The 72089-nt window shown below is 31.4% G+C and overlaps 2 protein-coding genes and 1 pseudogene across 2 annotated transcripts; all 3 read right to left on the bottom strand.

The window, feature by feature from the left end:
- Positions 1-9097: 9097 nt before the first annotated feature.
- LOC132254955 ((-)-alpha-terpineol synthase-like) lies at positions 9098-11753 on the bottom strand (annotated as a pseudogene).
- A 3905-nt stretch (positions 11754-15658) lies between these two features.
- LOC104877884 (uncharacterized) lies at positions 15659-16912 on the bottom strand. The gene is made up of 2 exons (XM_010647269.1): positions 16816-16912; positions 15659-16368 (listed from the first exon to the last, which is right to left on the bottom strand). Exons 1-2 carry the CDS (start codon positions 16910-16912, stop codon positions 15659-15661), a joined length of 807 nt encoding a protein of 268 aa, XP_010645571.1.
- Positions 16913-47399: 30487 nt separating this feature from the next.
- LOC132254994 ((-)-alpha-terpineol synthase-like) lies at positions 47400-50249 on the bottom strand. The gene is made up of 7 exons (XM_059742259.1): positions 50027-50249; positions 49665-49932; positions 49069-49444; positions 48750-48968; positions 48514-48652; positions 48175-48423; positions 47400-48065 (listed from the first exon to the last, which is right to left on the bottom strand). Exons 1-7 carry the CDS (start codon positions 50228-50230, stop codon positions 47763-47765), a joined length of 1758 nt encoding a protein of 585 aa, XP_059598242.1. The 5' UTR covers positions 50231-50249; the 3' UTR covers positions 47400-47762.
- Between the last annotated feature and the right edge of the window lie 21840 nt (positions 50250-72089).

Genomic DNA, 72089 nt, shown 5'->3' with positions numbered 1-72089 from the left:
AAAATGTTATTATATTTGAAATAAAATAACTTTCTTTTTATTAGCATTATCATAAGTAACTTTGAGTAGATACTTTTATAACTATTTAAATAATGTTAAATGTGAGACAATTTTATTTTTTTAATTTTTTTAGCTTATTTAATTGTATGTATTTTTCTGATGATTTACATAATATTTTTATATTTTTTTGAATTTTCTAATTAGCTTATTTTACGTATCACCCGATACCAAGCCGATACACCGAGACCAATACGCCTCGGGACCCTCCGAGTCAGTGACCGATACTGCGACTTTGAACCATGATCCAAGCTTCGCCTCAAAATATTCGGATTAGACACAATAAGCTCATGAAGGACCGGACCCACTAAGCCATTGTCATGGAGATACTCTATTTTAAGCTTGAGCTTATCTACTTGGGATTGGAGGATCAGGGGATACCTTGACACAAGTTTTGCAATATGGGTATCAGAGAATCCAAGAGGATTGAGTAATTCGAGCATAGACTCATGTTTTTGCTATTTGTTTTCATCAAGGTTGAGCTTCTGAGAGATGGAAATGGCAGAGTCCGAGGGAAGCCCACAAGATTTCACAAGAAATTGGGCTGTGTACGATGGTGATAATAATGTTGAAGATGCAGAAGACAACGAAGATATATACAGGGTTGGAGATGTTGTGAGGAAACGTTTTTGCATCAAACAAAGCAAACTCTTCAAAGGAAGCTTAGCCATTTCGACAGAGATTGATTCAAAAAAAGAAAGATCTTACAAGAGAAATTACCTGGATTTGGCATATAGAGACCAAAGCACCTCAAAGCAAAACCACACCCTAGAAACCGCTGGGCAAAGACTCATTAGTTGCAGAGCAGAGAATCAAGATGGAATTGTAGGGGTTTAGGGTTTTTGACGTGAGGAAAGAGAACAACCAGAGGGTCACGTGAGGGGACTCTCTTCCACTCGCTCATACTGACACTTTTCCCATAGAATGTACTATTCTACCCTTTTAACGCTTATTTAAAGAATTGATTCGGAAAATTCCAAAATCCATTCATCTAACCCTTTTCATATTTTTCCTAAAAAAGTAATTAATTTTTTACATAAATATCCTTTATTATTTCAAATATTTACATATAAACCTTTTTTAAAAAATAATAAAAATATTCTTTTTTAAAAAACCAAAAAAATAATAAAGGATTAAATTTCTAAAATTAAATTTATAATGACTTTTTTAATCAAATAATCCTTTTAATTAAATAATCATTATTTAAGGTAACATTAACATATGTTGTACCCAAAATAATCTTTTTGATAAACAAAAATTGAAAGCGGTCGTCTCCACATTCACCTATTCCCCTTTTATGTTTTCAAATATAGAACTAGGAGTTGTTTACATATAAGATATAAAAACTTTTGAAAATATGATATTTTCTAAAAATTATTTGAAAAATTTTAAGATATTAAAATATTTGTATTACCTTAAAATAAAAAAAATAAAAATTCTTATAATTAGTTTTATAAGAATTACTATATTCTATTTAGGAGTAACCATTATTTAAGGGATTTTTAAAATTTAATTTTCAATTATTAGAGTATTTTTTAATGATATTTTAAACTATTTAATAAGGTTTTAAATCATTTGTTAAATTTAGTTAAAACAATAAAAAAGACTATTACTTTTAAATAAGATTAAAAAAAATAAAAATTCTTATAATTAGTTTTAAAATGGTAAAATTAAAGGTTAATTTTTATGAAAAGTAAAGAAAATAGCTAAAATTTTTCATTCATATTTTAGTTGATACACATATTTGTAATAATTTAATTCATTAAATACTTAAAATATTGGTTTTGAAATTCACAAAGCTTTAAAATTGTCGTTTACCAACGTGTGGGAAGCTTTGCTCCATGTGTTCTTCCAAAGTTCAAAACCCTTTGGTCGTCCAAGGTAAGTAGATAATCCATCTGGATGAAGATAAGCTATGTATGATGTAAGAGGAGAGGTAAATTTCCTTCTTCCCTTAATGCTAGACGGAATGGACAGACCAAGCCGATTGGGACTTCTAGACAGACAAACCAACCTAGCCGAAAATCCAGACATTGGACAGATGATTAATCACACCTAATGACTGAACGGCAATCTAAACAACATTTAGACCTAAAAATCAATGTTAATCAGTTGTTATTTGCAATCAACAACATTGACAAACATAAATGCACAGTCAACAAAATGGTCCGAGATTCTTGCATGATAGCTAACAAATGACACCAATTAGCAACTCTTGTTTGGTATGATTGCCTAATCCACGCTAAGATGATGGCTTTGACTACCTTATTAAGGCATGATATCCACCACAACGATGATCATTAGCACAAGAAAGGCATGAATGCACAATCAAGGTTGTGATGATGACACCATATGTCCTATAAAAACCACGCTAGAAGCATGAAAAGGGTATGGACACATAGCCATTCAAAAAAGTTGGATTCACTCTTATTAGATTTTGACTTAACCTTCGGAGGAGTGTGCTCGAACCATCTGTCCGGACATCCTTTTGTGCATGGAAGAAGTTTGTCTGACTCCAATGAAGCTAGACGAACTTGTATCCAGTTGGCACTACACCAACACAACCTATGTTTGTTGTCAAGGGTGGGAGGTAGTATGCCTAGGTAGTTATTTGTTACTACAAGGGTTAAAATATGGTTTGATGCAAAATCTAAACTCTAGGTGAGGGCCCCAACTCTAGCCTTCTTTGGGAACTCTAGTCCCCACATATATATTGTATCCCTCTTCCCATTCTAGGGCTTGGTCCACAATTTCTACATTACAACTCAACATCAATACCTTGACAAAGCTTTTAAAAGGTCTCACCGTAGTGTCTAATTTGCATAAAAAAAAATACTTATTTAAGTTTAGCACTATTATTCAATCTATAATGGTTCATATATAAGGTAATTTAGTTAGCAATTTCTTGGGTTTGGATATTAAATATTTTTAAGTACTATGTTTTTTTCATTTATTAGTTCTACATCATCTCATCTTATCTCACTCACATGACATTAGAACATTGAGTTCTATAAAGTTTTTTTTTTCCTCAAATCTATGAATGATAATTTGATTCTTGCTTGGTTTTAGACCAAGAAAGTTCTCCTACCATCTCTAATAACATTCCTTTTATCAAAGTTAAAGGCTTTAAGATTAATGTATATGTATGTTTAAAACTAACCAAATAATGTTGAACTAATAATCTATATTGTGAGCATAGTCTATAGCATCCTATTCTATCTTCCTAATAGATGACACTCCATAGTGGTATATATTCTAGATGAGTATTATAGGTTCAAAGTCTATAAAACCTATAACCTAAGTTGTAGTACCAATTGTAACTATCTTGTCCTAAGGGTGTGCTAGAAGATAGTGAGCCTTCTATAAACTAAATTTCATAGTAGGATCATTATCTAATAAGATGGAATAAGAGTGTGTGTGTGTATGTGTTGTTAGAGAAAAACTAAATACAATTCTAGGGAAAAGTGGAAGTATAAATGAGTAACAATAGTTTAGGTCTAATGGTTGAGTACAACCTAAAAGTAGCAAAATGTCTTAGAAAGAAAAAGGTAACATGACCGGCATAGTTAAGGATAACTAAATAAGTTCATGGGTAACTAGCTTTGGCCTTAACTTAACTTCAACTAGACTTATAGGCTCCCCTTTAAAAAAAAAAAAAAAAAAAAAGGGAAAAGGATTGAACAACAATTTGGTAAATAGTCACATTACACAAGTGTTGGTCAAGTGACTAGTAATCTCTTTAACAACATTGACTTAGTCAAACATCACCATTGACCAATATTTCCCTCTAGCATGAAGATAGCTAATCCCTCTAAACATCTTATTATAGAAAATAACTTCTCATGCAAAAATGTCCAAGCTTCAACTACAAATGGACTAGTGCTCTCAATAATATATGTAGAAACATTTAGATTGCTCAAAGTAGCTAACTTGTTTAAAAGTGTACCTAGAACATGTTGCTTGACGACAATAGCCAAACCCCCCATGGTCCTTGTAAAACCATCCATACTTGGGGCCTCCTATCAATTGGTGGTCTAGTTCAAGATATATATGGTCTCACCATAGTGTTCAATTTGGAGAAAAAAAAATACATATTTAAGTTTATTACTAGTATTCAATATATAATGGTTTGTTTATAAGATAATTAATCTAGTTAGAAATTTCTTAGGGTTGACATTACATATTTTTAAGTACTATGCTTTCTATTTATTTATCCATTTGACGTTGGTGCATCTCACTCTTATGACATAAGAACATTGAGTTCTACAAAGTTTTCTTAGATCTAAGAATGATAATTTGATTCCTACTTGGTTTCAAACTAAGGAAGTTCTCATACTAACTCTGATAACATTCCTTTTATCAAAATTAAAGGCTTTAAGATTAATGCACATGTTTGTTTAACACTAACCAAATAGTATGGAACTAATAAACCAGATTGTGAGCATAGTCTATAACATCCTAGTATGTTTTCCTAATAGATGACACTCCAAAATGGTCTATGTGATTCTAGATGAGTATCATAGGTTTAAAGTACTCTATAGAACCTATAACCCAAGTTCTAGTATTCATTGTAACTATCTTACCCTAAGGGTTTGCTAGAACAAAGTGAGTCTTCTACAAATTGAATTTCCTAGTAGGATTACTAGCTCAACAAATGGAACAAGAGTATACTAAAACAATAAAAAACGAAATTGATATATATGTTGGTAGAGAAAAGTAGAAACATAAATGAGTAACAATAGTTTACATTTTATGATTGAGTATAACCTAAAAGAAGCAAAATGTCTAAAAAAGAAAAAGAAACATGACTAGCATAAATAAGGATAACCAAATAAGTTGATGGGTTATGATCCCTAAGGCTTACTCTTTAGAATTGACTGTAGCTCTACCTCAACTTCAACTAGACTTCTAAGCTTTTCATCTTAATAAAAAGAAAAAAGAAAAAAAAAAAAAGTGAACAACAATCTAGTAAATAGTCACACTATACAAGTGTTAATGATTAGTTGAAGGTAAAAGCAGTTTTAAAACATAGCATATAATAATTTTGGTGAATAAAAGCTACCATAACATAGTCATAATATCATTTTAGGATAACTAGATGTAAAATGTGCAATTATAGGTTTTAACTTTTACCTTTGTCAATCCATCGACTATACATAATTCCACCACATGTGGCCACTCTACATTACCTCAGTCCTTGGGGTCTTGCTATCTTGCTACCTTAGATTACACTACAAAGGAGCTCATCTCCTATTCATCCATTAGAGGGAAAAAATAAACCATACTTTACTGCTTTGGGCTTTACCACCTATCTCAACATAAAAAACCATACCACTATCTTATAACCTTCTTCCTTGCTTAAAAGAGCAACTGGATTTACATGCTTCTCATATGAAAAAAAAGTACTAAATAGAGAAAACAAAAGTATGGTGAATAGACATAATGCACAAATGTTAATGGTTAGTCTAAGGTAAAACCAATTCTAAAACATATCATATAATAATTTTGGTGTAAAAAAAACTACAATAGTACAATCATAATAACAATAAAAGAAAAGTAGGAGATGTTAAACAAAAAAAAAAAAAAAAAGCAATCATAGGTCTGTGCTTATGTGTTTGTCTATCCATCAATTATATACAAACCCACTACACATGGCCACCCTATGTCAACATGGTCTTCGAGGTTTTGCCACTCTAGAACACACTACCAAGGAGCTTATTTTGTGGTCATCCATCTAAGGGAAAAAAAAGCATACTCTATTGCTTTGGGCTTTTCCATTTATCCAAACATCAAAAACCATGCTCCTACCTTATAACATCTTTCCTTACTACATAATTTGTATGGAGTTATGGACCAAAATTGCATGAAACATCTTTTAGGTGTATGATTGGAGCTCAAATGTTGCTTTAATGACACATAATGACTAGATTTATGGGATATAAATAGCTCAAATCATCAATCTTAACTTAAATTGATGCTAATATCCTAGTTAAAGATCTAAATTTTATTTTAAGCTCAATTGAAAGTTTAAAAGATGAAAAGAATGCAAGTTGCAAGTCATTTTCACCCATAGTAGAGTATGTGGTTAAATATTCATACATGAGAGACTTGAAACTTGTGGAACACAAGGAGACCTAAGCAAGAGTAAAACAAGTGAGTCATAGACATGAAAGATGAGCAACGAATGTTATGGAGATGGTTAGAGAATAAGCAAACATGAAAAGGAAGGTTAGAGGCCATTGCTCAAATATTAAATTGAAATTTGGAATTTTAAATCTGGCAACAACACATACTTTCACTTTAATGTGAAATACAGAGCACTTCTTGATGTAATTTTGGGTCTAGCTAAATATTATTTCAATGATGGGAATTAGAAAGGCTTCAAACAGTTCATAAATCAGAGTTGAAACGAGGAGGTTATGGGTAATTGAAATCAATTGGGTAGAACTAATGTTAAATTTGAATTTTTCCCAAATTCAAATTCATCCACTACCTAAGGGAAGAAACCAACATCCAATTCAAATTTGCACTCCAATTCGAATTCATTTACTACCACTTCAAGCCTAAATCTTTTCCACTTTGAATTTGGCATTTTTGGCACCCACCAACGCATGATGAACTTGGGTAATTTAGAAATCAATTTTTTATTTATTATTTTGGGATATTATATAGTATTTTTTTTTAAATAAGTGGCCAATTATATATATATATATATATAGATATTCTTTGTTTTAGGATTTAGGAAGTTATACAATGTGGGGAGAGAGATTGATGTTTTCTTCTTAAATTCTATAATAAAACTCTAATCTTCTTCCTTTTCTTATCCATCTTTCTATTATATTTTCTTGGCAACCAAAAATGGGTTGTGAGGAGAAATTTTCCCCCATGTTTGGCTAATTTGATGGATTTAGAGATGTTAATATATTCCAAAGGAAGAGTAATAATAATATGGTAATGTTGTGATTTTCTTTATATTTTCAGGTTTAATTTGGTAGAAATAAATCTTCTGGGTTAGTTCATTCTAGATAAGGTATAAGGAATTCTTACCAAGGTCTTAGTGATTCTTAGAAAGATCTAGATTATTAGTTACCTTGGTTTAATTCTACTATTAACAAATATAAGGGTTGAATATACAAGATTAAAATATAGGCTTTTAAGCAAATAGAATTGAAAACTAGAATTAACCATCATATTCAATTGGTTTAAGAGATCCACTTTCAAAAATAAAAATATAAGTTTTGGATGCAATATTGGTCCTAAGATTCAATTTGATTTCAAATTGACTTTGATCCTAAATCTTATATTTTACAATGCTCTCTCTAAAGGTTTGACATTGGATTATGAAATTCTTCACGATATTTTCTTTTGTTCTATTTATTTTATTAAATATGTTAAGAAAATTTGTCCATATTTTATTCTTATTTAGTTAAATTGGGATTTCATTAGCTTTAACAAATAATTAATCTTTCTAAAGTATAGACAATTGAACATATTAATGATGATCCCAAAAGATGACAACTTGGAATACTATAAAATCATAGTAGCTATATCTCTGGTTTGATTTTCTTGGTCAAGGTTATCTAATATTTAGGTTTTAGTATTTTAATTATAATAGATATTATAAAAACATGAACTAAAATTATAACATCTTTGTATCCTAGTCTCACTTAGACAACCCCTTTGAATTGAAATTTACAAACTTTCTAAAAATAAGCATCTAGGAAGATAGAATCTAAATCATGTGGAGCTTAAGCTAGGAAGTCCTTTGATAAGTCTAGATATCTTAAAAATTAACAACCAAGTCAAATCATTACTTAGACAATTAAGCCTTAAATGGGATTTGTCCCATATTTGCCTACAACAGAGGCCTAAAATATAGCATGTTGAAACACTACCGATTTTCTCTTCTTTTTTTTTTTTTTTCTTTTTTACAGTTCCAAAAATTATGAAACTCTCAAGATGAGTCTAATAAATTTTTAAAATGATTTGAAAGCCCATAACAAAATTAAATATATAGTACCACAATTTCAAGTGTCCAAAATTTTATTAACATGTAGTGTTGAAAATCTTACAAAATTTACCATATTTTTCCTTATGCAAACATATTTCAAATCTAGTTGAATTGGAATTTGTGATTTTATTTTTGAATTTAATAATGTACAAAAATAACAATGGGTTAACATTCTTAGCCAAGGCATCCCAATTTGTCTATAATTTTTACATGAGAGTATCGTAGTCTAAATGTAATGAAACTTCGATGTTTAGATTCACTATTGAGTCAATTATTTTATAAAACTAATAGAAGTCCTATTATCCTTCCAAAAAATCTCAAAATTTTAAGAAATGTGATTGGTTCACTCATTGATGTTTTCCAACTTGATTAGAATTTTCTTCTAAGGCTAACATTGTTCAAATATAACCAAGCTTAAATAGTTAGATTAATTATTGAGTCTAATAGCTTGTTTGATGTGTGATTTAAAACAGTTTTTTGCTTTCAAAAATATAAAATTGCTTTTAAAAACTTTCTAACATTATTTGGTCATTGTTCTTTGAAAATAATTTGTAAAAATAATTTTTAGACAATAAGTAGAAGTTGTTTTAACCAATTTTTAAAAACAAAAGAAAAACATGGATCATTTGACCATGTTTTTTAAAACTTGTTTTTAAAAACTGGTTTTAAATTAAAGAATAAAAAATAATTTTTAAAATCAAGTTTCAAAAAACCATGATTAAACAGAACCAATATTTTATAAAAATAATTTGATCTACTAATATCCTTCTAATGAATTTCAAAATTTTTAAGATCCCAAGTTGGTAAGAATACCCAAACCAGGGTATTCTCCTTCATAAGATTGTTTCTTCTATGCATAAAGTTATCTCCATCAATCCAATACAAATTTTATCGTGTTTTTATGTAACCTTTCTCTGAAACCTCCAACATCTTAAGAACAAAGTGAAGTTAAATCTTCTGTATTAGAAGATTGAAATAGAAATGTCTCACTTCTCATCCATATCCAAGCTTTGATACAAATTTGTTTGGGTTAAAAATCGAAAACAAACACTAGACCAAATTAGGAAATTAACGAAGAATACAAGAAGCTCAAAAGTCACTGATTTATATACCTAATTAACCCTCCAAATATAACTGAGATACTAACATCACTTCAACTACCTAAAAGTTAAAATTTGACTCTACTATTTGTACTAAAATCCATCGGGGCTACAAGAATTTCCCATGACTCAAGATCAACGTTGGTTCTCAATATTATTCAGAACTCAAACTGGGAACGGGCTCAACGAGTAATGACAACACTCGATCCTTAGTTTCACCATATTCAATACCAAACCCATCTCCATGCTGATACATGCACTGGGCCATCCTAGCAAGATTCGTTGCAATTCCAATAAAAGTTTCAGGGAATGGAGACTCTACAGCTCCATCTTCATTTAGCTTCTTCCATGTCTCTCCAATCAAATAACTTATGTGTTTACGGGCTTCTTCTTCAGAAGCACCAATTTCATACATGTAACACTGGATTGACTTGGGAACATCTCCTCTTTTCAACTCATCCTAAGACAAGGATAAAAAGACCATTATAATGTGTCTATGAACAGAAATTACAGAAATATACATTTATCAGGACTCGTAAGGAGATTGTGAGAGAGAGTAGCATACAGACCAGTGATGTTCCCAGATCATCTGAAAGCCTTGAAATCATTGATGACCAGCGGATAATATTGTGATATCTCTCTAAGGATTGTAGGGTTGGTTTATATCCACTGTAGTACCACTTTGCCTCCAGTAAGAAAGATTTACATAAGTCTGACCACTGAAGGATTAATCATAATAACATGAGTCAAGAGTAGTACATGCATGTAGACAGCATATGGCAACTTATCAAAATTTAATATCAAAGAAATGGAATGAGTTCACAGTTGCAGATAATACCACTTTTCTAAGATAGAAAATGATGTGTAAACCATGTTCCTTAAGAGCATCATAAGCCATTTCATTAGTGGAGTTGTAGAGGGCAAGGAAGCACATCTTCATATATTCTGGAAGTGGATCCATTGCATTGATATCCCACCTAAATATGTAAAGAAGATATTTGAATTTTTAGAGCAGCAAACTTAATCAGAAGCATATGATGCATAGAGGATATGGAAAGTAAGACAAACAGTAACCTGTCAACAGCATCTGTGAAAAGCTCAAGTTCATCCAATGTACCATAAACGTCATAAACATCATCAATTATAGTTTTGAGCGTGTTAACCTTCGTGGACATCCTCCTATAATATCCATACTGAGGCTCAAATATCTCTCCCACAGTCCATAGGAAATTCTCCACCAGCCTGTCCCTAGCAAATTTCAACTTTTCTCCCAGGCGTGTACTCCTCCACCAGCTTTATAGGAGCCCAGGGAGACAATAAAAATATTATAAGAGTATGATATAGAGTTTTTGGCTGGATCTCAAAACATTAAGAATGTTGATGAACTAATTACCTAGACATGTGTCTTAGATCCTCCTGGTGTGTGGCTTGTACCATATTGAAGTCCAATTTAGCAAACTCCAGCAAGATAGGATTCAAGTCCTGTCTTTTCTCGTATACGTCAATGAACCACCTTGCCTCTAACCTTGGCATTCTCCAATGCAATGGAAGCTCTAAGGCATGGTTCACCTCAATGGCAAGATTTTGATCTATGTTTTGCTCAAGGCCCTTTCCAAGATGTCTGTGTGCGAAATCTCTGGCCTGCTCCAAGGTACTTTCTCCTTGTACACAAAGGTATGAAGCTTCGTACAAGCAGAGCATTCCCTTCATATCTTCACACAGGCATGCCTTAAAGCTCCCTGTTTCGTCCTTGAATCTACTAAAAACATCTGCATTAACAAGAGTGCTTTCTAGTTAAGTAACTAATTTTATTTGGGATAAAGTCATAGCTTACATATATCTGCAAAAAGCATTATAAGAGCTTCCAAAAGAAAAAGGGATAAACAAATAAGAGACCAATATTTATATTGTTGCCTATAGTTTATTTAAATTTAAGTTCTTAGCTTATTTAAAACAAACAAAATGAAGAAGTGAATCCTGCACAGCCACACCTTCAGGCACATCATAGCCATGCTGCCTTAACAGTCTAAATTCAAGAGCTGTTGCGTATAAATCATCTTTCTTCCACTCTTCGTGCTGATTGTACCGGTTGTATATGATGTCCAATATTCTCTTTATTTCATCCTTGAAGTGATAATATAGTCCAAGCCTTCGCAAAACATCGATTAGCTCCAGCTGATCCAAGGCTTCTTCATTTTCCCAAGCATTGGCTTCACATCTCTCTTTAGCTTATCAAGTCTTCTGGTGTATGTTTCTCCCTGCATACATAACCATGTATTTGTTAGTAGCACCAAGTGGAACATTAATAACTAGAATTAACCTGTTAGCAATATTCATGATATATAAACCTACCACATAATCACTTCTCAGTGACTGCACATAATCATAGTCCCAAATGGGAGGATGGTAGTTTGCAGTTCGCCGAACAATGATTTCCTCGCAAGTGCTGTTGCCAATCATGGATTGGTTTCCTGGAGGAGAAGCCTTTCAACTGCTGGATCTTCTAATAATTGGAAGTCTTGTGTGAGTGATCAGATCAGGAATTGAAGCAAGCATGGAAAGAGCCGTGGAGATGTGTTATAGTAAAAGACTGCTCTACAATCTTCCGATTGGTGGGTTATTTAAGATCCAAGAAAGCACTATGTATTGGAAATGCAGATTCGTCTGAGCTCCTAATGCTAGGGAAAAATATCTCTAATTTCTGGAACATGGGCAAATCCCATCTCGCTGCCTTGTGGGGCTAGGTACCTCTGCGTGCCAGCTTTGGGTTCTCATGTAGAAACTCATGCTTCAACAATTTTAATATATTAATTCTAATTTGTTTTCTTCCAACCAAGTAGACTTCCAAATATTGATCCCAAATCAGGGAATACTTCTAATATTTTTATTACCAATACTTATATCTAAAAAATTATGAAAAATAAGTAGCATTTAAATATAGATTAAACAAAAATATTTTTATTACTCTTTTTAATAATTTATTACATAACAAAAAATAAATTTTGAATGAACACCTATATTTAAATGATTTTTATATAATAAGTATTTGTAAGCATTAACAAAGATTTTTAACTCTTTCAAACCTAAATTTATAAATGATTTTCAAATTGTTCATTTCAAAAGATTTGAAACCACCTCGGATACTTTTCACTCTTTTGACAGTATGACAAGGAGGACTAGTTATGCTGATGGGTGAAACTAGTACAATAATTGAAGTGTCTGAAAGATTGATTAACGTTGGCGGGTGAAAGATTGATTAATGTTGGTGGGTGAAACAGCCGGATTGATGTCTGATTAGAAATTTAACCAATTAAAATTTTCACGGACACATCTCTAATGACTTTTAGGCAGGGCCTGGCATCAATGGACAAAAGTGAACCCAATTTGCAACACATCAGATATGGGAGGTGGGTGAAGATTTGAAATAAGTTTGTAACAAAAAGTTGCTCTAGTTATTTTTTGGTGTGGGTTATTGAAAACTTGGAGACTATATTTTACCTATATTTAGATTTTCTTAGGCTATGTGTGGTTTTGAGAAAGTATTGAGGAAAGAAAAAAATGTTAGAGAAAATAGTTTTTTCATGTTTGGTTTCAACATGAAAATAAGAAAAAAAAGAATCAAATATTATAAAAATTAACAAAAAATTTATACATTTTAAAATTATTTAATCTTTACATAGAATAGGAAAAATAAGTGAAATGACTTTGAAGTGACATATAAAATAATTTATTGATTTTATTTTATTTTTTAATTTTCCTTCACTCTATCTTTTTTTCTACATTTCCTTTCTATTTTCTTTCATTCTCATTTTCCCTCATATTTTCGAGGAATGAAACATAGCCATAATATCTTATGTTTGGGAAAAATGATCTACCATGAGGAACTATAAAGAGAATTTATCCCATCTCATTTTTGTTTTTGTTTTTGGGTTGAGGTATTTTACCATGGTATTACACATGCATTATGATTTGAACATCAAACTTAGTGATCAATATTATGCACATACATCCATATTGGGTATGATTACTTTAATATTTTTGTTATATGAAACAGAAGATTAGAAGAAACTATTAGGACAAAAAATAATGTGATCTCAAAAAACATTTATATTTATTTTCATTTCTCACTATAACAAATATGGATTTTTTTTCCAAATCAATTTATGACTAAAAATATATTTTTAACGATAAAAGAAATTTTACCAAAAAAATTGTTGTTGACAACATTGCTGCTATCAAGGATGAAAATATCGGTAATCACAGATATATCGGTAACTTGCTTTTATGAATATATCGGATATATCGAAGAAATATCGGCGGATATTTTGGAAAAAAAAATTTGGTTGGCCAAAAATTGATCAAAACTCATGAAAATGTAAGAAAAATCTCATAGCAATATAATTAGAAGTATAATAGACATTTTAAAGTTGTTTTGTTGAATAATTTGATATATGTATGATATGATTTGTGATATTAGATGTAATTATATCATGTCGGTCAATAAGAAATGTGAATTTTGTAATTGTACACTCATTATGAAGCTTTATGAAAGACTTGATTTCATTAAATATTAAATAATTTGTACATATTACATTGCAATGACCCTTTAGTACCAAAATGAGGATCAAAGTGGTTCAATGTAATTGGTAGATGAAGGAACCCCGTCTTGCTGTTGGAGACAATATTGGTACCAACTCATTGAACCTCAATAATATTAGTTAAAAATTCTAACATGTCATGCATATATCTCTTACCCACTGCCTCTACATGGATAGGATACTCGAGGTTGACCCATGTGTTCATGTCAAATCCTCCTTGCATTTGATATGGAACTTGGTATGACATTTGTGCATCAGAGGGGTAGCTCAACATACCATACTCTTCATCAGTTGAACTTGAAGGTTGACCATAACCCATCACATAAGGAGGGTAGACATTAACCTCATTTGAGGAGTCACTAAATTGAGTTCCTATACTCATAGATTCAAAAATCTCTGAAAGTAACTCTTCCTTATATGGAGTCATAGTCTGTTATTTTCCTTTAGAGGGCTTCCCAATGGCTCCTATGCTTGGACCAACTATTCTAGAGCCATGATCTTCATCTTGTGTGTAGTGTGTGAAATCATTTTCACAGGTGAATTGACTCATTGGATATTGACTTTGTTGGCGTTCCCCAATATCTCCTCTTGCGTTATCACCTCCATCATTAGTTCAGTTCCACCTCTTGAACCATCATAACCAGAAGCAAAAGTACTAGCAGTGCTAGGTCTACTACTTTGGCCAACACTCGTGGAGTCAACCTTTTGGTGGGAATCCAATGCCCTTTGAAATGAATCCTCAGTATCTTTGGTAAAACTTTCATTGTGAACTTCTTCGGACAACACACGTTCAACATCAACTCCAAATTCTCGAGCATGAGTGACAATTCATGGATTAGGATTACCAACTTCATCATCCAAGTATATAGGCCTGACCCATTGGAATAATTGATTATCTTCTTCTTCACCCACCTTGGCTAAAATGTTAAGAAGATCAAGATAATCTTTCTCAGTAACTCTATCATTTTTTGCCTCCATATTATGTAACTTTAGCTTCATATTGTAGTAACAAAAGACTAATTGCTCCAGTTAGGGGTAAGCCAAATGATTTCGTTGCTTTGTGTGGATGAGAGCAAACGTGCTCCAATTTCTCTCACAAATAGAAGATGACGCAGTTTGTGAGAGAACTTTAATGGTCAAGTTCCTCAATGTAGGTGTTTGGTTCCCATACATGAACCACCATTCAACTGCAAGGGAATTCATAATTATATAAATTCTTATGTGATGAATTTACAATAATGATAATAATAAAATTTTCTATTAAGAAATGGTACTCATCGGCATCATGGTTGACCTTGATGCAATCGCCACTTGATCACTGAATCCTCTCTTTCCATCTCGAAAAAGCACAAGCTAAGTATTCAATATTTAATTTGTTAATATCATATTTGATAGTAAACGTTCAAATAAAATAATGAATGAAATTATTCTTTGATTAGATTAAGTAAAATAAAAGTATCTTATTTACCTCATTTCCAAATTGACTAATCAATTCAACATTTGGGTCTAATTTAGCAAATACGTCATGGACTGCTTGAATTAAATCCAGATCACTACCAACTCCAGGCCTATATTGAAACCTTGGATTTAAGAAGTATGCTACAATAAAATTATGTAGATTTAGTATTGTGTAAAAGAAAATGAAATAAAATCAAAGTAACAATTGATGAAAATTAAGTACTTGCTGCATGAAGTGGATGTTTTAATGTTTTTTCCCAACGATCTTTGATTATTTTGAAGATCCAATCACTAACTTGTTGACTAATGAGATTCTCTTTCATCACTTGCATAAGCTCATACAGAAACGACATTATGGGAACAACTTTTGAATCCATGATTCAAAGCACCACGTATAGTGGCTCAAAGTATGAAACAACATGTGTCACTTTATCCTAATACTGATGGTCAAACATTAGTTTCTCCATATCTCGTCCAATGTTTGTCCGATTGAGCTTGTGTTTTGCCCATTCATCACTCATAAACAATTTCTTCAAATCAACCCTTTTTTTAAGAAGACTTTTAAGAGCAATATAGTTTGTAGCAAACCTTTTAGCTCCTAGTCGAACAATGTCTCCACCACAGTACTTTCTCATTTCTGCAAGTAACCAACCATGATTGTAAATGAAGTTGGTTATCTTGCGGTCACTGCATATTACATCTCCAACACTAGGTCTTATCCTGATGTCTTCAAACATTAGTTCAATACAGTGTGCCACACATGGGGTCCAATATAAGTTAAACTTATTCATCAATACCTTCCTTACTTTCACGAACATTGACCCGTTATCTATGACAATTTGGACCATATTATCTACCTCGACTTCTTTGATAACATTCTTTAATAGCTTGTATATGTATTTGTGGTCTTTGATATTGTTTGATGCATTGAATATCTTAAGGAACACCGTACTCCCTTTTGGATAGACCATAAAATTAATTATACTTAATCTCATGGGCCCTGTCCATCCATTTGACATTATGGTGCAGCCATATGTCTTCCATTTATCTCTTTGTTGGTTCACATAAGCTTCCATATCTTTGTATTCCCTTTCCAAGTACTTATTCTTTATTTCATATGGAGATGGAGGTTTGATTCTCATTCCTACAAATCATATGTAAGAAATATTTGAAACATAACACAAAAGACTACACCTACTCAAGGTATGAAACAATACAAAATTTGAGAACTTATAAATTACTTGTTTGTTGTGCACCAATAATCATATTCTTGAAGTGGTGAGAGTTTGCTTTATTGGGTGCGACTATCATAAATGAAGAATTTGTTTATTAAATGTCCCATCATTTCTTTAATTGAACCATCCTTTAATATATTTTTAATATTTTTTTTGTCTTGCTGTAGAAGACTTGTAGAGAGAGGGTGCAATAGGTAGTGATGGGTCTGAATGTTGTGTGCTTTGAGATTTCCGCATTCTCGGTGCACCACTAGGGCATGACGACTCCCTTGTTTTACGCTTGCTTCCTACAACAGTTTCATATTGTTGTCGTTCCCATTTTGTCGCCTTCAATGCATGAATTGCTTCTCAATAACCATCCCGCTCATCCGGGTGCATATCTACTGGATACATGTACACTTCTTCATTTTCATCATTATCCTCGTCCATAACATGCATATGCCTGGCCCCCATAGTGCCACGTAATTAGGCATGGATCTCTTCAATATGTGTAGTCTTCTTTGCTTTTGCTTTATTTTTTTCATATAACATCTCTCGTGTCTCTTTTCTCACTTTAGGTGGCACTGTAGGACACTTTTTGGTGTTGTTATTTGAGTCTCTATGCGCTAAATGATACTTGAATCGACTAATGCCTCCACTCTTCATCAGCAGTCCACAAAAATTACAAATTGTCTCATTTCAGGTTCCCCTCTACTGTGAACAATACTTCCAAGCTAGATCTCGACCAAACATGCCACTCCCACCACCTCCACCACCACTTCCACTTGCACTAGCCATTGCAAATCTATTGAACATATACTATTTAATTATAATTGAATAAAAATTTAAATTAAGCAAGTAATTAAAAATAAACTTATTGCAAATCTAGTAATCATGCCAATCAAACTTATTGCAAATGTACTAATTAATTACAACTAAAAAGAATTTTTTTTTTGAAGAAATTGGGAAGCTAATATTTTTAATTAACTTAATAAATCAACTAAGCTAAATTAATTCTATAAAAATCTTCTAATTCATTCAAGAGTTATAAAATGTACTAATTAATTCAAACGGACTAATTAATTACGAATGAAAAGGAAATTTTTTTGAAGAAAATGGGAGACTACTAATATTGTTAATTAACTTAATAAATTAAGCTAAAATAATTTTATGAAAATCTACTAATTCATTCAAGAGTTAAAAAATATACTAATTAATTCAAATGGACTAATTAATTATGATTGAAAAGAAAGAAAAAATTGAAGAAATTGGGAAGCTACTAATATTGTTAATTAAGTTAATAAATTAAGCTAAATTAATTATGTGAAAATCTACTAATTCATTCAAGAGTTAAAAAATGTACTAATTAATTCAAATGGATTAATTAATTACGATTGAAAATAAATTTTTTTTTAAGAAATTGGGAAGCTACTAATATTGTTAATTAAGTTAATAAATTAACTAAGCTAAATTAATTCTATGAAAATCTGCTAATTGATCCAAATGTACTAATTAATTACGATTGAAAATAAAACTAAATTGAAGAAATTGGGAAGCTACTAATTGTTAATTAACTTAATAAATTAACTAAGTTAAAATAATTCCATGAAAATCTTCTAATGCATTCAAGAGTTAAAAAAACGTACAAATTAATTCAAATGGACTAATTAATTATGATTTAAAAGAAAAAAAATTGAAGAAATTGGGAAACTACTAATATTGTTAATTAAGTTAATAAATTAACTAAGCTAAATTAATTTTATGAAAACCTACTAATTCATTTAAGAGTTATAAAATGTACTAATTAATTCAAATGGACTAATTAATTACGAATGAAAAGGACAAAAAATTGAAAAAAATGGGAAGCTACTAATATTGTTAATTAACTTAATAAATTAAACTAAATTAATTTTATGAAAATCTACTAATTCATTCAAGAGTTAAAAAATGTACTAATTATTTCAAATGGACTAATTAATTACGATTGAAAAGAAAGAAAAATTTGAAGAAATTGGGAAGCTACTAATATTGTTAATTAAGTTAATAAATTAACTAGGCTAAATTAATTATATGAAAATCTACTAATTCATTCAAGAGTTAAAAAATGTACTAATTAATTCAAATGTACTAATTAATTACTATTGAAAAGAAAAAAAAAATTGAAGAAATTGGGAAGCTACTAAATATTGTTAATTAAGTTAATAAATTAACTAAGCTAAAATAATTCTATGAAATTCTACTAATTCATTTAAGAATTAAAAAATGTACTAATTAATTACAAATGAAAATTAAAAAAATTGATGTACTAATTAATGATAATTGAAAAGAAAAAATAAAATTAAATTGAAGAATTAAAGAATATATTAATTAATTACACTTCAATACAAAAATAATTAAAATTTAAAACAAACATACCTTTAAAAAGAAAAGTAACCTTGGGAGCAATGAGAGATCAAATATGAAATGTGGATGAAATTAATGAAAAATAAGCTATTTATAGAAAAAGTTGGGGCGAAATAGCCATTGGAATCTCATTTTACTGTTGCAAAACAAAATTGGCTATTGGATTGAAATCTGGGCGAAATTTGACCATTGGATCATCATATAACTGTTGGGGTTCAATTCTAGCTATTGAATCACATCCAAATTCATTTTGGACTATCAGAAGCACATGAAATTGACCATTGGAGCTCAGACCAGATTTGGACTATCAAATCAATGTGGGGAAGTTGGGAGCCGTTGGATTAGAGGACCAAGAAAGTAGATGAAGGCACCTAGGTTGAACCAGATCTGGATCGTCAGATCAACACGGGGAAGCTGGGAGTCATCGAATCAGAGGACTAGGAAAGTAGATGAAGGCGCCCAGGTCAGACTAGATGTGGACCATCAGATCAACACGGGGAAGTTGGGAGCCGTCGAATCATAGGACCAGGGAAGTAGCTGGAGGTGCCGATTTTTTTGGAAAAAATCAGCAAAAAATTGGCGATACAAACCAAAATTTCACCAATAAACTACAATGGTTAGCGATTTTTTTGAAGATTTCGTCGATTTTTCGCCTAAAGCTGATTTTTCCACAATTTTAACCGAAATTTAGCGAAATTTCTCTCGTTGACAATTCACCCCTTTTTTTCGTCTTGCCGGCCATCAAAACCTGAAATTTCGACGAAAAAAATGGAAATTTTTATCCATGGCTGCTGTAAGTGCTCGAGCAATTGTTTTGAGCTTAAAAAAGGGTTTGCATCAAAGGGCTAAACTTTACCACAAAATATATAATTTGTTGTAATAAGTCTCTCTTCACCATTAAATGAATTTTGGTGACAAAAAATATTAATTTTCCTGATAACATAAAGTTTAACAATTGTTTTGAGCAATGTTTTCAGAACCGAACCGGTCGTCGAACCGGAAAAGTTACTGATTCACAGTTCACTAGTCAGATCGATGGTCGGACCGATGGTCGAACCGCGGTCGAACTGGTAACCTCATAAATATATATTTTATATTTTATTAAAATTAAAAATAATTATAAAATATTTAAAATATATAATTAAAAATTAAATAATATTTATAATATTATTTATTCATTTTTATATAAATTTATTAATGGTTTAAATTTGTTAAACAAAATATATACAATATTTAAATATGAAAATATATTCAAAATGGTAAAAAAAAAAAGTTGTATTTAAATATTAAAACAAATTGAAAATGAAAAAAATATGTGATTTATATATATATATTATTTTTTGAAATAGCCTATGTAGTTATTTTCTGTTAAATATTAACACAAACAAAGATGCAACACAATGGAATGGTTATGCTCATTATGAGCTTGTGGTTCATGGTTTAAATCCTTTTGTTGCAGCCTGTAGGAACAAAGTTAATTTTTGCTTTTAAATCCCTTTACCTTATCCCACATCAGAAGTAAGAGGAAAAATAAAGTGCTTTATAAACCTCTTTCTAACTAACTTAAGCCAGGTGATCAAGCCAAGTGGTTGTTGGGCCTTGTGATGTGGTACTTGAGTAGAGGGCCCATTTTGCAAGATAGGGGTGGGCATTTAACGTTGGGTCGTGGAGAGAATATAACCCATTTTGTTATAAAAAAAAAAGGGTAAACAATTAATGTTGGGCGGTGAGGGAGTGACCCACTTAGTGAAAAAAAGGCTAGGGGTGTTGAATTGTTCGATTTTCCAAGAACCGCCCGACCTAAGTGGTTTGATGATTCAACCGTCAACCCAAGCAGTTCAGCATCGGTCCAATTGATAGTCGGCCCAAAAGGGGGAACCGAACCAAAAAGGTCACCGATCGGACCAACCGGGTCCGGTTTTTAAAACACTGGTTTTGAGCCACAAGAAAGGTTTGGATCAAATGGCCAAGCTTTACCACAAAATATATAATTTGTTGTAATAACTCCCTTTTCACCATTAAATGAGTTTGGATGACAGAAAATTTCAATTTTCTCGATAACATAAAATTTGGCAATTGTTTTGAACCACAAAAAGGGGTTTGGATCAAAGGGCCAAGCTTTACCAAAAAAATATATAATATGTTATAATAAGTTCATTTTCACCATTAAATGAGTTTTAGTGACAAAAAATATTAGTTTTCTCGGTAACATAAAGTTAGGCAATTGTTTTGAGTCATAAAAAAGGTTTGGATCAAAGGGCCAAGGTTTACCACAAAATATATAATTTGTTATAATATGTCCCTTTTCACCATTAAATGAGTTTTGGAGAGAAAATATCAGTTTTCCCAGTAACATAAAGTTAGTCAATTGTTTTGAGTCACAAAAAAGGTTTGGATCAATACCACAAAATATATAATTTGTTGTCATAAGTCCTTTTTCACCATTAAATGAGTTTTGGTGATAAAAAAGCATCAATTTTCCCGATAATGTAAAGTTTGGCAATTGTTTTGAGCCACAAAAAATGTTTGGATATAAGGGCCAAGCTTTACCACAAAATATATAATTTATTGTAATAACTCACTTTTCACCACTAAATGAGCTTTGGTAAGAGAAAAATATCAATTTTCTTGGTAACATAAAGTTTGTATAAGTCCCTTTTCACTATTAAATGAGTTTTGATTTTTTCCATGAAAGAAAATGAGAAAATATTTCTTTTCCTTGTGATAAGAAGGTTTGTGGTGAAACCTATTTCAGCTAAAAGAATTTCCACAAGTAAAAAAGAAAAAATGTCTATGGCAAAATTTGTTTTCTAGCTATGACAAAATACAACAAATTAAACAAAAAACAAAACATAAGAGACAAAAAGCAAATGGTGTCAATTTAAGTTACTTTTCCACCACAAAAAAATATCTGTGATGTAAGGTAAATTTTAACCATGAAAAATAAAAAACAAAAAGGTATTAGTGTGTTAACACATAAGGTAAATAAGTTGGATGAAAAAAATTCAAAATCAATAAGTTATCTTTATAATTTTGTAGCTTATCATATTATAAAGGAACATGACATTTATGTATACATACAAATCTTTCTTTTGAAAGATGCCATTCAAAATTGTTCAATGGCAATGGATCTATGTAATAACATTGTTTGAGCCCACAAACTCATTCATCATTTGCTACCTTGACTTGTGTCAACCTTGACTATATATTCCTCCTCCCAATTTGAGGCTTGTCAAAGAACAAACACTTTCAAATTACTAGTCACAAGGACTAAAAAATCCAAGACTTTGATCTATAAGTACAAGAGAAGAGAATTAAATGATGATAAACGAGATAAAACTATTATTAAATTACATTTCTTTGTGACAACACATTATTTTAATATTTATTTGTATAATCTTGAGGTTATTTGACATTAGTTTTAGCTTATCAAAATTTAAGTTCATTAAAATGTTATAAGACATTATTTTACTACTTAGTAAATTTTGGTATAGTTGTATAGTTGTTATAAAATATGAAAAATTTATCTTATTATGAGAACTTATGGATAGTCATCCATATTTATATAAATCTTTTCTTAACTATGTATAAAAGGGAAGACCAACTAATGAAATGAAATAGTAGTATCTATAACCATTACAATTTTTCTTCTTCTTATAATTCATTTATTTTGAAACACATTATTAATGCGAGGTTAAAGTGATAGCTTCAAATATCATTTATTTTTTTGAGACTCCTACATGAAAAAATATTTATTTATTTTTAGGGACTCCGTATATCAAACTTCACAAGAAGGTACATCATCATATATATAATTTCTATTATAATTGTTAATCCTTTTATGTTGTTAGAAGATCAGTCAAATTTTAATTATTCATAACTTGAATCTATGTAATATATATATATATATTACATTATTAAAACTCATATATCCCAAAGCTATATAAAAGATATTGTATTATAAATTAAAATTATGCATAGTTATAAGCTATATAATTATTAATCATAACAACACATTATGGAAACAAAAATATGAACATTTTTCATACTAGCCAAAGACTATAACAAATTGTTGTTTCTAATTTAGAAGTGTTAGATATGCTCATTAGTGTATTATGTTTGAGATTTAAATTTTTTTATTTTTACTTTTAAAAAAAATTGAGTCTCAATGTTAAAAATGCAAAGTTTGAATGGCAACTAAAAAAAATTTAACTGACAAGACACCAAAACATTACTAAAGATATAATCAAGCTCATCTTGAAACCAAAACTCAACAATAAAAAAATAAAATAAAACAAAAAGTGTATTTGTCCAAATTTGCTACATTGCCTTCTTATAAAAGGAATTTAACTCAAATTAATCTTTTATGATATATGAATTTTTTGCTTAAGGGTAAGATATAACATCCTAGATAAGATTTGTACGTCTTAATCATTTGCAAATAATTCAATTGGATATGATAAAAAAATTATTTAGAATTTATTGATTTTAAATTTCTTTATTAATATAAGGAGGGGATGAGTCTCCTTAAATAATATCGACATCAATATATCATGAAATAATTAATTTTTTAAATCATTGTCAACTTTAATTATATTATAACTCTTCACTCATCCATCAATATTAACGATAGAGCAATAAATAACCCAAAAAAAAAAAACTTTTCTGGTCTAATCTTGTCAATGTTTCAAAAAGGAGGAACATTATTTACCAAAATGCATCATGAAATGCATTAATCTTCCCCAAACTCAACGAGGTCTTCCTCTGTCTTTCCCTCATTCGGTTCTCTCTCTCTCTCTCTCTATATATATATATATATATATATATAAAGAATATCTCCACCCCCGAAAGCGTCTACTGAAGGCCTTTTTCGAGAAGGTGCCCTATTTCTCTCCTCTAACTACCCTTGTAGAGAATATCATTTACCTATAGAAAAACACCTCCCCTCACAGCTCAGCCTGACTATTCTTTCTTGATAGCTCACCTAAAAAAAAAGGCTCCAAAGCTTCCCTACCAACTGTCTCTAAGAAGTCCCTAGAAGGCTTTCTCCAAAATGTTGAAAAGAATGGCCAAGCTGAGGAGCTCCCCTACCAGCTGGTTATAAGAAGTCTTTAGAAGGCTTTCTCCAAAATGCTGGAAAAAAATGGGCAAGATGACGACATGTGTCCTCATCCTAAGCCGGTTGCTTAGCCTCTTTAAAAATGATAAAACCTCAGAGGTCCTCCTAAAGCTAAAAATTAAACCAAAAAAACCAAGCCTAACAGATCTCTAAAAAATCACACTAGGACCCAAATTACCCCTAAATAACCTCCAAAATGTGGCTTAAAAATCAACAATGAGCTGAGCAAATATTGACCAATAAGGAACGATGAATGATCAAGTAAGAGGGATCCTAGATGTGTACTAAAAATGAACGTAGAGGGAGAAGAAAATAAAAATGAGAAAATGTGTTAGGGAACAAAATAAAGGTGTTGACGCTCTCTCTGTTGGTGCTCTCTCTCTCTATTCGCTTGCCTTGTTTTAGAACCTTCTCTTATATATATTTATAACGTTTTCTACGTGTTATGTTCCCATTGGTTGAATGTATTACTGAAAAATATTCCCCAAGATTTGGGATGAGGCTATGTTCACATTAACACAACCATTTTCGAGCTCTTTTCCGCATGGATGGTTTGTGTAGCTGTCAAGCACAGATGGTTCGTGTAGTTGGATGTCGGTTATCGTCTTCATTGTGGTTACTTGAGTGCCCACTTCATTTGCCCCATTTTCTTGTTTAAAAGAAGCCATTAAGAGATCTTTTGAGTGAGAAAAAAAATAATTTAATTAAGAGACTTTGCCTCCTATTACAAAAAACTTGTTTAAATTCATATTGTTTAGAATACGGGTTTGCCTTTTGTGTTTCAACTTTTTGCATACATGTTAGGTTTACTTTGTTTTGAATGAATGTTTCATGTTTACAAGACTTGTTATTCTTGATGGTTGTCATAATTTATGATCGTTTGGTTTATAGCATGCATTTTGTAATGATGATACTTCCCTTTGATGGGTATGTTATCTAACCAAATGTTTACTCATGATATCACTTAGCATGATGACACTTGGTTTGAATGATACTTAGTATGATGGAGTTTTAACTGTAATGATGTTTGTTGTCATTGAGACAAAACGTTATCATTGAGACGAAACTTTTGTCATTGAGTTGAATGGTGTCATTTAGACACATTAAGGCATTTTTCCAATGTTATTTAGATGAATTGGTGTTTTTTTTTTTGTGCTGATGTTATTAAGATTAGTTAGGAAATTTCAGCTAATGTCATTTAGGTGACTCACGACATTTATCTAATGCCATTAAGATGAATTTGGGAATTTTGGCTGATGTCGTCATTTAGACGACTCGAGGCATTTAGCTAATGTCATTAAGACGAAGAAGGGAATTTTAACCAATGTCAATTAGATGACTCAAGGCTTTTAGGATATTGAATTTGAATTTGAAATTTAAAGCATAAACATCTAAATTGAAGTCAAAGAAAAACAAGTAAACTATAGTCCCCATTGCAGTTTAAAATAAAACGAGTAAAAAATAACAAGGCTTCTTCCCATGGGATGATAACAAAGTAACCTAACCAATTGTCATTATAATGGCAGAAATTAGAGTTAAAACTATTCTTGTGAAAATAGTGCTTCCATTGTAATGCTAAGTGGATTATATTCATCATAGATAGCTCTACGACGTTATTTCAAAAATCGGATCTGACTAGTCAATTCAATGGGTTGAATCATGGGATGATTCTTTAATAATGTTCTAGAAACTGAATCGGATCCGTTGGTAGTTTGTGGCTATAGTAGTGTGGTCAGTATGCATTCAATTCTATGCAAACAACACAGTGCCAAAATGCCCTTGCATCATTTTAAAATTAGAGTTCTCTCACCTCTTCATTCACATTATAACACAGGATATCTGAATCAAAAACACGTCCTTCAGATTACAGGGTGCTTCAGACTTCATGAGTGGAAAAAGAACACCTCTATTGACAAAAAAAATGCATTTATAAGATATTGCTACAACAATTATAGTGTTTGTGCCAAAGTGAAGAAACTTAAAACTCTTTGATACCATACATAAATTGATGAGGATGAGGAATTCTAGTAAATTTGGATCATCTTTTCTATTATGGTATTGTGTTTTATATAGGAGTCTATACCACATATGATTTGAGAAATGGTGCAGTTTTTGGAAGGTAGTTACATTTAGTAGGGGATATACGTGACTTAGTCGTTAGAGTTCATTTTTAGTTCAAATTTTTGTATTTGTAAACCACATGAACAGAGAGTTGAAAATAATAAATTGAAGATTTCATAATCGTTTAAACCAGGAAGTAATGGAGAAAAGAACAGAGAGAATGGAGAAATTGTTACATATAAATTTTGAGTAAAACAATGGAAGAGTGGTGAATGCTCATTTTATAAGGAAAAATAAAACCAAGTTATCGAATTCAAGGGAAACAAATTGGAATGTTGTTCAAATTATGAATTGTTGTGTGTTGTCAACAACCCCACTTCCAACCATCTTTCCCAAAGTAACATAGGAAGTGAATATCATTACAAAAAGCCCTAGATGTCCAACCATACGTTAGTAGTTTTATGCTTTTCAATACTTAACATTAATTGACTTACCACCATGTGTGCAAAACCTTAGTTTAATTCAAAAAAATTAAAAACATATGTTAAACCTTTGTTGCGGAAAAAAAACCAAATAACAAGATGTGATAGTGGAAATTAATAAGAATTCAATCAATAGTGCAGTAAAAGAAAATAGACAATCATTTACATGGTTTGATCAAATTGATCTACATTTAAAGGGGAAGAGGACTTGGATGATGTATTATCACTGAAAAATTACACCCTAAAAGCTCTTATATGAATCAAGCTTTTATGCACACACCTTACCATACAACATAAATAGAGATCTCCCTAAGAAGAAAACAATTCTAACCTTGTCTCTCTTTAACCACCAGAGAAAAATGCTATAACTCTTGGTAAATGTGCATATTGGTAACGACCCATTCAGTTTTATTTATTTATTTTTTATTATTTTTTAAACGTGAGTCACACCACAATTCTTCACCTTGACTCAAGTTTAGTGCATCCATAAACTTTCAAGTCCTTTCCACAAGCTTCCTTTACTCTTGCACTACTCCAATCATGCTCAAATAGGGCTTGAATTTGTTTGAAGGAAGAACTTTTGTCAACATATCAACTGTGTTGCTCTTAGTACAGATCTTCTTCATCACAATAAATCCTTGAGCAAATATGTCCCAAATAAAGTGCATTTGAACATCGATATGTTTAGTTCTCTCATGATATGCATGATTCTTCATCAAGTGTAGAGTACTTTGGCTATCATAGTGTATAACCACAACTTTTTGATTAATTCCTAACTCATTGATCATTCCTTTAAGCCATAAGCCTTCTTTCACAACTTCAATTGCAACTATGTATTCTGCCTCTATGGAAGAAAGAGCCACAATTGACTGTAGGTTTGCCTTCCAACTTATTGCACTTCTCCAAGCTATAAACACACATCGAGTCAATGATTTTCTCTTATCCACATCTCCACCAAAGTTCAAATCTACAAAACCTTTTACAACTCCACCTTTAGCTAAACCATCTCCGTAAAGTAATCCAAGTCTACTAGTCCCTCTAAGATATTTCAATATCTTATTGACTACTTGCCAATGGACTTTCCTTCGATTGCTGATGTATCTACTGACCATACTAATATAATATGCTAGGTTTGGATGAGTGCAAACCAAAATATACATTAGGAATTCCACTACATTTGAGTATGGTACCATAGAAATTTATTGCTTATCTTCTTTAGTTTACGGTGCATCAGCCAAACTTAACTTCAAATTAGATTCCATTAGAGCCACCACTGATTTAGCCTCTTTCATGCCAAACCTTTCTAGAACCCTCTCAATGTAATCTATTTGCAACAACCATAGCTTTCCTTGTGATCTGTCCCTCTTGATCTCCATCCCTAGAATCTCTTTAGCCGATCCTAGATCCTTCATCTATTTTGAGTTCAAGAGTAATTTCAACCTATTGATTTCCTCTACGTCCTTGCATATCAAAAACATATCATCAATATATAACAACAAGTAGATGTAATTCCCATTTTTCAACTATTGATAGTATACACAACTATCATATTGACTTTTACCGAACTTGTTCTCAACCATTAAACTATCAAAAACTTGTACCATTGTCTAGGTGTTTGTTTCAAGTCATATAACGATTTCTTAAGCAAACACACATGGTCTTCCTTATTTTTTTTTTTTTTTGAAACCCTTCGATTGTTCCATCAGTATATTTTCATCAGTGCTTCCATGTAAAAATGTTATTTATACATCCATTTGTTCCAACTCATAATCACCCACAAGCTGTCATTGCTAGCAACATTCTGATTGAAATGTGCCTTACCACCGGGGAGAAAATTTCTTAGTAGTCAATACCTTCCCTTTGCCAGTACCCTTTTTCTACTAAACATGCTTTGAATCACTTAAGTTCTAACCTAAGAATACCAAATTCTTCTTGTATAACCATTTGCAACCCATGACTTTTGTGCCCTCTGGTTTTTTGACCAATTCCTAAGTTCTATTTTTCTGAAGTGAATTCATTTCCTTAACCATTGCTTCATACCATTGACTTGACTCCTTACTTTTCATTGTTTGTGAGTAACTAATGAGATCTTCATTCATTATCCTCTCTGTTGTTTGCAATGCATAAGCAACAACATCAACTTGTGCAAATTTATGAGGTAATCTAATCTCATGCTTTATTCTATCCTTAGAAAATAAATAATCTTGCGGATGTTAACCCTAAACTGTTGACTCATGCTGTTCTTGACAACGATAAATTGGTTCACCCTAAGCTATTGATTCATGTTGTTGGCCACCACTAGTTGATTCATCTTGTTGGACTGCACTTATTTCCTCAGTTCCAACTTTTGTTTCTTGTGATTCCTCCACTTGAAACACCACTGAATGTTTCACATCATAATCCACAACTTCACCACTTGTTTTTTCTTCCAAACCCAACAATTCATCTTCTTTGAAAGTAACATCTCTACTAATTATTGCTTTCCTCAAATCTAGACACCATAGCTAAATGCCTCTTTACTCTAATAGGATATCCAAGAAATAAACATTTCTTTGTTCTTGGTTGTAACTTTCCATCATTTTCAAGTGCATATGTTGTTGACCTAAACACTCCAAGATGCTGGTAACTCCCTGGTTTACTTGTCCATACTTCTTGAGGTGTTTTGAAATTTATGGCACTTGAAAGGCATTTGTTAATCAAGTGACATGTTGTATTGACAACTTCTGTCCAAAACTTTGCAAGTAATCTTGCATTTATCAACATGCATCTTGCTCTTTCAAGAATAATACTATTTATCCTCTTAACCAGACCATTTTGCTGAGGCATGCTCTTCATCATTCTGTGCCTTACAATTCCTTGGTTCCCACATAAATTAGAAAATTTCTCTCCACAAAACTCAAGTCCATTATTTGTCCTTAAACACTTTAAATTTCTATTAGTTTGATTATCTACCATCACTTTCCATTGTTTAAACTCCTCAAATGTTTCATCCTTTGATATCAATATAAAAACCCATACTTTTCTACTAAAATAATCAATAATGTCAGAAAAATACCTGACATCATTTAAGGATTGAGTTCTAGTAGGTCCCCAAAGGTCTGAGTGCACATACTTTAGCACTCCTTTTGTAGTATGTCAACTTATACTGAACTTCACTTTGGTTTTCTTCTCTAGTAGACACTGCTCATAAAAACCAAGACTTAATTGTTTTTCTTTCCTAAGCAACCCTTGTTTACTCAAGATTTACAACCCTTTCTCACTCACATGACCAAGCCTCACGAGTCAAAGCTTTGTTTTTTCATCTCCATCTTTTGTAGCTACTATTGAAGTTTCAATTACTATTTCACCTTATAGAGCATACAAGCCATTTTTCCTGAGCCCTTTCATCACTATCATTGCACCTTTTAGAATCTTCAGTGTTCTATTATCAATTTTTACTGTACAACCCATTGAGTCTATCATACCCAAAGAAATCAAGTTTCTTTTTAAGTCTAGAACATACCTCACATTAGTTAACATTCTCTCCATACCATCATGTAACCTGAGTTTAATGGAGTCAATTCCAAATACCTTGAAAGCCTCATTATTCCCCATGAGAACTTTCCCTTCTTTGAGTTCCATGTAGCTAAAAAACCAAAATTTTATAGGACACATGTGAAATGCACAACTAGAATCCAAAATCCACTCATTGGTCAAATCCTTTTCAACCACCATGAGTACATCAACAGTATCATAGCTTTCAAAAGCTATCACCACATCTGTAGATTCACTATCTTGATCATTTTTCTTTGGTTTTCTTTTTGGACATTCACGTTTGTGGCGCCCTCCTTGTGAAAATGGAAACACTTCCTTCTAAACTTTAACTTTGACTTGGATCTACAATGATTTTCTTTCTGGTTGTTGTTTCTCTTTTTTGGTCTACCATGTATAGCAAGACCTTCACCAGAGGTTATTTCTATTCCTTCAGTCCTTATGTCCATCTCCTTTGCATGAATTGCACTTACTACACATTCTAAAGATAAAAAATCTTTGCTATATTTCAAATTGTCTCTCAACAGATCAAACACCTTTGGTAATGAGTTTAAAAGTATCACTGCTTGGTCTTCATCTTCAATCCTAACACCCAGACTTTCAAGATCAAGAACAAGCTTAGTAAATTCATCTATATTCTCATCTATCAACTTCCCTTCATGCATCTTAAAACCAAAGAACTTTTATTTAAGATAAATTCTGTTAGAAAGTGATTTTACCATATAGATCTCCTCCAATTTCTTCCAAATGGTAGAAATTGAAACTTCCCTTGACATTCTTCTCAATACTTGATCATCGAGACTCTAAATTATTGTGTTCTTTGCTTTCTTTAAGGTTTCTAATGTAATTGTATTTGTCATATTTTCTGTATCTACAATTGCCTTATCCTAACCTAGATTTCCTAGCCAAGCTTGCATCTTAATTTTCCACAAATTAAAATCACTTTTCCCATCAAACTTCTCTATCTCTAGTTTGGATGTCGCAATTTAAAAAATTTCTTCAAATTTTTTGAGAAATTCCAAGATCATCTAGATCTCAAACTGCTTTAATCGAACCTCGCTTTGATACCACTTGTTAAACCTTTATTGCGGAAAAAAAAAAACCAAATAATAAGATGTGATTTCCAAAAATTAACGAGAATTCAATCAATAGTGCAGTAAAAAAAAACAGACACAATCATTTACGTAGTTTGATCAAATTGATCTACATCCACAAGAGTAAGGGGACTTGGATGATGCACTATCACTAAAAAAATTACACCCTCGAAGCTCTTATATGAATTGAGATTTTATGCACACACCTTGATTACTACCAAAAAGTGCTATTTTGTAGACCTAATAATAATGGTTTTAAGCACCTTTGAGTAGTAATCATATTCATTTAACCCAATTAATTCATTAAGGTCCTTAGTAATTGGTTTTAACCATTTTGTGGCAAGTTTACATGTTTTTATCAGCTTATGAACCAATTCAAGCATGCCAATTGATGGAGGAGCTATTTGGGCAAGTTAAGCAAGGATTTTGGATGATTACAGGCTTGAATTTCAAGTGGAAACACGAGCACAAGCAATGGAGAAGAGGAAAACAGAGTGAAGAAAACAGCTACAGTCTTCTTTCGCACTTTTGAAGCACTTCCCGAAGTCCATTTTCTACATGCTATATACCATTTCAAAGCTCAGGAAGTCAAGAATCCAACACTTCAAACCATGTATGATTTGGAGCTAAAATGAGGAAGATATAGCCTTCGGAAGACAACTGCATCATGCCAAATGACCAATTTCGCAAGGTGAATTTTACCTTGCGAAAATTTCGCAAGGAGATTTTCCTCATGGTGCAAAATTTGGCCATTTCGCACCATGAAGAAATACCTTCCGAAAATTTTGCAAGGAGGATTTAGGCACCTTGCGAAATTCCTTTGAATCCTCTGTTTCTCCACGTACGCACCACCGACTTCCCAAATATTTTTAGCTTGATATTTTCTCGTGTAAATTCCTTTTGTAACCTTGTATTCAGCCGACATAAAGCTTTATCTTGTAATTTTGCTATATATAGAGGTGCACAACACCTCCAAAAAAGAATGGGATGATTGGGGGATCGATCCTCTGTACATTAACTTAGAAATATATAAAGCTCTGTTTTTCTCTCTTCTCCTGTTCTTCCCCGTTTTTATTTTCTTAGTAGCCAAACAGCCTCTGAGGGCTTTTCCTCAGAGGATGATTGGCTAAAACTTTTAGTTTCTCAAAGTATGGATGTTATGTGATGGCTTGGATGCAATCCCATGGAAATTTCTCGCACCTGGAAGGTAAGGTAGTCGTTTTTCATTAATGGTTCATTGATGCAAAGTTCGGTTTTTATTTCCTTTGGACAACTTCCAACGGCCAATACTTGATAAGTTTTTGGATTTCTATCCATTAGTTATCTCCTACGAGCTATTGGAAGGTGAGGTTTTCAATTCCAAGTTTTGTATTAATCCGTTAGAACCAATTTCAATGGCCATTGAAAGGTGAGTTTATCACCCGGAATGACTTTGAGTTGCCAATATTTGGTAAGCTTTTGGCTTTAGACCATTAGTTATCTCTTACGAGCCATTCAAAGGAAGTCTAAGGTGAATAACCATTGATGAAATTCTCTACCATCTGTTTTGCCATTTTAAAGGATTAAAACTTGATTTGCTAAATCCATACCGGTTCGGGAAGCAAGCATCACCATAGTTGCAACCCCAACGCGAGGAGCCTATCCTGAGATTTCCAATTTGCATAAGAGCCAGAGCATAGCTATCCTATCTTTGAGAAACTTGTTTTTACACCCTTTCATTTTAGTCTTTAATGTTAGCTTAGATTAGTTTAAATCTTTCTAAAACATTTACATCTTCTTTTAAAGCTAACATCCATAAGAAAATCACCTATTTTCCTAATTTGAATATCACTAGTGTTTGCAAAAACCCTTCCCAGTGAACGATCCTAGAACCACTATGCTATAGTAGCTTGGCTACTTTAGTAATAGTATTCAAGGTATAAATTTTGTTGATACGCCTTTAAAGCTAAGCTACCATGAGTCGCATCACACCTCACCATATAACATTAACATAGATCTCCCTAAGAAGAAAGCAATTCTAACCTTGTCTCTCTTAGCACTCTTTTTTCTTCTTTTCAAATGTTCACCTGAACCACCAGAGAAAAATGCTATAACTCCTGGCAAACGTGCATATTGGTAACCACCCATTCAATTTTATTTATTTTTATTTTATTTATTTATTTTTAAACATGAGTCACACAACAATAACTTTGGTAGCTAATCTAGGTTTTGATCTTTAAAATTTTGAAATTTCCATTTTTCTTTGTAGTATCTACAATGGCTTAATTAAAAGTTCATTCTTAATAAGAATAATTTGGATCTAGTTGATTCAAATAAACACGTAAAAAATAGGTCAGTTTTTTAGTCTAACATCTTAAACAAGTACTAGGAATGACATAATAAAATAACTGGTAATGTCAAGAAATTGCTTTATGTCTATTGAGTTATATACATTTTTTGAGGGAAAATTGTAAAAGAAATACCATATTGTTTCAATTCAATGCAGAAGAGTTTGATCTCATGATGAATTCAAATAACCAGATTCTATCAGAGTCTGAATAGTTATAAACATATGTTATGAATAAAAATGGGTCATACAATATGTATATTTGAAACTTAAGATCTAATCGATTAGATCTAATCAGGTCAATATTTGATAACAAATTTGGTCCCTAAATGGAAGACATTTCAGAGCTCTATCTACTGAGTCTTTTCTTACCTTCATACCTCAATCCCCTATTTCTATTACCTTTAGATTATCAAAAGATCCCATTGACATTCATAATCACACCAATGTCGTAGTTTGTTGATCATTTTTTTTTTTTTAAGATCAGAAATAAGCCAATTCAGAATTACTAACCCAGGATCCTAAAACCTTCACATTGGATTCTGATGGAGGCAATGTGATTCCTCCAAAACATATCAATCCAACAGCTAAATATCACATCTTCACAAACTAAAGAAAAACCCAGTTTCAAATTATCATACTACAAAATAAATCAGTTAAAGAAGAGAAAAGGTTTAGAATTGGGGTTACCTGATGATTTATGATGCAGTCAATCTATTTTTTCTTACTATTGAAGCATGAATAGAACCCCTTGTTAATATTTTTTGAATTTATTGCTTGTTGAAAGCACAATCGCATAAGGCGTGCAAGAATCTAAGGCATTTGTCTTGATCAAAGACGAACTTTATGAAGAAGTCAAGCAGATTTAGAGTCTCTTGTCCGCACATAACTTGAGCTCGAGGGGTTTCATCCATGGATTTTTTAAACGTAGGGTTTTCAGAATCGTTGAAAAACCTTAGATGCAGAATCAAGATTTCTGTTTTGGTTTTGTTTTTCCAGTGTTAATATCCTTGTATCTTGGTCTGGCATCACCGATTCACCAGAGCTCAAATCGTTCTTTGACGGGAACTTGACAGTTCCCACAGACGACGCCAGTTGTTGGTGCTCTCTCTCTCTCTGTTTGCTTGTCCAATGGTAATAAGGGGATTCTTTGCCCATTCATGAGGAAGGGTTCAAATGCCTCTATGATATGCCCTAGCTTGGATCATTTATTGAATAAAGGGGGCTTTGAAATAAGTTAGCAACAAAGTTGTTTTAATTCATTTTAGTTGTGCGTAACTAGAAACTTGGAGACAAAATATTTTGCCTATTTAGATTTTCTTAACATCTCATGTTTGGGAAAAATGATCTACATGAGGAACTATACAGAGCAATTATCCCTCCTCATTTTCATGATAAAAGAAATTTTGCCACAAAAAGTTTTGGTAACACCATTGTTACTATAAGTGCTTGATCAGTAGTTTTTAACCGAAAAGGTTTAGATATTTTGCGACAATAATTCCATTTTCACTATTAAATGAGTTTTGGATTTTTTATCGGAGAAAAGGAAAAAATGATCACTTTTATCAATGCCATAAAGTCTATATAAGTCCCTTTTTGGTTTTATTAGAAAAAGGACTGCAAAGAGAACATTCTAATTTATTAATTTTGAAGGAAATATAGGCAGGCCATATATCAAGATGGCTTGTAAATAACTTGTAACAAACTTCCAATTCCCCACTAAACCTCTCATTATCACAAAATACCACAATTTTTGAAAATCAAACATAACAGTAAGGATAAGATATTACACCCTCAATGAGATTTATATGTCTATTATTTGTAAATAATTCAATTGAAAAAAGTTATTTAAAACTTATTGATTTTCAAAATCTTTATTAATATAATGAGTAGAAAAGTCTTCTTAAATAATATCAACATCAAGATTCATTAGTAATTATAGTTTTAAGTTATTATAAATTTAAATTATTACATGCATCCATCAATACTAATGATAAAGTAATAAATAACAAGGAAATATATAATCTTATTAATGTTTTAGAAAAAAGGAAAATTAAAGATAATTTTTAAAATAATATCATAAAAAAAATTTATCATATCAATTTTGATCATGTTATGTTAATTTAATTTTCACATAATTATTTAAAGAATAATATTTATAAGTATAAAGCAATCTAAATTACAAGTTTTTTTTCTTAAAAAAAAAACACCTCATTAAATTTTGATTCTAAGCAATTAAAACATGAGTTTAAGTAACTAGCTTGGAATGTACTTTATAGATTTGCAATCCTATTTGAAGAAATATAAAACATAAAATTTCTAACTCCTTTACTATGAATTTATAAATTTTTTAAATATATAATTACTTTCCATAAATGACATCATATATGCATTGTAGATAACAATTATTTTATGCATATACTTTTTTTTTAATTAATTTAACGACATAGTTTTTATTTTTCGTCATGTTTTATTGATCACTCCCAAATGTGTATGCCAAGGTGCAGTTCCCCATGTATAGGGAGTCAATTGTAGCTTTAAAATCTCGATGAGCCTAGTGTCAAACCATAGGGAGTTCTCCTTGGAATGTTGGTGAAATGGAAAGTTTTGGAATATAAATGCTAAATTTTGAGGCAAATTCTTTCTTACAATTGTTTGAGAAGAAGGTGGATGAATGTTATAAAAAGAGGGGAAAAAGAAAATGAACTCAAACTAAAATTTATCTTAACAAAATTTAACAAAATGCCAAGGATAGATGTATTCTTTGGGCTTCCTTCTTACCATGAAAAGATCCTTAAATAAGCTAACTCAATCAAGAATACCTATGGGTTTTCTTAGCTATAATATTTTCAATAAAACAACAATTTACATGAACCTAATGTCCTAAACTTCTTGATTAGACTTCCTTATAAAATACTTAAAGTTCCCCTACTACCCATTTGCTTGCCAAATTGCAACATCAAGGACACAATAATGGTTGCCTCAGGTCAAAATAGATCTCACCACTACACACTTGAGATTCCTTTAAAGGAGTCCCTAAACTTCAATTTCCGAGTAGCAAGGCATGACATTCTCACTAAAAATGGAGAGCTCCAAATTACAAGTTAAATAAATCACTAATCATCCAAAATTAGAAGATCATTTCAAGGGTAAAAGGGAGGTCCTAAGGGTTCCCTTTCCTAAGCCTATTCTACTACTCAACAAGCAAAAAATAAGACTAGATTTAGGAGCCAAAATAGAGTATGAGGAAATTAATGAACATTGAAACCCAAGATTCAAATCCAACATTGAAACTCAAGATTCAAATCAAACAATGCATTAATCCAAGTCTTGAAAATGAGTATATTCGATTCAATAGAAGGAAATGCATTTAGAATACTTCAAAGCAACTAAAATATGCAAAATAAGATGAGAAAACATGAGACAACCTAAGCTCTAGCCACCACAAGGTCTCCTCTCCAATTCTTTCTCCAAGGAAGAAGCAGCACCCCTAATAAAGGCTGCAAAAATCTTTTTTTATTAGCTCCCTAACCATGCCCTAGATGGTTTACGTACCATATAGAGGTATCTAAATATGAAATGGAAGATCCAATGGTCACTTGGAGAAGTTTGAAGAAAGGGGCCCTTGTGTGTGGTCACATTCTCAATGAAAAGTGGTAGCAACACTAGAGAAAGTGGCAGAACAATGGGATGTGGCACCACTTTGGTACCACTTTCTCTAGTGAATCACCTTGCTTATTGACAAAAGTGGCAACAACTTTAGTGATTGGAGCAACAATATGTGTTCTAATGGTAAACATATGATATGATTTTTTCTATATAAAAGTTTCAAATCACCAAATTAACTCAAATATGGATCTAGCATATATTTTGAACTTAATTTCAAGTTTAAGGAAAAAGAGGCAAATTGTAAGAGTTAATTTCAACTAAGGAAGAGAAAGGGGTTAAATATGCATAAATGAGAGACATAGGACTTGTGAAGTATAAGAAGATCTAAGAAAGGAAAAAGGAGTGAGTCATGAGCATGGAAGATAAGGAACAAGTGTTATGGAGAGAGTGAGAGAACATAAAAACATGAAAAAGAAGGTTGGAGTTCATAATTTGAAGTTCAACATGGGAAATAAAATTTAACATTTGGTAGTGGCACATACCTTGAATTTGAGGTGAATCCTGGAATACTTTTTTAGACTATTTTAGGTCAAATAATATATTGTTTTAAAGCTTGGGAAATTGGGAGTCCAACACTTCAAACAATGTATAAATGGAAATTGAAATGGAAAAGTTATGACTAGTTAAAGCAAGTTGTGTAATGGTAGTATGTCAAATAGAAAATTTTCAATTTCACAACTTACCAAGTCAAAACGAATTTCAGCTACATATCAAAATTTGCAAAATTTTGACTATTGAAATACTAGTGATGAGTTTTTCAACTTTCTATATTGAAATCTTTGTCAAAATGCAACTTTTCATATTGAAATCAATTTTGGTGTGGTCTATTTCAATCCAACATAAGCTATATATCCTTGAGAATTGGTCATTTTGGAACTTCTCTAGCCCAAAACGGGCCCTAGATGTTTGCGAGTGATGACTATTAATTTATAGTTACTTTTAAGTTTTTTTTAGGAATAAGTGGCCAATTAGAAGACACCACATGTCTTTTTTTTTTTTTTTTGGGTTGTTATATATATGCTTTGTTTTAGGGTTTATGAAATATGGAACATAGAGAGAGATTAATATCTCATCTTGAAATTCTTCAATAAAGTTTTAGGCTTTCTTTTATTTTCTATTTTTTTTTTCATTCTATTTTCTTGTCAACTAAACATGGGTGTGAAGAGAAATCCTCCACCATGTTTGACTACTTTTGTGTCATCTAGAGAAAGAAGCAAGGGAGATGGAGAAACCATATGAGGAATGTGTGGAAGGGCAGTAAACTCTAAACTATAACTATTTAATTTTCCATTTTCATTGTGACTGAAAGTATTATCTAAGTAGTTCCTCTTGATTAAGGGACAATTAATGCATGACTTAGTTCTAGTGATGCATAACCTCTTGATCATTTAATAACTCATTTTGATTGATCATACATGAGATTGAGATGAGGGTTAAGGTTAATTGAGGTCTAGATTAAATTGTTAAATAAGAATTTCAAACTTAAATTGATCTTAAGATGTGGTTTAATCTTGGATCAACTCTTTGATCCCAAAAGTAGGAAAAAACTCACTTTCTCTCGTTAGATTCAAAATAATACTTGTGATCTTTTCTGGATAGTTCATTTTATTTTATTTTTATTAAATATTTTGTCATCCATTTTTTATTCTCGTTTATTTAAATTAGGGTTTCACTAAATTTAGAAAATAATTAATCCTTTTATTTAAAAACAAGTAAACACATTAGAGTTGGTTCTAAAAAGTAATAACCCAAAATACTACAAAGATATGATAACCCTATCTCTCATTTTTCTTGACCAGGGTTACTACGTATTTAGAATTTATTATTTTAATTACAACAAAGATTGGCGATCAAGATGGGTCACCTTTAAGCTATGATAATTTTTTTTTCTTTAGGCTGAATGTGCATTGAATCCTTTGTTGAATCAAGCTCACTTTTAATGTCATACTCACAAGGAGTATTATCAATATGTTCAAGATGAGTTTGATGAATCCCACCCCTTTCACTATTAGTTAGTTCTTATTAAACTCTTGTACAACTCTTATAAAAAATTTCAAATTCAAAATCTCTTGCAATAGTAAGAAGGTCAATCACATCAAGCTCATCACTATTTTTTTTTGCTAAAGGTAAGCCTAATTCCACAATTTCATCATTATCATCAACCGTATCATATAAGGTATTCTTTGGCTCAAATTTATCCAAAACTTGAGTTGTTAGGTTAATGGGTCCACTCGAATTAAGGTTGAGTTGTTTCATGTTAGCATTGATTGCTTTTAAATTATTTGTTGCATCTATTTGGCTTTCATTGTTTTCTTTAAACACATCCTCAAAAGTTTATTGATTTTGTGGAGCTATTGAAAAATTAGAGAATGATGATGGAATTGATCAAGATTGGAGATCACCTACTTAGTTGGAGTTAACATCAACATTTTCGGTTTCATTAATCTTTTCATAACTAAACTCATGAGTTTTTCTATAAGATTATCTAGTACCTGATTACTACTCAAAAAGTGCTATTTGATAGCCTATAATTAATCCTTTTAAACACTTTTGAGTAGTAGTTTAGGCCTTTTAACTCAATTGGCATGTTAAGGATCCTTTAAAGCAATTTTGATCACTTTGTGTAAGTTTTGGTGTTTTTGTTAGTATTTTGATCACCAAAGCAAGTCAAGACTGAGGAGAGCTATGAGGAATCTTGGGCAAAGCTTAGAATTCATTTGCCAAGAGTGAATCCGGATTGCAAGGAGAAAAAGCAAAGAGAATCTGCAATGAAGCCTATTCTTGATGACAGTCGTAGTAGCCACTTTTGGAGCACTTTCTGAAGTCCAAATGATTCATGCTATATACCATTTCAAAGCTCAGGAAGTCAAAAATCCAATTCTTCAAACGGTGTGCAATTCGGAGTTGAAACGAAGAAGTTGCAGCCATTACAAGCCAATCACTCCGAGCTGAAGGGAACATTTTGCAAAGTGTTGCGAAACCACCCTTTTGTTGCGAAGTAATTTCGCAGCATTTTTGTACAGTAGAGTGTTTCTCCTTCTGACGATGCCTGATTTATGCCGCGAGAGGGAAGCTAGGAACCTCAAGATGGAAGCCAACTTTGCAGCCTGGTGAAGATAGCTTGGTGTTGCGAAAATATTTCACAGCCCTCTTGGGTGTCTGCGAAATTTCGCAGACACCATTTTTCTCCTGCGAAATGGTTCCTGAAGCCTCCCGAAGCTTGCTACCGACATTGGGAGATATTTTCCATTAGATTTTTGTTGTCTAAATCCCAAAATACTCCTTGTAAACGACCAATTACATGATTTCCTTAGTTTTTAAGTTAGTAAAAAGACTAAATATCTTTGTAACAATTAGTTTTATATTATGTTCATATATATACCTCTCGGGAGCCTGTTCCAGGAGAGGAGTTCCTTTTGTAACCGTTTGGGTAAGCAAGTAAAGGTCTTTTCTTTCTACTGCCTTACCTTCTCACTTTGTATTTTCATTTTATTTCTAAGTTATGAATTCTCTGAGGAGTTTTCCCCAGAGAATGAGTAACTAAACCTCCAATTCCTTGGAGCTAAGGTTGCCGGGGAAGGTTCCAAGTGCAAGAATGCAAAGCTTTGTGGTTTTAGCTAGTAATGAAGAGGAAGTGAAATCCTTTAGTGATTTCAATGTTTTTAGTTAACTTAAAACATCTTAGAGTCACCTGGGCCAACACTTGGTAAGGCAAGTGATTTCCAACCATGGAAATGCACTAGTTTACCTCTTGCGAGCCTCTGGTAGGTGACTTCAAGGTAGGATTTTCTAGAATAGCCAACACTTGATAAGCTTTTGGACTCCTAGGAGACATCCATTAGTTATCTCTTGCGAGCTTTTGACGGGTAATCCAAGGTTAAAGATCACCTTGAATGGTTAAGGCTTAGTGAGAGGCTTAAACCATTGCAAGTTGTATCAGTGAGAGAATTAAAGTGAAATCTAATTGAAGGAGTCTCTGTACATCACCGGTTAGAGAATTGACTATATGTTGAATCTCTAACGCGAGGAAATAAACCATCTGACCAGAGCCGTGTCTTTTGCATGAGGAACCACCCCAGTGAACCTAAATCTCCAAGGAATGTTTTTCTTCCTAAATTATTCCAAACTTCTGTTAAGTTAGTTAGTTTAAGTCTACCAGTTGTCCAAGTACGGGTGGAATAGCTCATTGTGGAGGGTGCAGAACGTGGCAGGGGCATTGGCGTTCACTCCAACATGGCGAAAATTACGTAAATCGGAGTGAAGAGGTAAAGATGGCCGGGTAAGGCCTTGAAGAGCCTATGGACTGATAGGATGAGAAGTAGTCGGGCATCTCCAGAAATTGGCATTGTTGCAGGTACTGTTTTGCTAAACCTTTACCAATCAAAGTTTGTGTTTTATTTCTTAAGCTAACCTTGAAATGAAACAAGACCAATTCACTTGGAATTGGTATCATTGATTGCTTGTTAATCATTCCCAGTGAACGATCCTAGAGCCACTATACTATAGTAGCTTTTTATTTGCTACCCTAGTGTATGGTGTTATAGGTATAAATTTTGTTGATCACTCCCTCATCCAAGGAGCACCAGCTGGACATGGATCAGCTGAGACACCAATTGGGCATGAATCAGTACCATCATGGTTACAATTGGTTTCATTTTAACTAAACTTTCCTTACTCAATATGTCTAAAACTTGGCAAGATTTTTTAGTTAAAGCATTGTAAAAACAAGATATAATTTGCCTAGGTTTAAATCCATGTTGCGGGAACCTATCCCTTTATTCTCAACTTATTTAAAATATGCAAGTCCTTTCAATAAAAAGGGAGGCCTATGTAAAGAATTATACTTAGAGCTAAGAGAAAATATTTTCCAATTAGATTCAACACCAAACTTAGAATGAGTTATGAAGTTACTAGAGGGTTGTGCATTGAAAGTGAAAGAGGAATGAATGGAGGGCTAAGATAGTTTCTCATTGATTTATACCCTTGGGCAAGCTTGAAATTTAGATGATCTTGTACTCAAGTATAATCTGATGTAGGCTCCATACTAAGGTATCCTTCATTGACTTGTAAACTGGTGTAAGCTAAACTTGTGTTCCAACACTACCATAGTAATGTAAGGAGAGACAGTGATGTCTTCTTCTTTAATTCTTTAATGAATCTTTAATCTTCTTTATTTTCTTATCCATATTTTTATTCTATTTTCTTGACAACCAAACATGGGTTGTGAGGAGAAATTTTCCATCATGTTGGCTAACTTGATGATTTGGAGATGCTAACATGAAGGTGGAGAATCCAAAGGAAGAGTAACAAGAACACAATAAAGTTATGGTTTCTTTATATTTTCAAGTTTGATTTGGTAGGAATAAATCTTCTAGGTTAGTTCACCCTAGGTAAGGTCTAGAGAATTCTTACGAAGGTATTAGTGATTCTTGGAAAGACCTAGATTACTAGTAGTTACATCAATTTGATTCTACTGTTAATAAATCTAAGGGTTGAATTTACAAGATGAACATAAGCCTGCAAGTGAATATAATCAAAAACTAGAATTAACCATCATATTTAATTGGTTTAAGAAATCCACTTTCAAAAATAAAAATCTAAGTGTTGGATGCAATATTGGTCTTGATACTTAATTTGATTTTAGATTGATTTTGATCCTAAACCATATATTTTACAATACTGTCTCTAAGGGTTCAACATTGGATTATGAAATTCTCCAAGACATTTTCTTTTGTTCTATTTATTTTATTAAATATTTAAAAAAATATTTATCCATATTTTATTCTTGTTTACTTAAATTAGGGTTTTGTTAGCTTTAATAAATAATTAATCCTTCTAATTTATAGACATTTGAATACATTAGTGCTAATCTTAAAAGATGACAACTTGGAATACTTTAAAATCTTGGTAACTATATTTCTGGTTTGATTTTCTTGGTCAACGTTATCACATATTTAGGTTTTAGTATTTTAATTATAATACTGATTATAAAAACTAATGGAAAAACCCTGAATCTCTTCGTTTCCCAAGCTCGAATCAAGTTAGGAACATGCTTAACTATCTTAGGCTTTTCTAAATCTTATACACAACAGAAAAATTGCATTTTTTTAAAACTTAATACGGATTCAAAAAATACTAAAAAAAACATACATGAGATTAAGATGTTCTTGAATTGATTCCATGTAATGAAGATGAAAAATGAAGTTGTAGGAAGTCTTGTAAACCTGGAGTCTTTCGCTTAATGACTTGAACCTTGATCTTGACATACTTCATTCTAGTAGGGATAGGAGAAATGGTGAAGGCTATAATTCTCTCTTTCCTAGCTCTCTTTTTGGAGGTAGAAGACGAATTTATGAAACAAGTTATGAAAACCCTAATCCTTAAAAGGATATTTATAGGGTTCCCCAATAAACTTAAGTGACTTGAGTGCACTAAGGGCTTGAGTTATTTAATCTCACCCAAAATAGGTCTTAATTGATTAATTAACCCGATAGGGCCTACTAATTAATGAATTAGTATAATCTAGAGACCTTGTTCACTTACTCTTGCGCAACCTTACATAAATACCAAAATCCCCTTATACACAAAAGTGAACTTATAGCCAATCTAACTCTTATAACTTGTGCCAATAAGGTATATGAGCTCTATGTGTGGACCACTAGGACCTATAGGAATATTGGTTCCCTTACAATCTAATTTCGAAGTTTATTCAACATCTCACTATAGAGAATCAATTGAACTTCAGAATCCTATATAAATAACAAAAAGACAGTATGTGCTTAAGTCTGTGATCTTGTATCCATCGTATTCAGTCTCCCCATGAACTGGTGTCCATAATCTAACAAGGTGAAAGATATAGTCTTTCAAGATTATCTCTATTATCCTTGAGTTACAAATCCTCCTATTGCATGTTCAACTAACATGTCTTAATTGTCTAAGAACTAACGTTAAGTTCCACTTAAGGAACTACTATGATCATAGTTTACATGAACATGCCTCCTTAGGATCACCTAAGGGGGACACTTTATCGTAATTCCATAAGATATCATGATGTCTCTATTAAGAATACCTATTGTTACTGACTTTCATCAATAATGACATAATCCATATATAGGGAATATAGGATTAGCTTACGATCTCACTTGTACGTCAAAACCACTTCAACACAAGGCTCAATATTCTCTTAAGGTTGAGAGACAACGTAATGAAGTCATGAGTACTTGGTAGCCTTAAATCATGACTCATTGAAGGTCCTGGTCAATGTATAACCACACATATTAGTGCACTCACCATGGAAAACTCATCCTAATGGCCAAAACTAACCATCTCTCCAATTATGAGGTGGTACATTATAACTTATAATGAGTGGCCTAAACCTAAGAATCGAGTTTGAACAAGTCATTTATTTGCAGGGAACCTGTGACTTAGATCTTCTATACAACTCCTAATGCACCTAAGTCACATACAATGCAAAAGACATAGGTTAGAGCGCTTACAAGGTATAATACATGTAAATAGAATAGATGAAACTGAACTTGAATTTTATTAAATAAACAATAAAAATCCAAAATTTAATTACACCATGTTATGCTCTTAAGGGATTTATTCTAGCAAAAACATGAACTAATATTATAACATCTTTATATCCTAGTCCCACTTAGACAACTCTTTAAATTGAAATTTACAAACTTTCTAAAAATAAGAATCTAGGAAAATGGAATCTAAATCATGTGGAACTTAGGCTAGTAAGGTTGTTGATGAGTCTAGATACCTTAAAAATTAACAACTAAGTCAAATCATTACTAAAACCAATTAAGCTTTAAATTAGATTGGTATCATATTTGCCCAAAATAAGGGCTTAAAATAAAGCATGTTGAAATACCACTATTTTTTTTCTCACTAAATAAGAAAGTTTTAAAATTATGAAACTCTCAAGATAGTCTAATAAATTATAAAAATGATTTGGAAGCCCATAAGAAACTCAAATATAGAGTACCATAATTTCACATATCCTAAATTTTTTCAACACATAATGTTGAAAATCTTCTATCATCTACCATATTTTTTTCTTATGCAAACATATTTCAAACCAAGTGGAATTGGATTCTTTGGTTTTATTTTTGAATTTAATAATGTACAAAAATACCTATTGGTTAACAGTCTTAGCCAAGGCATCCCATAATTTCAAGAAACACAATGGTTCAAAACTAAGTTGAATCACCTTATTTTTCATCAATTTATCTAGAATTTTTACACAAGAGTATCGCAGTCCAAATGTAATGAAACCTAGATGATTAGACTCACTATTGAGTCAATTATTTTACAAAATTAATAGAAGTCCTATTATCCTTCCAAAAAAATCTCAAAATTTTAAGAAATGTGATTGGTTCACAACTTGACTAGAATTTTCTTCTAAGGCTAACATTGTTCAAATATAACTAAGCTTAAGTAGTTAGATTCATTATTGAGTATAATATTTTATAAAAATAATTTGGTAAGAATACCCAAAACATGGTATTCCTCTTCCATAAGATTGTTTCTTTTATCCATAAATTAAAGTTATCTCCATCAATCCAACTCAAATATGTTAATTGGATTAGAAATGATTAAGCTTTGAATAAGTTTTTCAAGGTTGCAATAATTTGAGTTTTTACCCACTGTGGGTTGAAAAGGTATTGCCAATCCCCTTTAGTAGCATCACCAAAGGAGTTCATTCTCATACACTTTTAACAACTAACTCAATATATTGCATTCAACGTGATTATGCTTTGAATGGGTTTATCCAATATTGCAATAATTTAGGTTTCCTATTGTGGGTTGAAAAGGCATAACAAATCCCTATAAGCAGCATTGCCATAGGAGTTCATTCCTATACCGTTTCAACAAATATATATGGACTAAGACTTAGAACCTAATATTTTCCTTCATTTTCTAAGCTACCAAACAACCCATAACCTAAAAAAAATAATGTTCTAACTCTTGCATTATGATCTTGTTTTAAGTAATGAGAAGACTCACAACTAGACACATGTATTTGACATTAAAAATTATTTCTATACTAACTAATTAACATTTTCGTTCATTTTCTCAACAATCAAACAATATGAAAAGTAAAGGAAAACTGATTAAAAATACTCAAGACTTAAACACATATGTAACAACCTAACTCTAGCAATATTTTCCCAAAGAATGAGGCAATGAAAATAAGGAAGAGTAAAAAGAAAAGTAGCACTAGCAGTAGTAGGGAGGAATGAAGAGAAATAGGTTTTCTTTAAAATTTCCTTCTTTTAAACTCGCTCTCTCTTGAAGAAGAAGAAAATGAAGAAAATAGGTTTTCTTTAGAATTTTCCTCTTTAAGCCTTAGGGAAAAATGAAGAGAAATAAGTTTTCTTTAGAATTTCCCTCTTTTAAACTCTCTCTTCAATTATGAGTGGACTTAGATGTCTTTTCTTAAATTAAAAAGTGACAAATGCCCCTAACACCCACCCCCTCCCTCTAAAATTTTAGATAGATCACATTTGTCATGTATTGCGGAATTTTTTTTTAATGTCTTTATGTGTGACATTTGACATTTCCTAGATATGACATGTGGCACTTTCAGCACACATTGAAGCGACTAATAACTTAAGTTAATGTTAATCTTTCCCAACTTATTTATGTGATCTTAAGGTTATTTAATTTTATTTATAGCTCATGAAAATTAAGTTTATTAAAATGCCATAAGGCATTATTTTAATACTTAATTTGTCTAGAATTGCATAGTAGCTGAATTTCTCTACACTATGTAGCACAATAATTTTAGATCATTGTTAGAGTTATTTCAACATAGATGAAGAACTATCCATTCTCTTTATTATTTATGAATCATTAATAGTTAACTTGATGATGTCATTCATCAAATTCCTACTTATTTAACTTTCTTAGTACCTGCTTTTCACAAAATTGAGAAAGAACCTTTGTTTAGATGAATTGAATGATTAATTACCATGGATCACTCAAGTGCTTACTATATCAGTGACTCTCTTTTATGGTCAAAACTTTAGCTTTGGAATCGAAGATGAGGTTTTCTTGAAACCTCAGTCTTGATAATGATAAACTTTAAGGTCAAGTTGTCTTGATAAGAATCCTTCTATCATTCATGGGAGCCTTCTTATCATTTTTACTTTTTATTTTCCAAAAAATGAGCAATCATTTACTAATTTTATCATGTTTTTATGTAGCCTTGCTCTGAAACCTCCCAACATCTTAAGAACAAAGCAAACTTAAATTTTCTGAATTAGAAGTCTTGAAATAGAAATGTCTCACTTCTCATCAATATGCAAGCTTTGGTACAAATTTATCTGGGTTAAAAATGGGAAACAAACACTAGACCAAAGAAATTAAAGAAGAATACAATAAGCTCAAAAGTCACTGTTTTATATACTTAATTAACCCTCCAAATATAACTGAGATACTAACATCACTTCAACTACGTACCTAAAAGTTCAAATTTGCCTCCACTATTTGTACTAAATTTACATTTCCCTCCTATTATAAGACCTTAAATTATATGAATCCATCAGGGCTACAAGAATTTCCCATGACTCGAGATCAAATTTGGTTATCAATATTATTCAGAACTAAAACTGGGAACCTTTTGTTATTGTCTATGTACGGGAATGGGCTCAATGAGTAGTGACAACACTCTATCCTTAGTTTCACCATCTTCAATACCATGTCCATCTCCATGCTGATACATGCACTGGGCCATCCTAGCAAAATTCGTTGCAATTCTAATAAAAGTTTCAGGTAATGGAGACTCTACAGCTCCATCTTCATTTAGCTTCTTCCATGTCCCTTCAATCAAATAGCTTATGTGTTTACGGGCGTCTTCTTCAGAAGCACCAGTTTCATACATGTAACACTGGATTGACTTGGGAACATCTCCTCTTTTCAACTCATCCTAAGACAAGGATAAAAAGACCATTATAATGTGTCTATGAACAGAAATTACAGAAATATACATTTATCAGGACTCGTAAGGAGATTGTGAGAGAGAGTAGCATACAGACCAGTGATGTTCCCAGATCATCTGAAAGCCTTGAAATCATTGATGACCAGCGGATAATATTGTGATATCTCTCTAAGGATTGCAAGGCCTCCTTGGTGATTGGATTTGTGACAAAAAAATAAGCGTGGACTAGTACTACAGGACCTGACATCGAAATCCATGCATTGCTAATGTATTCTTGTAGGGTTGGTTTATATCCACTGTAGTACCACTTTGCCTCCAGTAAGAAAGATTTACATAAGTCTGACCACTGAAGGATTAATCATAATAACATGAGTTAAGAGTACCACATGCATGTAAACAGCATATAATGGAATGAGTTCAGAGTTGCAGATAATACCACTTTTCTAAGATAGGAAATTATCTGTAAACCATGTTCCTTGAGAGCATCATAAGCCATTTCATTAGTGGAGTTGTAGAGAGCAAGGAAGCACAACTTCATGTATTCTGGAAGTGGATCCATTGCATTGATATCCCACCTAAATATGTAAAGAAGATATTTGAATTTTTAGAGCAGCTGACTAAATCAGAAGCATATGATGCATAGAGGATATGGGAAGACAGACAAACAGTAACCTGTCAACAGCATCTGTAAAAAGCTCAAGTTCATCCAATGTACCATAAACGTCGTAAACATCATCAATTATTGTTATGAATGTGCCAACCTTCGTGAGCATTCTCCTACAATATCCATACTGAGGCTCGAATATCACTCCCACAGTCCATAGGAAATTCTCCATCAGCCTGTCCCTAGCAAATTTCAACTTTTCTCCCAGGCGTGTACTCCTCCACCAGCTTTATAGGAGCCCAGAGAGACAATAAAAATATTCTAAGAGTATGATATAGAGTTTTTGGCTGGATCTCAAAACATTAAGAATGTTGATGAACTAATTACCTAGACATGTGTTTTAGATCCTCCTGGTGTGTGGCTTGTACCATATTGAAGTCCAATTTAGCAAACTCCAGCAAGATAGGATTCATGTCCTGTCTTTTCTCGTATATGTCTATGAACCACCTTGCCTCTAACCTTGGCATTCTCCAATGCAATGGAAGCTCTAAGGCATGGTTCACCTCAATGGCAAGATTTTGATCTATGTTGTGCTCAAGGCCCTTTCCAAGATGTCTGTGTGCGAAATCTCTGGCCTGCTCCAAGGTACTTTCTCCTTGTACACAAAGGTATGAAGCTTCGTACAAGCAGAGCACTCCCTTCATATCTTCACACAGGCATGCCTTAAAGATCCCTGTTTCGTCCTTGAATCTACTAAAAACATCTGCATTAATAAGAGTGCTTTCTAGTTAAGTACCTAATTTTATTTGGGATGAAGTCATAGCTTACACATCTGCAAAAAGCATTATAAGAGCCTCCAAAAGAAAAAGGGATAAACAAATAAGAGACCAATATTTGTATTGTTGCCTATAGTTCATTTAAATTTAAGTTCTTAACTTATTTAAAACAAACAAAATGAATAAGTGAATCCTACACAGCCACACCTTCAGGCACATCATAGCCATGCTGCCTTAACAGTCTAAATTCAAGAGCTGTTGCGTATAAATCATCTTTCTTCCACTCTTCGTGCTGATTGTACTGGTTGTATATGCTGTCCAATATTCTCTTTATTGCATCCTTGAAGTGATAATATAGTCCAAGCCTTTGCAAAACATCGATTAGCTCCAGCTGATCCAAAGGCTTCTTCACTTTCCCAAGCATTGGCTTCACATCTCTCTTTAGCTTATCAAGTCTTCTGATGTATATTTCTCCCTGCATACATAACCATGTATTTGTTAGTAGCACCAAGTGGAACATTAATAACTAGAATTAACCTGTTAGCAATATTCATGATATATAAACCTACCACATAATCACTTCTCAGTGACTGCACATAATCATAGTCCCAAATGGGAGGATGGTAGTTTGCAGTACGCCGAACAATGATTTCCTCGCAAGTGCTGTTGCCAATCATGGATTGGTTTCCTGGAGGAGAAGCCTTGCAACTGCTGGATCTTCTCATAATTGGAAGTCTTGTGTGAGTGATCAGAATAGGAATTGAAGCAAGCATGGAAAGAGCCGTGGAGATATGTTAGTATTTATAAGCATCTACAAAGGTTTCAAGCAACGCTTCCAAACCTAACTTTATAAATGATTTTCAAATTGTTCATTTCAAAAGATTTGAAACCACCTCGAATACTTTTACTATTTTGGCAATATGAGAATAGGACTTGGATCAAGTAAATCTAAAAAAGGGGTTTTGGAATAAATTTGTAACAAAGTTGTTTTAATTTAGACTGTAGAGGCCTATAAAAACATTTTTGGCCAGTATTGAATTGACTTTGCTGAGACAGTTGAGAAGGTTGGTGTTGCACAGTTCTAGGGGGGGATCATTGGATATTGAGCCTTTAACATTTTTAATTAAATAATGTTAAATACTTTATAGGCCTTTAACAATAAAAAGAGACTAAACAAGGGAAAAGGAAACCTTTGCATCCAAGCAAAATGTTAAATACTTTGTTTATCTTAGTTAAAAAACTTAAATAAAAAACTTTGTAATAAAAAGAATTGGTATCAAAGCATGATTCTTCTATACTATACCACATGGTGACACCAATAATTTGTTTTCTTGTATATATAATAAGATAAATCGGTTAACAAAAGGAACGTAACCAAAGAAATTTAAATAAGTTTGGATTGCATATATATCAAAAGTATAATAACTTTGCAACTTTTTTTTAGTTGGTCAATTATTATTTTGATAAGAATTTTTATATAAGTTTATGATTTAATAAATAAAACAGTTCATTAAGAAAATTAATTAAATATATTACATCTAACATTTGGAAAAATTAATATTTATCTTTATTTTTTAATTTTGTAGGAAGGAGAATGAAAAATTGTAGATTTGTGTAACTTAATTAGTACGCTAAAAATGAATTTCAATTTGATTAATGATGAAGAAAATATAACACAATTGAAGGTCTCATTACCTTGAAACATTCTTCATTTATTTTATGTGAATATAATCATGTAAAGAAAAATATCATGTGAAATAATAATATTGTTTTTTATATCCCTCATATATACATATTTTGATTTATATTTTTTTGCATTTAGATTACAAATTTTATACCTTGATATTGTTATTTCATTCTTCATACCTTAAACACATTTTTCATACTTTGGTCACAATTTTTTTTTATCTAGATTACATTATTTGTATCTAAATCACTTTTTTTTTTTCATTTCTAGATGGTATACTTTGTACATTGATACTTTGATAACATTTTTTGTATCTTAGTACCTTAATCATATTTTGTCATATTTTTTGTATCCCGCGGTCACTTTCTTTATACTTAGGTTGCATTATTCATACCTTAGCACTTTAGTTACTCATGTTGTATTCTAGTTATATTTGTTGCATGCTATAACAATTTTTGTATCCATGTAACATTTGTTTATATTTTAATAGTTTGATAACATTTTTTGTATTTAAATCACTTTTTTTTACACCTAATTACCTTGGTCACCTTTTTCATACTTCAATAAGTAGGTCATATTCTTTATACCCTAGTTACATTCTTTGTACCTAAAACATATTTTTTGTACCTTAGTCCTTAGTCATATATTTTTCACCTTATTTGTATTTTTCAAATTTATTCAAATTATACATACCTAGATCATTATATTTTTAAATGATCTTCTCAAGCTCTCATAAACATAATTTTCCCTATCTATGTACTTCGACTATATTGCACCATTGTCACATTCTTCATACCTTAAACATACTTTTCATACTTTAATCATATTTTTTTTATACCTTGATCACATTCTTTGTACCATGTCATGTTGACTTATGTTGGTATCTACTTTTAGAATTTAGAAATAAAAAAAAAAACATTTTTAATCTCTTTGAAGGAATTAAGACATTTTATTTTTGTATTAAATTTTTAATTGAAAATAAAATACACATATTATTATTATTATCATTATTATTATTTTTATTACTACTACTACTACTACGTCAATCACATAACATGCATGATGTTATTGAAAACTTAATATTATGTAGGGCAGACAATGATGCTTAACAAAAGACTTAGCATTGAAACAAGACATATAGGGGGAGATAATGATGCTTACATAACAATAAAAAATAAAAATAAATAAATAAATAAAAGACTAAGTAACTCCTAAAAAGGTAGGTAATGATGCCTAAAACGAGACTTAGCATTAAAAACCGCCAATCACATAACATGCATGATGTTACAAGGAACTCCTAAAAAGGTAGGTAGTGATGCCTAAAATGAGATGTACCATTAAAAAACATCAATCACATAACATGCATGATGTTATAAGTAACTCCTAAAAAGGTAGGTAATGATGCCTAAAATAAGACTTAGCATTAGAAATCGTCAATCACATAACATGCATGATGTTACAAGTAACTCCTAAAAAGGTAGGTAATGATGCCTAAAATGAGACTAAGCATTAAAAAACATCAATCACATAACATGCATGATGTTATAAGTAACTCCTAAAATGGTAGGTAAAGATGCCTAAAATAAGACTTAGTATTGAAAAAGGAAATGTAGGGTAGACAATGATGCTTAACAAAAGACTTAGCATTGAAACAAGACATATAGGGGAGATAATGATGCTTACATAACACTAGAAAAAGACCAAGTAGTGGAAAAGGATGAGCCTTTGCACCCAAACAAATTGTTATACAGTTTTTTTATTTTAGTTAAAAAAATTAAATAAAAAACTTTGTATTAAAAAGGTTGGTAGCGAAACATGATTCTTCTATACCATACCACATGGTGGCACCAATAATCTGTTTTCGGAGAAAAAATAAAATAATAATAAAAACAAATTAATTGATTAAAAAATGAAAGTAATAAAAGAAATTTAAATGATTTTGGATTACAAACAAATCAAAAGTATAAAAACTTTGCAAGTCTTTTTTAATTTGTCAATTATTATTTTAACAATATTTTTTATATAAGTTTATAATTTAATAATTAAAACAATCCATTAAGAAAATTAATTAAATATATTACATCTAACATTTAGACAATTTAATATTTAATAGAGTAGAATAAGCACAAAGCTTTTATTTTTATTTTTCAATCATTTATTTATTTATTTTTTAAAAAAAGAGAGAATGAATAGTTGGAGATTTTTAGAACTTAATTAGTATGTTAAATATGAATTTCATTTTAATGATGAAGAAAATATAATAAAAAAAAAATTGAAGGTTTGTAGACCCCAAAATTTATCCCAATTTTATTTTTACATTAATTTTGAGTTAAATTTTATTCTTAGATTTAAATCTTGATTACATATGATATTTTTTACTCACTCACCATTTAATTATTTATTTTTATTATTTTATATCATATTATTTTATTTTATTTTTATTATTATTATTATTATTATTATTATTATTATTATTATTATTATTATTATTATTATTTTCCCTCCTATCCATTCATTGTCTCCAAAAAAATGTATAGGTTTATTATTGTTTATGAGATTTGGATTGTTGAATTAATATGAAATTTGACTTTTATTAATTAATATGGAATTTGGGTTAATTTGTTGTTGGTGAATTAATATAAAATTTGTGTTAATTTATTGTTGGTGAAATTAATTTGGAATTTACTCATTCAGGTTAGATTAATTGATAATTTATATGGTTGTGTTCATTTGAATTATTTAAATTGGACATAATATAATATTGTGGTGTATTTTTGTTACATTTGGGTTTGCATATTAAATTAGGTTGATTTTGGTTATGGATTTGAGTTTGCTTATTAAATTGGGTTTGAATTTGGGGATATTGAATTTAGGCCTAGTGGAATTTATTTTAATTTATCATATTTTGAACTTATTAGATTGTTCTTGTATTTTGGTTATTAATTTAAAATTTTTGGACTAGGGCTTATGGCATGTGAGATATTTCTGGTTGGTAAAATTTGCTAATTTAGGCTCATTTTTAATTAATGAAATTTATTGGACTAATTTGAAGTTTAAATTTGAGCTTGAATATTTATTTTGAACTTTGTAAATTTTTTAATATTTACATTTAGACTATTTTTGTTTTTGCATGGATTCATTCTACAATTATATTGTCTGAGCATGAATTTATTACACGTGGAACATGAAATTTCATGGAAAAAAGTGAGACTCGAAAAGTTATAGGAAGACATTGACCTTGTTGTAGGCTTGTTTGGGTACACATTTTATTTCCCATTACTATTTGGCTTTATTTTTTATTAGTTTCTATAAATATTTATTTATTTATATTTATTCATTATGTACAGAATTGAATATTGAACAAACCAAAAATCTTGTTTAAATAGGAAGAACAATTCAGTAAAAGGTTTTAATAAAATAATAATTCAGAAAATATTCTTTTTAATAAAAATAATTTTTCTTAATAAAAATTCAAAAAAGTGTTTCTAGGAAAATCTAGAAAATTGTTTTTAATAAAATTTTTATAAAAAGAAAAAAAATTTAAATGATTGTCCAAAAATTGATTTGTAAATAAAGTTGTCCCAAAAATTAATTTTTAATAAAATTTTCAAAAAAATGTTTTTTTAAAATAAATTATTTTTTCTTAATTAAAATGTGATTAAAAGTAATTTTTAGAAATAGAGGATTTAAATATATATATATATATTTAATAAGAATAGGATGTGAGTTATTTTTGTAAATGAAAGTTGTAGAAATTATTTTTTAATAAAATTGGATTGAATTTTAACATTTTTGAATAATGCTATAAAAGTCTTTTTTTTTTTTTGCAAGTAAAGTTATTTTTTAAAAAATTATTTGTATAAATCACTTTTTTTAAATGAAAATGAATCAAAATACTTTTGTAAATAAAATTGTAAAAATTCATTCCTTTTTAGTAAAAGCAAATAAAAATAATTTTTGTAACCAAATTGAAATTTTATAATAAATTCTTTTGATACAATAAGTGTAAATAACTTTTTTAAAAAAAAATAAAAAATTGAATACAAATAAAATTGAGAAAATAAAATTAACTCTTTTTTGTAAATAAATAAATTAAAATCATTAATTCAAAATTGTTTTTAATAAAATCCTTTGAAATTTCTTGAAAACTATTTTTTAATATTTTTTTTATTTAGTTCAATAAATCATTTTGCATAATTCTCTTGTTATGTATTTTGCCTATTCTTGTAATTTGATTTTTTATCATAATTTGTACATACTCATTTGTGCAGAAAGCAGCTCTAAAATATTGCTCTGCCTTTCCAGACTGTCATTGCCTGAGATATTTGCTTCACGAAACTGACTTTTGGCTTTGCCAAATGGATGTCGCAATTTTTTTCCCGCTTCTTTTTCTTTGTTTTGGCTCACCTAATGGATGTTGCAATTTTTTCTTTGGGAAAATTACCCTTTAGGGTAGGTGGGGGTAAAAAATGACCGGAAAGGGTGGGTGAATATGATAATTCTTTTGAAGACTTCATATTTTTATTTGATCAAATTGCCATTTTGATTAAATTCTAAAATTACAATTTTTTAAGAAAATAAAAAAAATTGAAAAAGAGGAGAAGAAACTTGTTGTTATACTGCTCTACTCATGAAGGTTTCCCTTTTACATTGTTGGGGTGTTTTCATGATGGTATCGTATTGTGTTATTCACGAAATAAAAAAGAAATAAACATGAGATATATTTCATATTTTTTTCAAAAGCAAATATTTGAATGTAATATAATTTTTATTTTAAATAAACATGTAACATTAAACACTAGGGTGTCCATTATATTTTTATTTTTTTATAAACCAAATATAAGCATAACATCCACGGAATATAATATAAAAAATATATATATATATTTTTTGATAGGTATAATATAATAGAATATCATATCTAACTAGAAATGATATATTAGGATATCCACATCTTATCCTATCTTATCCTGTTAACCAAACATAACATGAGTAAGAAAGGTATCATAAATTTAGCTTTAGAATTTAGAGAATGAAACAACTTCAAATCCTTTTAGTCAAAATGCATTATAACCTTTAAATAGAACAAGAAGAATTTTACATTTTAGATGATCGTTATTTAATAGGAAAATGACATTTTGATTTTATTTTTTATGAGTAAAGCAAGAGAATATTCTAAACAAGAAACACCAACAAAGTGCCACAAAGTACATAGGAAATATACAACAAACGCCTAAAAATAGCTCCACAAGAAAAGAGGGGCAACAAAATCTACTAGAGAAAGGGGACCAAAAACTATAAACAACTTAAACCAAACCAATAGATAATAGAAAAAAAGGTGTTTCAACTCTTGATCAGAATGCTCCTCATTTTCAAACGATCTACTGTTTCTTTTCTTCCAAATTGTCCAAAACAAGCATATGGGGGCCTTTTTCCACTTTTTACTCATAAACAAGCCATGTCATCCCAAAAGCATCTCTATGACCGAAAAGGGAAGCACCCAAGACACACCAAATAAGGAAAATAGTAAATGCCATTAAACCCTTGTCATTACATAGTGAATATGGATATGGTCAATGGATTCCTCCTCTAAATGACAAAGGAAACATTTCTTTGCCAAAGACCACCCTCTCCTCTTTAAATGATCCAAGGTCAAAACCTTTTCCCAAGTAGCGTCCTTAGCAAAAAGCCCACCTTCAGTAGTACCCAAGAGTTCCAAGTACAAGGAACACCACTAGTAGTAGCACTGAAGAAAAGAAAAGTTGAAACTATACCCTGAGCCTAATTTGAAAATTTTGATAGGAATAGGAAGGGTGAAACTGTCAAAGATTCTAAAAGTCTATGAGGACTAATCAATTGACCTTGCTCTCACACATTTAAAGCCTGGAATGGAAACCAGAGAGGTTGAATCCATATATGCAGTGCTCCAAAGTAAAATTGTTCTACTAGGTAACAGAAAATTCTCCATATGGATAGAAGCACTTACCTAGAAAATAATCCTACCACTTTGGGATCAGGGCATCATTAGCTGGAGAAGACTCCAGCCAAACATATGGCTAGGCCCATGGCAACTAGCAACCAATGGCATTGTGATTGTTGAGCAGTGAAAGATGACTGGTAATAACAACATCGAATAACAACAAGTACCTCAGTAAGAGTACAAATCAAATAATGGCATCATCTTCTTCGATTCCCTAAAATAAGCTCCACCAAAGATGATACCCTAACATGACAACTCTTTCTTGTCCTTGTTGTAAACCTTCACAATATTATTTAAACAAACGCATTAACTGATAAGCTCTTTTGGAGTACCAAAACCCTCGATTGAGCATCTATCCATCCACATTAAAACCATACCTAATCCACCTCACTTCTTCCAGAGGCCTGGTCCTTAGCCCAATAAAGTTACCAACAACATTGAAAATAAAACTTAGAATGCCAGTACAAGCAAACAGTTTGCACTAGGACAATCGTTGAAGCCCAAGATGGAAGAAAATAGAACAAAGTTTTGATTACACAGGGATGCTTAATGCACCTTACAACAGTAAGGCCATGTCATCAAAGTAAAACAAAATTATAATTAACTTAGCATATTTCAAGTAGCAGACCACCTGAAAAATTGTTTCCCATCTATGCATCCAAATTTAAGGGTTGCATATCCCTGTCAAGGCCCCTAAACTAGAAATTCTAATATCTACTCACTTCCCCCCTTTAATCAGATAATTGAATTCCGCTTCTGCATATTGGTTATTGAAGTAAATAATAAATATAAAAACTACAAAGACTTCATTATAATAGTACAAACAAACTGCAAACCCATTTGGCTCATGAGCTGTACTTATCATATCAAATAGTTTGTTCTATTTCTAAGGATATCTTTAATTGGTTTTATGGAAGATATTGTTAATTGGTTTTATGCAATAAAAGAGTCAAACAAAGAGCACATCAATAATACAAAACAAAACTTCAGTGATAATCATGACTGGAAAAATATTTATTAGGAAATTTTTTAATGCACAGGTGCTTGAAAGCTGGCCATGCCTTCCTGTTTAGCTATTGGTTTGTCTATCATTCTAGCAATGACTACTTTTGAAATTTACTTGCACTATGTCAAATTGAAACATCAATGAAAACACCATGGAAACCAATGCAATGGTCTAGCACTAATGTGATAATGATTAACCACCAACCACAAATGACCTCATGAAACCACTCTCCAAAACAATCAGAAGATAACAAGGACAATGATTAAAATCAAATTAAAAGCATATATGTGTGTGTGTCTTGAGCATGTCTGTCAGAAGATGACAAGGCCAATGATTAAAATCAAATTAAAAGCATATATATGTGTGTGTGTGTGTCTTGAGCATGTGTGTCTTATACTTTTAAAATGTTGTGCCATAAAACACAACTTACTTCAATTTCATTAGAGATCAATTGTCTTGACCCCACGATATAGCTCCATTAAATCTGGAACTTGGTCCACGTACTTGTTCACATAATTGGTCAAGAACTTAGCCTCGCTTTGTGTGAGCAACCATGCAATCTTTTTGTGCGTCTTAAGCAGCTTCTTTGAAGCCAAGATGTTCAAAACATTAAACCTTGGTTGTATCCTTGCATCAAATGAATACAAAAGAAGCCTAGGATAAGTAGCTATTGCAGATGGCTTCAACTTCATTGTGTAGGTATAAAAATTCATTAAACTCTTGATTTTCTCCTCTGAACAAGCCATAAAATATGGTTGACGCTTGATAGCTTTGAAAATCTCAACTTCGGTCAAACCAAACTTCTTATATAGTTCCACTTTCCTTTTCCAAGTTGATTCGGTCATCAAGAGAATCACTGGAATAGCAGTTACGTATGTAGAATCGGTTGGTTTGATATCCAAACTTCTGGCCCTTTCTGTGGCATACAACATCCTATCAACATTTTGCACTATAGCCCTCGGTTGTCATGTAATCAATTGCGATATTCTTTTACGAGGGAACCCTTCTTTTATCAAAAGAAAAGTGTTTGGCTTCAAAATTCCCTTCAGATCGAAGCTTAACAACCATGATCCGCGCTTTATAGCTGTTACAATTTTCTCATTGGTTTCAAGGAACTCCTTGAGAAAATCGAGTGACGGTTTTATATGTTTATCCAAGCCAGCGTTCAAAAAATCGGCCGAGTCCGGTACGACTCGGCCGAGTCGTATCCGCCTCGAAGTGGACCGTGACGAGTCCGATACCAGATACCTAGACTCGGCCTGAATCGGTTGGACTCGGATGAGTCGACCGATATTCCGAGTTAAGTCGATCAACTCGGGGAAAAAATTCAATAGATTCTCTGCAAAAAGCCCCACAACAAATCTTGATTTTTCAGAGAAATCAGAGATTCCTTTACAAAAGAAAACCTATGAAACCTATGAAAATTAAAAAAAAACCCGTGAAGATTTGACAAACCTGTGAGTCCGTGACCCTTTCAATTTTTCAAAAGCCTTTAAAAAGAGGCTCGGTTGAAGAAATCCACCATTGCCGGAGTCTATAATCCTCATCTTTGGTGCGGTGCTTGGTGGAAGGTAGCAGATCGTGCCACGAGAGGCTGCATCTTCGTGGTTTGGGGAAGAAGACCGCATCAGTGCATCAGAGCATCTTCGTGGTGTTGCTGAGTTGGGGAAGAAGAAGAAGAGGGCCTTCGTGGTGTTGCTGTGTAAGGGCTATTGCTGTTTTGGGGAAGAAGAAGAAGATAGAGGCAAAACGCGGTGTTGCTGGGGGAGAAGAAGAAACAGAGGGGGTTAGGGCAGCCTGGGCAGGAGGTTTGAGTCATTTGACCGATAGGTAACAAATTCATATAGACTTATATTGAATAATTTAATTCAATCATAGAATAGGTTAGAATTTTATTACTTGATTTAATAGGATTTAGTCTTGCAAATCTTAAATATTGTTCCTAATTTATATGATATATTATTCCTTTTCAATTTAATATATGTAATCTCTATATATAATTGAATATTGTTGCTATATATAATTTGTTATTCATTTTCAAATATTGTTGTCATATATCTTATAAACTAAATAAGATATAATTAATAATTTTAAATTATTTCATGAATTTTTTAATTTTTAAAAATAATTTTGAAATTTAAAAACCAATCTAATTAATTACATATAAAATAAAATTTTTTTATAATATTATGTTGATAATTCAATTCTAAATGAGTACATAGAATGAAAATTTTGCTCATTTTTAAAAAGTTAAACTTTATTAATTATTCAATTTAAATAAAATATTATGAAAAATTATTAGTTTAAATATTTATTATTAATTTTTAACCCAAAAAATGATAAAGATGTTAATATTTTTATGTTTCTAACATATGCTAAAATAGTTTTTTTTTTTATAAAAATAAAATAAAATTAACCTATAATTTTATTTAATATCATATATATAATATGTTATTCCTTTTCAAATTAATATATATAATCTTTATATATGGTTTAATATGTTGCTATATATAATCTATTATTTCTTTTCAAATACTAAATAAGACATAATTAATAATTTTAAATTATTTCATGATTTTTTTAATTTTTAAAAATAATTTTGAAATTAAAAAACCAATCTAATTAATTACATATAAAATAAATTTTTTTTTATAATATTATGTTGATAATTCAATTATAAATGAGTACATGGAATGAAAATTTTGACTCATTTTTAATTTATTAATTATTCAATTTAAATAAAATATTATGAAAAATTATTAGTTTAAATATTTATTATTAATTTTTAACCCAAAAAATGATAAAGATGTTAATATTTTTATGTTTCTAACATATGCTAAAATAGTATTTTTTTTATAAAAATAAAATAAAATTAACCTATGATTTTATTATAATATCGTATATATAATATGTTATTCCTTTTCAAATTAATATATATACTCTCTATATATGGTTTAATATTGTTGCTATATATAATATATTATTTCTTTTCAAATATTATTCCTATATGTCTTATAAACTAAATAAGACATAATTAATAATTTTAAATTGTTTCATGAATTTTAAAATTTTTAAAAATATAATGCACAAGAAATTGTCTTGAATACTTTAAAAATATCACTCAATTTTCTATTAGTATAAATAAATTTAGATTATATTAGTGACAAAAAATTTCCCTATTACTCAATTACATTAATACTATATCGCAAAATTAAACTACTATACAAAATTAATCATTATTGAAATTTTTTTCTTCAAATAATCATAAATTATTTAATAATACGGAATGAAGGGTATGCATTTACATGGTCAATTACATTGATTTTAATTTAAAAAACATATAAATAAGTGGAAAAAAAAAATGATGAACTTAGGTGAGATCATGTTTATTGCTTTTTTAGTACAATTTATTTTTATATGACAACAATATGAAACATATAAGTGAGTGGAAAATTGAATATTATAATTCTTATATAAATGTGTTTATATATATTCAATTTGAAAAGTAAATTGTTTTCCTTTTATACATGGTTAGGTTAAAATTTCAAAATGGCTTCAAAACATGATATTGGTTGGGAGCATGCAGAACCTGTTGGTGGTAGTAGAAGAACCACAAAGTGTAAATATTGTGGGAAAGTTATACATGGCGGTATAACAAGATTAAAGCAACACATCGCACATATATCTGGACAAGTGGAAGGATGTCCACGTGTACCGGTAGAAGTGTCACATAGTGTTAGACAACATATGTCTAATACTTCAAAAGAAAAAGCACAGTTAAAGAAAAAAAAAGAACGACTTTTGAATTCCTTAAATAGAGATAATTTCTATGAAATTGATGAGGGTGATTCTGATGATGAAATTGAGGAAGTTGCTATGGCTGATTTTGAAAGAAGACAAATGAAACAAGCAATGAAAGAAAGTCGTCGAATTTTTGAAGAAGGTGGACAAGAGCATCAGCAGGATGGTAGTTCCTCACAACCTTCTAATGCTAGGATTAAGCGCGGACTGACACGTAGCTTCAGTGTAAGAGAAGGAGCTAGCATACCTCCAAAAGGAATTGATCCCTACATGTTCCCATCAAAGCAGAAATCAATAAAAAGCTTGTTTTCTACTGAAGGCGTGAAGAAAGTGGGTAAAGCTATTTCTAAATTCTTTCTCTTTAATGCAATACCCTTTAATGCAGCTGACAATGGGCCTTACTATCAATCAATGATTGATACCATAGCAGAAGCAGGTCCAGGCATCAAGGGTCCCACGGGATACCAAATTGGAAATACATATTTGGAAGAGGAGGTGCAAGAACTTGAGGTATACATAACAACATTGAAGGCTAAATGGCCTATTTATGGGTGCACAATCATGTGTGATGGTTGGAGTTCTAGGACTAGAAAGCCTATCATCAATTTCATGATTTATTGTGATAGAAGTATGATATACCATTCTTCAGTTGACACTACCAACATACCTAAGACAGCAGACTACATCTTTTCCCTTATGGATAAAGTTGTAGAGAAGGTTGGGGAGGAAAATGTTGTTCAAGTAGTCACTGATAATGAGGCAAGTTTTAAAGCAGTCGGTATGTTGTTGATGGAGAAGCGAAAGCATTTGTTTTGGTCTCCTTGTGTAGCCCACTGTATTGATTTAATGCTTGAAGATATTGGAAGCATGAAGCAGATTAAGGAAACATTAGATCAAGCTAAGATGATCACAGGATTTATTTATAATAGCTTGAAAGTGGTGAATTTGATGAAAGTGTTCACCAAGGATAGAGATCTGTTAAGGCCAGGAATAACCCGTTTTGCCACTGAATTCATTTCACTTGAGAGTCTTATACATTATGAGGCTGATTTGAAGAGAATGTGCACAACAAATGAGTGGCGTGAATTCAATAAAGATAGGAGCAGAAAAAGTGTAAGAGATAAGGTATCCAACCTTATCTTAACTGAGCGATTTTGGAAGAAGGCCGGAGAAGTTCAAGCCATCATGGAACCTCTCGTCAAAGTATTGAAATTGGTTGATCAAGATAAAAAGCCCACACTATCAATCATTTATGAAGCAATGGATAGAGCTAAATTGGCTATCAAGGCATCAGTCAAGCAATGGGAAAAGTATTGGGAAGTCATTGATAGAAGATGGGAAGGTCAATTGCACAGACATTTGCATGCTGCAGGTAATAAAAAAATTCTTTATATATTTTTTATTAATTTTTTTAAGTACAAATTATTATAAACTGATCATTATTTAACTTATGGCAGCATATTTTTTAAATCCAATGTTCCAATATTCAAAGCATTTCTCCAACCATCCGGAAATTAAAGTTGGATTAAAGGAGGTTATCAAGAGATTAGAGCCAGATTTGGATAGACAAGCAAAAGCTATTAACGAGGTATAATAATAGTTTGTGACCTTTATATAATGCATTTTGTATATGTAATGTGCATTAACAAAAAAAAAAATTTGTTAATGATGTAGGTGAAATTATTTGTTGACGGCCAAGGAGAATTTGGAAGTGCACTCACAAAGAAAGCAATAAATCAATCTCTTCCAGGTACTCAATACATTTATGTCTATTACAAATAAGAAGTTATCATCATTTTTTGTTAAATATATCATAGTGATTAATAAGTATGCATTTTCTTTATTATAGTTGAATGGTGGAACAACTATGGCGACGAAGGTCCACATCTACAAAAGATTGCTGTTAAAATTTTAAGCCAAACTTGTTCTTCATCAGGTTGTGAAAGAAATTGGAGCACATGGTCATTGATTCACACAAAGTTGCGCAACCGTTTGGCAATGAAAAAGTTGCATAAGTTAGTTTATGTGCACTACAATATGCGACTTCGAGTTAAGAATTTGATGCAAGAGCGAAGAAATGAAGATTTATACAATCCAATTGATCTGAATCATATCTTTAATGATGATGATATATTAGATGAGTGGATACGAGAAGGAGTCATCTGATAATTTGGATTGGTTGGATAAAGGTCTTCCCACTAATGAAGAAGGTAGAGAAAGAGATGTTGATTCCCGTCGTAAAGGTAAGGCTTCTAGAACAATTTCTTCAAGTCTAGTAGTGATGATGGTGACAATAGGGGCAGTAGGCGGGGTGGTGGCACTAGTGGGGGCAATAGAGGAGTTGGTGGCACTAGTGAGGGTATTGGGGGAGATGGTAGCACTGGGGGCGGTTATGTTAGTCAAGTAGATCCTGGCATGTCATGGGCACAAGGAGGTGAAAATTACTATGCCACACAAGATACAGATCATGGATATCGACCAGGGATATGGGAACAACGAAAGCATTTGGAAAGACTAACTACATTTCCCAGCGATGATGATTATTCTAGTGGGCATGATTATCATAGATCAAATCATCACCGTATTGATGAGCACTTACAAAATTTGGGTATAGGATCAAGGCCATATTTCAGAGAGGTAGATGATAGATCATATCACAACTTTAGAGACCGTGATAGCTCTTCCAGTACTTTTAGTAGAAATGATTTTAATCAATTTCCAATGATGCATCCAGAGGGATATTCAAATACTGGAACACGAGCTAGTGACTCATATGGATATGATCAATCTTCTAGTAGCAGTAGCATTGCTTATCGAGGTTTTGGATACTATCAAGCTGGTGTTGATCCCGAACAGCCTTCGAAACCATATTTTCCTGATTATGGATCATCAACCCAATCATCTCACCCACCATATTTGAGTTATGAACCACTCTTTCAATCATATCCTCACTACGGGAATTGCCACCCCAATTTGTATGCTCGTCGTAGGACTGATGATGATGATGATTTTGAACCCCCTCGTCATTCAACATGGAATTGATTGTTGTATTGTATGTGTTGTTAGTAAAAATGTTATTATATTTGAAATAAAATAACTTTCTTTTTATTAGCATTATCATAAATAACTTTGAGTAGATACTTTTATAACTATTTAAATAATGTTAAATGTGAGACAATTTTATTTTTTTAATTTTTTTAGCTTATTTAATTGTATGTATTTTTCTGATGATTTACATAATATTTTTATATTTTTTTGAATTTTCTAATTAGCTTATTTTACGTATCACCCGATACCAGGCCGATACACCGAGACCAATACGCCTCGGGACCCTCCGAGTCAGTGACCGATACTGCGACTTTGAACCATGATCCAAGCTTCGCCTCAAAATATTCGGATTAGACACAATAAACTCATGAAGGACCGGACCCACTAAGCCATTGTCATGGAGATACTCTATTTTAAGCTTGAGCTTATCTACTTGGGATTGGAGGATCAGGGGATACCTTGACACAAGTTTTGCAATATGGGTATCGGAGAATCCAAGAGGATTGAGTAATTCGAGCATAGACTCATGTTTTTGCTATTTGTTTTCATCAAGGTTGAGCTTCTGAGAGATGGAAATGGCAGAGTCCGAGGGAAGCCCACAAGATTTCACAAGAAATTGGGCTGTGTACGATGGTGATAATAATGTTGAAGATGCAGAAGACAACGAAGATATATACAGGGTTGGAGATGTTGTGAGGAAACGTTTTTGCATCAAACAAAGCAAATTCTTCAAAGGAAGCTTAGCCATTTCGACAGAGATTGATTCAAAAAAAGAAAGATCTTACAAGAGAAATTACCTGGATTTGGCATATAGAGACCAAAGCACCTCAAAGCAAAACCCTAGACACCCTAGAAACCGCTGGGCAGAGACTCATTAGTTGCAGAGCAGAGAATCAAGATGGAATTGTAGGGGTTTAGGGTTTTTGACGTGAGGAAAGAGAACAACCAGAGGGTCACGTGAGGGGACTCTCTTCCACTCGCTCATACTGACACTTTTCCCATAGAATGTACTATTCTACCCTTTTAACGCTTATTTAAAGAATTGATTCGGAAAATTCCAAAATCCATTCATCTAACCCTTTTCATATTTTTCCTAAAAAAGTAATTAATTTTTTACATAAATATCCTTTATTATTTCAAATATTTACATATAAACCTTTTTTAAAAAATAATAAAAATATTCTTTTTTAAAAAACCAAAAAAATAATAAAGGATTAAATTTCTAAAATTAAATTTATAATGACTTTTTTAATCAAATAATCCTTTTAATTAAATAATCATTATTTAAGGTAACATTAACATATGTTGTACCCAAAATAATCTTTTTGATAAACAAAAATTGAAAGCGGTCGTCTCCACATTCACCTATTCCCCTTTTATGTTTTCAAATATAGAAATAGGAGTTGTTTACATATAAGATATAAAAACTTTTGAAAATATGATATTTTCTAAAAATTATTTGAAAAATTTTAAGATATTAAAATATTTGTATTACCTTAAAATAAAAAAAATAAAAATTCTTATAATTAGTTTTATAAGAATTACTATATTCTATTTAGGAGTAACCATTATTTAAGGGATTTTTAAAATTTATTTTTCAATTATTAGAGTATTTTTTAATGATATTTTAAACTATTTAATAAGGTTTTAAATCATTTGTTAAATTTAGTTAAAACAATAAAAAAGACTATTACTTTTAAATAAGATTAAAAAAAATAAAAATTCTTATAATTAGTTTTAAAATGGTAAAATTAAAGGTTAATTTTTATGAAAAGTAAAGAAAATAGCTAAAATTTTTCATTCATATTTTAGTTGATACACATATTTGTAATAATTTAATTCATTAAATACTTAAAATATTGGTTTTGAAATTCACAAAGCTTTAAAATTGTCGTTTACCAACGTGTGGGAAGCTTTGCTCCATGTGTTCTTCCAAAGTTCAAAACCCTTTGGTCGTCCAAGGTAAGTAGATAATCCGTCTGGATGAAGATAAGCTATGTATGATGTAAGAGGAGAGATAAATTTCCTTCTTCCCTTAATGCTAGACGGAATGGACAGACCAAGCCGATTGGGACTTCTAGACAGACAAACCAACCTAGCCGAAAATCCAGACATTGGACAGATGATTAATCACACCTAATGACTGAACGGCAATCTAAACAACATTTAGACCTAAAAATCAATGTTAATCAGTTGTTATTTGCAATCAACAACATTGACAAACATAAATGCACAGTCAACAAAATGGTCCGAGATTCTTGCATGATAGCTAACAAATGACACCAATTAGCAACTCTTGTTTGGTATGATTGCCTAATCCACGCTAAGATGATGGCTTTGACTACCTTATTAAGGCATGATATCCACCACAACGATGATCATTAGCACAAGAAAGGCATGAATGCACAATCAAGGTTGTGATGATGACACCATATGTCCTATAAAAACCACGCTAGAAGCATGAAAAGGGTATGCACACATAGCCATTCAAAAAAGTTGGATTCACTCTTATTAGATTTTGACTTAACCTTCGGAGGAGTGTGCTCAAACCATCTGTCCGGACATCCTTTTGTGCATGGAAGAAGTTTGTCTGACTCCAATGAAGCTAGACGAACTTGTATCCAGTTGGCACTACACCAACACAACCTATGTTTGTTGTCAAGGGTGGGAGGTAGTATGCCTAGGTAGTTATTTGTTACTACAAGGGTTAAAATATGGTTTGATGCAAAATCTAAACTCTAGGTGAGGGCCCCAACTCTAGCCTTCTTTGGGAACTCTAGTCCCCACATATATATTGTATCCCTCTTCCCATTCTAGGGCTTGGTCCACAATTTCTACATTACAACTCAACATCAATACCTTGACAAAGCTTTTAAAAGGTCTCACCGTAGTGTCTAATTTGCATAAAAAAAAATACTTATTTAAGTTTAGCACTATTATTCAATCTATAATGGTTCATATATAAGGTAATTTAGTTAGCAATTTCTTGGGTTTGGATATTAAATATTTTTAAGTACTATGTTTTTTTCATTTATTAGTTCTACATCATCTCATCTTATCTCACTCACATGACATTAGAACATTGAGTTCTATAAAGTTTTTTTTTTCCTCAAATCTATGAATGATAATTTGATTCTTGCTTGGTTTTAGACCAAGAAAGTTCTCCTACCATCTCTAATAACATTCCTTTTATCAAAGTTAAAGGCTTTAAGATTAATGTATATGTATGTTTAAAACTAACCAAATAATGTTGAACTAATAATCTATATTGTGAGCATAGTCTATAGCATCCTATTCTATCTTCCTAATAGATGACACTCCATAGTGGTATATATTCTAGATGAGTATTATAGGTTCAAAGTCTATAAAACCTATAACCTAAGTTGTAGTACCAATTGTAACTATCTTGTCCTAAGGGTGTGCTAGAAGATAGTGAGCCTTCTATAAACTAAATTTCATAGTAGGATCATTATCTAATAAGATGGAATAAGAGTGTGTGTGTATGTGTTGTTAGAGAAAAACTAAATACAATTCTAGGGAAAAGTGGAAGTATAAATGAGTAACAATAGTTTAGGTCTAATGGTTGAGTACAACCTAAAAGTAGCAAAATGTCTTAGAAAGAAAAAGGTAACATGACCGGCATAGTTAAGGATAACTAAATAAGTTCATGGGTAACTAGCTTTGGCCTTAACTTAACTTCAACTAGACTTATAGGCTCCCCTTTAAAAAAAAAAAAAAAAAAAAGGGAAAAGGATTGAACAACAATTTGGTAAATAGTCACATTACACAAGTGTTGGTCAAGTGACTAGTAATCTCTTTAACAACATTGACTTAGTCAAACATCACCATTGACCAATATTTCCCTCTAGCATGAAGATAGCTAATCCCTCTAAACATCTTATTATAGAAAATAACTTCTCATGAAAAAATGTCCAAGCTTCAACTACAAATGGACTAGTGCTCTCAATAATATATGTAGAAACATTTAGATTGCTCAAAGTAGCTAACTTGTTTAAAAGTGTACCTAGAACATGTTGCTTGACGACAATAGCCAAACCCCCCATGGTCCTTGTAAAACCATCCATACTTGGGGTCTCCTATCAATTGGTGGTCTAGTTCAAGATATATATGGTCTCACCATAGTGTTCAATTTGGAGAAAAAAAAATACATATTTAAGTTTATTACTAGTATTCAATATATAATGGTTTGTTTATAAGATAATTAATCTAGTTAGAAATTTCTTAGGGTTGACATTACATATTTTTAAGTACTATGCTTTCTATTTATTTATCCATTTGACGTTGGTGCATCTCACTCTTATGACATAAGAACATTGAGTTCTACAAAGTTTTCTTAGATCTAAGAATGATAATTTGATTCCTACTTGGTTTCAAACTAAGGAAGTTCTCATACTAACTCTGATAACATTCCTTTTATCAAAATTAAAGGCTTTAAGATTAATGCACATGTTTGTTTAACACTAACCAAATAGTATGGAACTAATAAACCAGATTGTGAGCATAGTCTATAACATCCTAGTATGTTTTCCTAATAGATGACACTCCAAAATGGTCTATGTGATTCTAGATGAGTATCATAGGTTTAAAGTACTCTATAGAACCTATAACCCAAGTTCTAGTATTCATTGTAACTATCTTACCCTAAGGGTTTGCTAGAACAAAGTGAGTCTTCTACAAATTGAATTTCCTAGTAGGATTACTAGCTCAACAAATGGAACAAGAGTATACTAAAACAATAAAAAACGAAATTGATATATATGTTGGTAGAGAAAAGTAGAAACATAAATGAGTAACAATAGTTTACATTTTATGATTGAGTATAACCTAAAAGAAGCAAAATGTCTAAAAAAGAAAAAGAAACATGACTAGCATAAATAAGGATAACCAAATAAGTTGATGGGTTATGATCCCTAAGGCTTACTCTTTAGAATTGACTGTAGCTCTACCTCAACTTCAACTAGACTTCTAAGCTTTTCATCTTAATAAAAAGAAAAAAGAAAAAAGAAAAAAGTGAACAACAATCTAGTAAATAGTCACACTATACAAGTGTTAATGATTAGTTGAAGGTAAAAGCAGTTTTAAAACATAGCATATAATAATTTTGGTGAATAAAAGCTACCATAACATAGTCATAATATCATTTTAGGATAACTAGATGTAAAATGTGCAATTATAGGTTTTAACTTTTACCTTTGTCAATCCATCGACTATACATAATTCCACCACATGTGGCCACTCTACATTACCTCAGTCCTTGGGGTCTTGCTATCTTGCTACCTTAGATTACACTACAAAGGAGCTCATCTCCTATTCATCCATTAGAGGGAAAAAATAAACCATACTTTATTGCTTTGGGCTTTACCACCTATCTCAACATAAAAAACCATACCACTATCTTATAACCTTCTTCCTTGCTTAAAAGAGCAACTGGATTTACATGCTTCTCATATGAAAAAAAAGTACTAAATAGAGAAAACAAAAGTATGGTGAATAGACATAATGCACAAATGTTAATGGTTAGTCTAAGGTAAAACCAATTCTAAAACATATCATATAATAATTTTGGTGTAAAAAAAACTACAATAGTACAATCATAATAACAATAAAAGAAAAGTAGGAGATGTTAAACAAAAAAAAAAAAAAAAGCAATCATAGGTCTGTGCTTATGTGTTTGTCTATCCATCAATTATATACAAACCCACTACACATGGCCACCCTATGTCAACATGGTCTTCGAGGTTTTGCCACTCTAGAACACAATACCAAGGAGCTTATTTTGTGGTCATCCATCTAAGGGAAAAAAAAGCATACTCTATTGCTTTGGGCTTTTCCATTTATCCAAACATCAAAAACCATGCTCCTACCTTATAACATCTTTCCTTACTACATAATTTGTATGGAGTTATGGACCAAAATTGCATGAAACATCTTTTAGGTGTATGATTGGAGCTCAAATGTTGCTTTAATGACACATAATGACTAGATTTATGGGATATAAATAGCTCAAATCATCAATCTTAACTTAAATTGATGCTAATATCCTAGTTAAAGATCTAAATTTTATTTTAAGCTCAATTGAAAGTTTAAAAGATGAAAAGAATGCAAGTTGCAAGTCATTTTCACCCATAGTAGAGTATGTGGTTAAATATTCATACATGAGAGACTTGAAACTTGTGGAACACAAGGAGACCTAAGCAAGAGTAAAACAAGTGAGTCATAGACATGAAAGATGAGCAACGAATGTTATGGAGATGGTTAGAGAATAAGCAAACATGAAAAGGAAGGTTAGAGGCCATTGCTCAAATATTAAATTGAAATTTGGAATTTTAAATCTGGCAACAACACATACTTTCACTTTAATGTGAAATACAAAGCACTTCTTGATGTAATTTTGGGTCTAGCTAAATATTATTTCAATGATGGGAATTAGAAAGGCTTCAAACAGTTCATAAATCAGAGTTGAAACGAGGAGGTTATGGGTAATTGAAATCAATTAGGTAGAACTAATGTTAAATTTGAATTTTGCCCAAATTCAAATTCATCCACTACCTAAGGGAAGAAACCAACATCCAATTCAAATTTGCACTCCAATTCGAATTCATTTACTACCACTTCAAGCCTAAATCTTTTCCACTTTGAATTTGGCATTTTTGGCACCCACCAACGCATGATGAACTTGGGTAATTTAGAAATCAATTTTTTATTTATTATTTTGGGATATTATATAGTATTTTTTTTTAAATAAGTGGCCAATTATATATATATATATATAGATATTCTTTGTTTTAGGATTTAGGAAGTTATACAATGTGGGGAGAGAGATTGATGTTTTCTTCTTAAATTCTATAATAAAACTCTAATCTTCTTCCTTTTCTTATCCATCTTTCTATTATATTTTCTTGGCAACCAAAAATGGGTTGTGAGGAGAAATTTTTCCCCATGTTTGGCTAATTTGATGGATTTAGAGATGTTAATATATTCCAAAGGAAGAGTAATAATAATATGGTAATGTTGTGATTTTCTTTATATTTTCAGGTTTAATTTGGTAGAAATAAATCTTCTGGGTTAGTTCATTCTAGATAAGGTATA

The sequence above is a fragment of the Vitis vinifera genome, chromosome 13, assembly GCF_030704535.1.
Source record: "Vitis vinifera cultivar Pinot Noir 40024 chromosome 13, ASM3070453v1".
Lineage (NCBI taxonomy): Eukaryota > Viridiplantae > Streptophyta > Magnoliopsida > Vitales > Vitaceae > Vitis > Vitis vinifera.
This window is presented reverse-complemented; position numbering and strand designations above follow the sequence as displayed.

Coding starts and splice junctions, on each gene's coding strand:
- LOC104877884 (XM_010647269.1), bottom strand. CDS start 16,912: ATGGGGGCCAGGCATATGCATGTTATGGACGAGGATAATGATGAAAAT. Junction 16,369..16,815: donor GCACCCGGATGAGCGGGATG/GTTATTGAGAAG, acceptor TATGATTTGTAG/GAATGAGAATCAAACCTCCA.
- LOC132254994 (XM_059742259.1), bottom strand. CDS start 50,230: ATGCTTGCTTCAATTCCTATTCTGATCACTCACACAAGACTTCCAATT. Junction 48,424..48,513: donor TTTCCTATCTTAGAAAAGTG/GTATTATCTGCA, acceptor TTAATCCTTCAG/TGGTCAGACTTATGTAAATC. Junction 48,066..48,174: donor ATGATCTGGGAACATCACTG/GTCTGTATGCTA, acceptor TCCTTGTCTTAG/GATGAGTTGAAAAGAGGAGA.